At 39.1% G+C, this 72,089-nt stretch overlaps 1 protein-coding gene across 1 annotated transcript; it reads right to left on the minus strand.

The window, feature by feature from the left end:
• Nucleotides 1–4,510: 4,510 nt before the first annotated feature.
• Nucleotides 4,511–57,512, minus strand: MARCO (macrophage receptor with collagenous structure). The gene is made up of 16 exons (XM_020972928.2): nucleotides 57,320–57,512; nucleotides 49,510–49,611; nucleotides 47,511–47,771; nucleotides 44,900–44,935; nucleotides 40,269–40,358; nucleotides 40,134–40,178; nucleotides 38,986–39,030; nucleotides 38,349–38,456; nucleotides 26,551–26,649; nucleotides 26,424–26,459; nucleotides 25,561–25,659; nucleotides 25,289–25,351; nucleotides 9,811–9,855; nucleotides 8,207–8,287; nucleotides 6,046–6,219; nucleotides 4,511–4,859 (listed from the first exon to the last, which is right to left on the minus strand). Exons 1-16 carry the CDS (start codon nucleotides 57,426–57,428, stop codon nucleotides 4,729–4,731), a joined length of 1,524 nt encoding a protein of 507 aa, XP_020828587.2. The 5' UTR covers nucleotides 57,429–57,512; the 3' UTR covers nucleotides 4,511–4,728.
• Between the last annotated feature and the right edge of the window lie 14,577 nt (nucleotides 57,513–72,089).

Below are 72,089 nucleotides of genomic sequence, written 5' to 3' on the forward strand. Positions count from 1 at the left end.
TGTTACTTCATTGTCTATGGTACCTTTTTAGCAAGATATAATTTCCTTCCTTATCTCTTTTAATTATATTCATTTTTGTTTTGCTTTTGCTTTGTCTGAGATTATGATTGCTACCCCTGTTCTTTTTTTATTTTACTTCAGCTGAAGCATAATAGATTCTGCTCCAGCCCCTTACCTTTACTTCATGTGTGTCTCTCCCCCCGAAATGTGTTTTTTGTAAACAGCATATTGTAGGATTCTGTTTTTTAATTCATTCTGTCATCCATTTTCATTTTATGGGTGAGTTCATCACATTCACATTAATGGTTATGATGACTGTGTATTTTCCTCCATCATATTTTCCCCTGTTTATCCAACTCTCTCTCTCTTACCTTTCACTCTGTCCTTTCTCACAAAGTGTTTTACTTTTGGTCACTACCTCCCCCAAACTCCCCTCCCTTTTATCAGTCACTCCCCACCCCCCATCTCATCCTTCTCCCTTTTTACTTCCCTAAGGGCAAGATAGGTTTCTATATCCAACTAAGTGTGTATGTTATTCCCTTTTTGAGCTAATTCTGATGAGAATAAGATTCAAGCACCACCTCCCATCTCCAAGAGTTCTTTCACGCCTCTGTTATGTGAGATAATTTACCCCATTCTATCTCTCACTTCCTCTTTCAGTACAATCTTCTTTCCCACTGCTTAATTTTTTTTTTTTTGGATATCATCCTATCATAGTCATCTCACATCTATACCCTTTGTCTATGTATACTCCTTCTAAATGCTCTTATAGTGATAAAGTTCTTAAGTTACAAATATTATCTTGCCCTGTAGGAATATAAACAGTTTGACTTTATTGAATCTCTTATGTTTTTTCTTTCTTGTTTCTTTTTTACCTTTTTCTGTTTCTCTTGAGTCTTGTATTTGAAGGCAAGTTTTTAATTACATTTTGTTCTTTTAATTAGGAATGCTTAAAAGTCCTCTATTTTATTAAACATCCATTTTTCCTCCTGAAGGATTATACTAAATTTTGCTGGGTAGATGATTCTTGGTTGTAATCCTAATTCCTTTGCCTTCCAGACTATCATATTTCAAGTCCTCTGGTTCTTTAATGTAGAAGCTGTTAAATCCGGTGTAATCCTGACCGTGGCTCCACAATATTTGAATTGCTTCTTTCTGGCTATTTTCTTTTTGACCTGGGAGCTCTGAAATTTGGCTATGATATTCCTGGGAGTTTTCGTTATGGGATCTCTTTCAAGCGGTGATCAGTGGATTCTTTCAATTTCTATTTTACCATTTGGTGTAGGATATCAGGGCAGTTTTCTTTGATAATTTCTTGAAAATGATATCTAGGGTCTTTTTTTCTTTGGGTTTTTCAGGTAGTCCAATTGTTTCAATAAGTTTGTTTTTGAAAATGTACACAAAAATCTCTCCTGGATCTATTTTCAAGGTGAGTTATTTTTCCAATGATAAATTTCACATTTTCTTTTATTTTTTTCTATTCTTTTGATTTTGTTTTATTGTATCTTGATGTCTCATGGAGTCGTTAGCTTTCACTTGCACAATTCTAATTTTTAAGGAATTATTTTCTTCAGTGAGCATTTGTACTTTATTTTCCATTTGGTCAATTCTATTTTTTAAAGAGTTATTTCTTTCAGTGAATTTTCATATATATTTTTCCATTTTTTGTGTTTCTTTCACTAAGCTGTTGACTTCCCTCCAACTCCATGATTCTCTTGCATTGCTCTCATTTCTTTTCCCAATTTTTCTTCTACTTCCCTAATTTGCTTTTTAAAATCCTTTTAAAGGTCTTCCAGGAGTTCTTTTTGGGCCTGAAACTAATTTACATTTTTCTTTGTGGGGAGGGGCTTCACATGTTGCTGTTAACACTGTTGTCCTCTTCTAAGTTTGTGCCTTGATCCTCCCTGTCATCATAATAACTTGCTGTAGTCAAGTTCTTTCTTTGTTTTTTACTTATTTTTTTCTGCATATTTTGTGACTTTGTACTTTTATGCAAGAGTTGTGCTCATCTCCTTCACTGTCCCAAGCTTCTTATTGCAGGACTCAGAACCTTGTCATTTGCTTTCATTGGGTTTTGGGGCCCAGCTGTTGGCTTGCACTAGATGTGGGGTGCCCCCTGCTGGCTTGTATTGGGGGCAGGACCTCCCTTGTAGCCTGCCCCAGGGGTGGAACCTCACTGCTGGCTTGCTATGGAGGCAGGGCCTCACTGGTGGTCTGCACTGGGGGTAGTCTGCTAGTCTGGGACTGCTGGCTTGCCTCCAGGGCTGCTGGCTTACATGGGGGTGCCCCTCCCCCCTCCACTGGTGGATTGGTCCAGCAGTGCATCCTGCTGCTGCTGCTTGTTTATCAGGCTTATCTCTCACACAAGTGAGATGGATGTTTTCTGCTGAGTTGGTAATTTGCTTCCCCACTGCTAAATTGGTTCTGAGGTGGTTTTCATGGTTGTTTGGAGGGGAATTTGGATAGGCTCCAGAGAGTTTTTGTTTCACTCAGACATAGTGAAAAAAAAAAGGGAGTCATGACCTCTATCTTAGACCAGGCTAGCTCTCAGGACAGGTCCTATACCTACTTTTAGCAAGGTTATGGAGTCTTCCAACTGCCCATTTTAGAAACTGTCTTTCTCCATTCTATCTATCTATCTATCTATCTATCTATCTATCTATCTATCTATCCTGTATCCTATTTTTATCAGATAATTCTAGATCATATATTTATTATAGAGTTTAAAGGAACTTTGTAGAACTAGCTATATCCCTAAACTTTGCAGATGAGGAAACCAGTACACAGAGGAAACACTGAAGCAAAGTGATGATTGTAGCCAGCTTTAGTATAGATCAAACCCATTTCTTCTTGCTCAGTCATCAGTCGATAAAGAAGATGAACAAAAGCTGGAACCATTGCCATTTATAAATTCTATAATCCTGTGACTTCAGTTTCCTCATCTATAAATGAGGTTTATTCTAGCTATAGACCTACAATTGTATGTTCATTTTATAACCAAAAGTTCTATTGGAAACTGGATGGAAGTGAGCTTTTATTGGTTGGGAACTCCACTTAAAATACATATTTATTATTTCATTATGTCCCCTCCTTCCATTCCAGCTGGAGTAGATGGAGTGATAGATTTGAAGTCATGAAGGTCTGGGTTCAAATCCTACTTTTGATATGAAATAACTGTGAGACTCTGGAAAAATCACTTAATCTTTCTGAGCCTCAGTTTCCTCATCTGTAAAATGAGGATAAAATAGCATTTTCCTGGTTTTGTGGCTCAGATGGGATAATACATGAAACTTTCTACAGACTTTTGAAATTCTATGTAAATATGAATTATGATTATTAATTATATTCAATCCCATGAGTATTTACTGTACTTAACATTACTCTGGCACAGTTCTTGCCCTCAGTAAACAAAGTTTATTTTTTCAATAAAATGTGAGCTCCTTAAAGGCAGGGACTCTATTGTTTTCCCCTTGAACCCTTGTGGGCTGACACAGTGTCTTATAGCTGACACTTAACACTAGGCACTACATAAATGCTTGTTGCATTGAGTGGACTATAATTAAATTACCTAAGTGAGGCATTCAAACTCTTTGGTATTACCTAAACCTCCTTCTGTTTTCTCCTTTGCTAAAGATTTTTTTATCTTGGCCCCTATTTACAATATTATGGTCATTCTAGGAATCCATTATAATCTTCCCTCTTGAACCAGCCTTTGGAATCTTTCCAGAGCGGCAGTGCAGCAGCACTCTGGGAATGCGTCAGTCCCCTGACTAGGCAAGCACTCTAAGGATGGAGCAACTCTGGGGAATGAATTTGTTCCTATTTCTTTTTGGGGGTGGGGAGGAGAAGTCCTGACATGTTTTATTACCTTTTTTTTTCCTGCCTAGCTCTCCTCTAAAGCAAGAGTTCTTAACCTGGTGTCCACAGACCCATGTGGATAAATTTCAGGGAGTCCAAGAACTTGCATGGGGAAAAAAAATTACATCTTCATTTTCACTAACTTTTGATTTCATTTGAAAATATTATTGTAACTGGAGGTCCATTGGCTCCATGATACAAATATGGTAAAGAATCCCTGTCCTAAAGGAAAGTAAGGTCTCAAGGCTGATGTCTAAGTCTCCTGTTTCTTTGAGAAACCACAGATAGACCTTTCAGATTTTGCCCATATCTATCTCTGCTTTACCTCAAACTTTCCCATCAATTTCACATTGACTACCAGACCACTTTGATGGTGGATTTTCTGGACATACAGAAAGTTGGTGAGATGATTTTGAGATAGAGAGCTTCATATGCCCTTCATATCATGACACACAGCCTGCCGTCTAATCTGCCTATGCATGGACTTTGGCCTGCTTTGCATATAACCATGTAAAAGGAAAGGAAGCAATTGGTAGTTGGGACAGTTCAAGGGGCTTTCATCAGTTCATTTTCTGGGATCCACCTCTGGTCCAGGAGTGGAGAATTAGCTTCATTTTTCAGTATTGGCTTCAGTCAAAGAAAACACAACCAGTGAGTGTGTCAAGCAGAGCTTTTTTTTTTTCTTTCCTTAAGGATCTTTCCTTAAGCAGCATAGGAGTGATACAGAGTGAAGTCATCCACACATAGACAAGCATGTATATTTAATATAGGACACCTTGAGAGTGAAGCTAGTCACCTAAGGATTGGCAATCAGGTTACAGGTTAGGCTTCAAGGATTTTGGAGACAATATGGGAAGTTCTCTGTGGGAATCAGCTGCATATTACCCCAGCATCTTCATTGTGGTTACAGTTATGAGTGCCCCAGGGACTTTTCCTGCAATCCCAGAGGCTAACTTCATGGCCACTGCATTCAACGTCATCCAACCAAATTTGTCCAGAACCTTTCAAATGACAACAATGAAAAGGATCATTAAATCAAAGACTTCCAACTCAGGATAAAACAACCTGTTAACAACCTATAACCCTATCCACAATGGTGGGACTATCCAATGAGGTCCTCTTAAAAGGTTTGGTGGAGGTCTTGGAGTTGGCATCATATTCATTCAACTGCTAAATCATATGGACTCTAATTTCAGATTGTCTCCCATTTCCCTTTCTCTCCCTTACCATTGCCACAGCCTTTGCCCAGGGCCTTGATCTTACATGCTGACTACTATAGTAGGCTTTCATCTGGTCTTCTTGCCTCTAGTTTTTCCCACTGCCATCACCTCTGGATTATTCCAGGTCCCCTTAAATTTCATACCCTTTGCTAAGGCTGTGTTGCTATACTCTGCTCCCTCCTTCCTCCCCAATACCTCCTTGCTACTTGTGGAAATGGCACCTTGTACTCTGAGGCTCAGCTTAGGTTATTCATTGTTCAGTCATTTTTCAGTTGTGTCTGACTTTGTGACTCCATTTGGGGCTTTCTTGGCAGAGATACATTGCCATTTCCTTCTCCAGTTTATTTTGCAGGTGGGAAAACTGAGGCAATTAGGATTAAATGACCTGCCCAGGATCATAGCTAGTATATGAGGCCGGGTTTGAACTCAGGAAGATAAGTCTTCCTGACTCCAGGCCCAGCACTCCAGCACAATCTAGGTACTATTGAGGTTCTACCTATTCCATAAAATCTTCCCAGAAGCACTCCTTTCAGCAGCCCTTCTCTGCTGCTCTCCAGGTGTCCAGAACCCTTATGCTATATTCTGGCTGTCCAAAGATATCTCCTACATCAGCTCATCTAACTCTGCTCTCCTTTCAAAACTCCCGCCACACACAAATATTACAATTCCAGTTCACCATGGGTGGCTAGGAATTCAGAAGAATGTCATCTAGCTAGATGATTAAAATAATCCAAACTGGCGTATGAATAGCTGTTGGACTTATCTCTGGGGATATTGGATTTGAGAAGAGCTTATAATCCAAATGAAAATTTTAAGTAATGGGATATTGGGGGAGATCCTTTTGAGTCAAAGATTTCTAAGTCTTTGGCTTCTAATTTATGAAAATTTTATTGGAATTGGTGATGAATCCCTCAAATAGGTATCCAAGGAATACTGGATTATTTGTTTGCTCCAGTTTTCGACTTACCTCCTCCTACACTGGTGACTGCAGTCCCTGACCTGTACCCCATCATGCGACAGAAGACAGTGGCATCGGAAGCATCCCAGGAGTCATCACATATAGTGCCCCAAACACCCTTGTAGAAAATTTCAGCACGGCCTTTGGACCCTCCACCAACAATTCTAACCAAATGTCTTTGGTCTGTGGGGAAGGTAGAAAAGATTTGCAAGGAAGATGTGAGGAAACCAATGTTCTGTCCCACAGCAACACCAATAGGGCCCAGGGACAGAAATCCAGCTGATTTGTACAACGATATCACTACAATTTCATTGACATCCATTGTTCTGAGACATTGTATATTGATTCCTCAGATTTGCAATTCTTGCTAGTAAAATCCTCTTGACCACTTTCCTAGCCTTTGGGATTCGGTGTCCCTGGGTCTTCTGGCTTGACCCAGAGTGCCTTCTGCTTTACTTTGTCTGATCATGACTAGAACCATAAACCTCTTTCCCTTGAAGAGTCCTCATCCTTTGGTTCTATTTATTGCTCTTAATTACCAACATATTTTTGCTCTGTCCACTTGAATTTAACAAGCACCTTAAAAACCTGCTAAATTATAGTACTACCTTAAAATAAAGGGTTTTTTTTAAAGTAAATAACTATTTTAATAGAAATTAGCTGGATCATATATTCTTCATGCTTCTCTCATGCCAGGAATCAGTTAGCCTTCCTCCTTCCTTTCTTCTCTTTTTCCCTCCCTTTCTCCTCCCTCCCTCTCTCCCTCCCTTCCTTCCCCTCTTCTTCATTTAGTTATTTATCTGTCCAAATCTCTGATTTCATTGGTTTAAAGATATAGCTCCTTGTGAGGAAGCTTCCTTTGTCAGTGCAGATCAGAAACCTACCCTACAACTTATAGACTTGTTTGATTGAGGAACCAAGAGGTTAATTGACTTGCCCAGGGCCACTTAGCTAGTATGTTTCAGAGGTTGGACTTAAACCTCAGTCTTCCTGACTCTGAAGTTAGCTCTCTCTCCACTACCTGGCACTCCCTCTGCAAATATACCTGAAGTACTACCATTCACTAGATGATAGTTCTTAGAATATCAGGGAGCAAGCATTCCAAAGGGCAGCTACTCAGACTGAATATTTGTTGGTCTTGCAAATCCAGTCTGATTAGTTTTGACAAATGTCATAGGAGAAAAAGAAATGAAAAGAAAAAGAAATTTGAGAATTGGAGCTAGAGACCATAGACCAGTTCTCTAGTATGCCCTGAGTGTTTGCCTGGTATGCACCTGATTCCTCAAAGCAAAGAATAATACTGTCTAGTGGGGGGGAAAATCAGAATCATCTTCTGGTAGCTAGTTCCCCATCATTCCTGCCTTTTCTGGTGCAGTGTTGACACTGAAAGATGTAATGTTTCAATATTTCAAAGAGTCGGTGGTTTTATCAGTATGAGACTTCCTCCACCAATATAAATCTCAAGGCCTCTGTGCCATAATTGTTTCTTTAATCCAACCCACAAGTTGGTGACCAAGCTTCTTCAGGTGAACCTCTGAGGCATCCTGAGCTAGAATCAGATGATGGTTCATGGCTGGGTCTACCAGTTGACATGGCTTTTGGGACCCCACGCACATCTCCAGGCCATGTTAAAACATCAGAAGATTTTAGTGTTCTCCTCTTCTAAAGGATAAATTAAGATAAAAGTGGGCAATATCTGGTTGTCCTTCTATGTGATGAAAGAAAATGAGTCATTATGAAGGCAGGCCAGTTAGAATTTCCTTACTTTCCTTTTGGGGGAATTAATCCCACCTGAGGGGAACCTGAGGGATGGAGAAGAGAACAAGTACTCCCTTGTCCAGTTCTATCAGTAGAATTGAATTAAATTAAAATGAGTCACAGCAATGTATTCGATTTGCTTTGGAGAGGCTTTCCAGCTTCTACTATTGTCCACTTCTACTCAGGAGCAAAAATACATGGGCTTAATCTGCAGGTAGTGGGAAGGGGGTCATAGGAAGGGACTTCACTAGAGGGCATTGATTGATATTAAGATGGGATCCATCTGTTAAGGACAGATTTACTGACATCCTTCCTAGAGGGAGGGGGAGGGATGCAATGACCCTGAAAACTTAAAATCAGACTCCACAAAACCAAACCAAACCAAACCAAACCAACCCCAACCCAGTCTTACTTTGGTCTCCTTTTTCTCCTTTGGTGCCAGGTTCACCTTTATTCCCCACATTTCCTTGGGCTCCTTTCTGACCTGGAGGACCTATGGCAGAGAAAAGAGGTGGTATGTGGTTCCTATCCCAGTCTTTTATTATAAGAGGAACCTAATGGAGAATGAGAGGGACAAGGAGGAGCAGGAGGGAGTGAGAACGTTCAATTGCAAGAGATTTTCAGCTCTTTTTGTGATGATGTTAGCTGTCCTCAGACTCCACTGAGGTCAAAAGATGGTAGGAAAAATACAGATTTGGAATCAGAAGACCTAGTTTGAATCTCAGCTATGCCACTTACTAATTGTATGACCATGGACAAGTTCTTTAGTTCCTCTGGCCTTAATTTTCTCATACGCAAAATAAGGAGGTTAAACTAGAGGATATTTGTCAGAGGTGGTCCCCACCTAGTAATTTATGTATAATTCAGCCACTGAAATTGGTACTGCCTCCCTGCCCCAATCTGTGTTTAACAGAAATCAGGAAGCAGACCTATGAAAAATCAGACAGCCAGTCCAAAAGAAATTATATACTCTCTTCTTCTTCCTTTCATAATCCTTTTAGTTCAATATTCACAGAACCCCAAAGGCTATAACAATCTTTCAATTAAATTAGTTTAGCTGAAGAGTGTCAGTTAAACTGGTTATTTGACCTGATGTAGCTCAAGCTGGTCTGCTTGACTGGTGGTCAACTGATTGAAGTGCCCTATCATCCAGTTGTTTATTTTCTAATTGGTGAGGCTATACAAGCCTGAACACCAGGACAAATTCTGGAAATGATCTGGATACTCTGGCTCCTTGCCTATGTACAGCTGTTTTGGCATCCTAGATATTTGACTTTGGGTAAAAGCCTTAGTCTGAGTATATTGACTGAAGGCAGATGGTTGACAGAGTGCTGGACCTGAAGTCAAGAAGACTTGGGCTCAAATCTTGTTTTAGACCTGAGCTGTGTGCTACAGACAAAATCCTCTCTGTACCTCAGTTTCCTCATCTGTAAAATGAGGCAGTTAGACTGGAGGGCCCTTATGGCTCTAAATGTATGATTTTATGATCCTGGCCTGATGAGAGCCAGATACGGTGCAAATTGTTTGCAGGGTAAAGAGGTATATGGGCATCAACAGTGAAGATTGTGTGATTTGAACCAAACCTTTCAGATCTGTGATTTTACAAAATTTGTTGCACAACTGGCAAACATAGTTACCTTATTTTATCCAAATGTAATGTATTTGCACATATGCTAAACATTCTGACTGTTCCCCACAGCACCCTCCATCCCTACTCCCACCCTAATTTGGGATGTGTGTTTACATTATTCTCTTCAGTTTTTTACAAGGGGCAACTGGGACCCCAAGAGACCTGTTGACTTCCCTCAGGTCACACCACACCCAAGCTAGTATAAGAACCAGAAGCCCTGGATTTCCTTATAGTCCCTTCAAGTCCATTACAACCTGGGGACTGGTGGGGGAGGGGAGGAGAGAAGGAAGGGGCTGGTGCGCATTTCAAAGTCACAGAGACCTGCCATTTGAATGCACAGACTCTAGTCATCTCTTTGAGAAATTAAAATCAAGCAAGTACTCTACCTGAAGCTCCCATTTCTCCTTTTGTCCCTTTTTGTCCTTGATGCCCTAAGAGAAAAACAAAAAAAGAAAAAAGAAAAAAAGAGGGAAGAAGATAATAAAACTTAGATATTAGACACTTTTAATCTTAAGATACTTTCTACTTATTGTCTGATTAATGCAGGAGGGAAGACACATTGGTTCTCTAGGATTTTTAAAAGGCCCCTTTACTTAGCATAAATGGAGACAGAATTGCAGATGAGTACTAGCCTGTGTCTTCATGTCCAACAGAACCAAATGGGGCTATAAACCTTGGCTCTCCAGGCCTTATGCTCCCTGCCTGAGCCTGTTATGCAGTAATTCAACAAAACTGTTCAGTGCTTCCTGCTTACAGAACGTTCCCATTGCTAACACATGGGGAGGTGCAAAGCTGAGAAATATAGTCTTGGTTCCTGTCCTCAGAGAATTAGCAGTCTAGTAAGTGCACATAGCTATAGGAATAAAAGCTCTTTGATGATAGGAACTGTTTCATTTTTGGCTTTGTATTCTCAACACCCAGCACAGCGTCTTCCACATGGTGGAAGCTGAACCACTACTTACACATGATAGCTATAACACTGTAATACATGAATGTATTGGAGAAGTCCAAAGGAAAAGTCTGAAGGGGAAGCTTATTATGGAGGGGGATAGTGGGGATCAGGAAAGGCTTCAAGGAGGAGGTGGTGGCATTTGAATTGGGCTTTAAAGGGTAGGTAGGCATTCAATAGAGAAAAATGAGGAGGGGGGGATTGGCTGACATAGAGAAGGGCTGAACAAAGTCTTGGAGGGAGGAAAACAGGGTATGTTCTGGGGACATAAAGTAGAAATTGATGGGTAAACTGAATTGAGATACTAGATAATTTGTCATCTCATTCATAGAGAATAAAAGCATTGAGTCCCAAGATACACTTTTGATGGGAGTTGATACAGGGGACTCAATCATGACACAGTAGCCATTAGATTTGGGTGCATTGCACACAGTAGGAGCCCAAGAAGTTTGATTGCTCTGGGGGAATCTGTGTCAGATCAGTACTAAAGTCAGGAAGAGGGAAGAATACTTTTAATAGAGTACAGCAACTGTTTGTAGTTCTATGAAGAATAATAACTTCATATTTGGAATTAGAATTGTGTCAATATGGAAAAATATTGACAAAGGCTTGGTCTCTATTGTGAGATGAAATTCACACACTGATTGTCATTTACTAGCACTCAAACTGGTAATAAAGTTTGGGGGCGTTAGTTCAAATGAATGATTAGGACCCAGCATAGAAATGCAAAATATCTAGTTATAGAATGAGACCTTTGCCATTCAGGTTAGTGACATTTTTCTTTCATTAAATGTCTGTTTTAAGGGATCATAGTACAGATAATTAGACTTTATGTGAATTTAGACCTTCCAGGTAGAGCTTGTCACTCCTCCTTCTCAATTACAACCATTTTATGTTAACACATTTAGATGAACTTTTTAGGTTTACTGAAGATCCTGAGAATATTTTGGCAGACACAATATTTTTGAGCGTTATTTTATTTGGTACCTAGTATTGAGATAGCATAGTGTATTGGAAAGAGCGTTGAATTTGAAGTCAGAGCACGTAAGTTCAAATGCCAACTTAGTATCATAAAATCATAGGTCAAGAATTGGAAGGGGCCCAAGAGGCCATCTAGTTCATCAGCTTCATTGTTCAAATGAGGAAACTTTATCGTAGGGAAATTAAGTGATTTGCTAAGGTCCCACAGGTAGTATCAGAGGTATGTTTTGAAACCAGTGCTCTTGATACTCTGTCATTTGCTACCCAAGTGACCTTGGGTGAGTCACTTATTCTACATGGGCCTCAGTTTTCTCATCTCTAAGATGAGGGGGTTGGACTAGATGACTTTTAAGATTCCTTTTAGCTCTGGATCTTTCACCCTATGACCCTGATATGATCCCTGAGGCAGAATTTTATATGTGTATATACACACACTTACACACACACACACATGTATGATAGCGAGAGGGACTATTACTAGGACAATTAAGTGAACTGGGGTGCCTTTGTTTTCTTCTGGAACACCTATAAATTATGTTCTACTGAGAGATTAATGCCTTTTTTACATAATGAGTTCCCATCTGGAAACTTGGCCTGAGTTAATCAAAATTGGACAAACACCATAGTCCCTTTGATTTGGGGAATACCAACATCCTGACACTGAAAAATATATCTATAAATATCACTGAAAAAAAGATCCCTAGATCGTGACATCTGGCCTCCAGTACTAACTTAACAAGGTGCTGCCTGGCTACTGGACAACGGGAAGACCCCTCAGAAATGTATCTCCGAGTCACCATAGGAGGTTACAGTTTAAAGACATTTGAATTGTTTTGGGCATATTGCAGGAGTATTATACAGAGATTTATTCACATTTTAATTGCTGTGTACCTGAAATTGGAAAATGTAATATTATGTTTACTCTGGTTGCCAGAATTAAGGACGATATCAGATAAATCAATTGAATCAATTGATTTGAATCAATCTTTTGTGGTGGCCTGGTTAAATGCAAATGGGACTCATGATGTATGAACCAAAGCTATGGAAGTAACGTCTAAAATGTCTACCGGTGACAAAATGTTCTCTTCCCCTAAAAGTGGAGAAGATGGTCTTCTGGTTGGGCTTTAAAAGATGAAGAAAAATTCAATAGGTGAAAAGGAGAAAGGAGAATATTCCAAGAAAAGTGTAAACAAAAACACTGAAGTATGACACTATGTGTGCATATATATATATATACATATATATGTACGTGTGTGTGTGTATATCTGTGTGTGTGTGTGTGTGTGTGTGTGTATGTGTGTGTATCTGTTTGAGAGGGTGGGGGTGGGAGATAAGTGGATAAAGATTTATTCAATTCAGCTAAGAGCACAAAGTAACAGGGGAAGAAATATGGGATAAAGCTGAAAAGGTAGAAAGGTGCCAGGCTGTGGAAGGCTTTGAATGGCAGGCAGAGAAGTTTGAATTTTACTTGATAGATGCTAGGTAGCCACACTGAAGAAATTTGAATAGAGGAGAGACCATTTCCAGATTTTTGTGGTAGAAAGATGATCTAGCAGAAGAATTAGAGGAGGAAAGAAATGAGGCAAGAAAACCTTCAAGGACTATCTTGTGATAGTCCTGGTGGGTGGTAATGAGAAATGTATGAGGGTGTTGGCAACTGGAATAGAGAAGAGATGTAAGAAATACTACAAAGGTGAAATCAAGACAATTTATTAAATAAGAAGTAAGGTAGAAGGAGAGGAGCTAAGTGGCTCAGCAGTTAGAATGCCGGGCCTGGAGACAGGAAGGTTTATCTTCCTAAGTTCCAAGTCAGCCTCTAACCCTTGGTCAAGTCACTTCATCTTGTTTGCCTCAGTTTTCTTATGTGGAAAATGAGCTAGAGAAGGAAATGGTAAACCACTCCGGTATCTTGGCAGATCAAGAAAACCCCAAAGGGGCCACTAAAAGTTGGACATGCCTAAAACGACTGAACTGAAGGTAGATGGAGGAATCAAAGTTAGCCTCAAGGTTAATAACATGAGAAACTGGATGAATGGAGGCTCCACAGATAGAAATAATGAAGTCAAAAGGTTGAACATGCTTATGGGGAAAAAATTAATGAGCTCAGTCTGAGGCATGTGAAGTCGTGGGGATGTGGAACACCCAAGTATAGATGTCCTTCAGGCAGTTGAAGATGAAAGTCTAGAACTCATTAGGTCTGGTTGGAGATGGAGATTTGGATGTCATTTCCAAAGAGCTGAATCTGTGGAAATTAATGAGATTTCCAAGGAAACAGTGAAAGGCCAACAGAGACTTTGAAGGACCACTCACATAGGGGTCAGGAATGAGATGGATACAGCAAAGGAAATAGGGGAAGGGAAACAGGACAGTTTTGTGTCTCTGAAACACAGGGAAGAGAATATTCAAAGGAAATGTGGTCATAGGATCATAGATTATAGCTGCAAGGCACATTAGCAATCATCTTATGCATTCCTTTCATTTTTACATGTGAAGAAACTGAGACCCAGATAAATTAAATAACTTGCCGAAAGTCTCATTTTCAGCAGTGTCAAAAATTACCAAAAGGAGGCTGAAGGTTGAAAAAAAAACTAAAGGATTTGAGTTAAGGAAGTTATTGGTAATATTTGAGAGAGTAATTTCAGTAGTGTGTTTGGGGCCAAAGTCAGATTACAAGAAGTAGAACAGTAAGTACTAAGGAAGAAGAGGCAGCAGGTATAGAAATTTTTTTAAGAAGTGGGGAGAGAAATGGAACAGTAGCTGGATATGGCGGAAGGGTTAAAGGAAGGCTTGTTATTCAAGAGACTATCATTTTTGTAGTCAAGTGGGAAGGATACAGTGGAAAGGGAGAGACTAAAGATGCATAAAAGGAAGTAGATGACAACTGGAGGAAAGTCCTAGAGGAGCAGGAGGAAATGGGATCAAGTGTGAGGAGTATATAAAATTCTTCTTTGACCAGTGGAAGGCAGAGAATGGATGGTGATGCTAAGAAGTTATGAAAACACAAGAACTGAGGAAGACCCTTTTCAGAAGGCTGACATCTCTATAGGGAAGGAGAAGACTGAATCGGTGCTCAATTGTCAAAACCAAAGGCTTTTCTCAGTCCTCTTCACACAGCTAGAAAGAGACTGGTTCTCCACTTGGATGAATGACATTGACATCCCTAATTTGCCTTACTACCCATAATAGGAGCTTAATCTATGTTAAATGAGTCAATTGTGACTAACTATCCAAATGTGGATTATGACTCCCTGAGTGGAGGATATCATCAAGGGAATAAATTGAACTAAACTCAAGCGCTCTGATGATGCCAGGGGAGCTCAACTGAAAAGCTAGAGATGTTGCTTGCATGTCTTTTTTTTTTTTTTAAAGAAAATTCTTTTTAAATAGGAGAAGGGACAGAGAGATGAAGATAGAGAGAATCCAGGTTATGATGACCTGGTGTGCTAATGATACAGCCTTCCAGAAGTGCTTGTGACTTGGCCAGCGTGCTGATTTGCTTGCTTAACTGTACCTTTTTGTTACAATGGAAGTATCTATTAAGTGTGTGTTTGTGTGTGTGTGTCTGGGGGGGAAGGGACTGATTCATTCAGAAATGAAAATGATATAAAAAAAGGTATTAGTAAAGCTTTTTAATATATGATATAATACATATGACACTTCAAATATGTGAGGTTTCACATATATTATACATACATACATACATACATACATATATATATACATATATATATATATATATATATATATATATATATATGTATATATATATATATATATATATATATATATATATATGAGGTAGTATAGTGGAAAGGGAATTGGCTTTGAAGACAAGAAGACTGGGGTTCAAGTCCTGCCTTAGACACATATTGGTTCTGGCCCTGGGCCATGACCCTAGGTAAGTCATACCATGTGTTGGTCTGTATATCTACATGTGCATGTGTATGCATGTATGCATGCTGTTGTTATTGTTGTTTGTCCTTCATTTGCAAAAAGGACCATGACATCAAGAAGGTGAAGCAATGACATACAAGTGATTTGGATTTAAATGAGGGAGAGCTGTGCAAAGGAACCAGCCTCACTTTTTTCTCTGGAACCATCTGGGTCCAGTGGCAAGATATAGATCAGGACAACTGGAGATGGCCCAGGATGCAGTAGGGGACCTTGGCCTTTTCAAGCTAAGGTCTTTAACAGGTCTCAGTTTGTCTGAGGCAACACCCATTCAGAGTTTAAGTCTTAATAAGAAATGAGGCAGAGAATAGCCTCTTTACCTAGTCACATGTATACTATATAGTATATACTTACATGCTATAGGATATATACACATATATTTATGGTGTGACCACATACATATACATGTACACAGAACCACATCTTATATTTATATATGCACACTTATAGAATTCATTCACTTGAACACACATTTATGTACATACATGTATATATGCACGTATGTGTATATGCATACACGTATAACCTTAGATAAATTGCTAACCTTTCCATATAGATTTGTGTATGTATATATACACAGTTTGTAGATATGTCTATGTGTATATTAGATATAGAGCTGGAAAGGATGTCACAGACCCTCTAATTCCACACCTTCATTGTCCATATGAGGAAAGCGAGACCCAGGGAAGTAAGGTGACTTGTCCAAGGTCATATCAGAGATGGTCCTCTGACTCTACTATACCACACTACAACTCCTCCCCTCTACCCATTTGTTCTCATATTATCATCTCCTGGGCCCCGAGGTAAAAATATTTATTCAATTATTCAGAGCAGGTAACAGAAGACATGGAATGGGCCTCAGTTATAACACATCCCATCTCTGATACTATGTCACTTTAGACAAGCTGCTTAACTTCCCTGAGCCTCCCTTTCTTTATCTTTAAAATGAGGACATTGGGCTAGATGGCATCTAAGGTCCTTTCCAGCTCTGTGTCTGTGATCCTATTGTAAGGCACCTACGTGGGAGAATGAATCCAGTGTGGGACTTGGAGTCAGGAAGACGTGAATTGAAAACCATCATCAGACACTTACTAGTTGTGTGACCCTGGGCAAGTTACCTTAAATCTTTGTCTGCCTCAGTTTCTTCATCTGTAAAATGGGGATAATAATAGCACCTACCTCCCAGGGTTGTTGTGAGGATGAAATGAGATAATATTTGGAAACTATTAATCTTAAGGCACAATGTAAATGCTTTAATGCTATCATTATCATCATCATCATCATCATTGTTATTGTAGTCAGGTAATATTCTCTTAAAATCCTACCTTTTCACATGGAGCAGGTTAGTTTCAAAAAGGGCAGTAGAAGTACTTTTGTGTAAAGAAAAAGAATTATACCAACTGGTTAAGAATATAAGATATTGCTTCTGTTGTTGATATTCTGATGCCTGGGAATAGCAGGAAAAGAATTTTGGTTTAATAAAAATTGCTAAAATATGTGTATGAACAAACAGTTTTCATATGTAATTTAAGCAGTTTTACGCAGAAGGTGATCTGTGGCATAAATATAAAGACTTAAATCATCCTGCAAGAAGATACAATAATGAGTTCTGTCTTGTTTGTAAGTGAACAGCTTGACGGTTTGTAGGGGCAGAGGAAAAGCTTTTTTATTAAAAATAAGAATAATATGAGTATGAAGAAAGAGTTTCAAGGATACCAAATGAAATGGAAGACCATGTCGAGAAATTTGTGCTGTTACAGTCCTGAAAGATCCAGGAAATAGGAAGCAGAAGCTGGGCTGTTAACAGCGAAGAGATTGAAGACCCAGGTAATAGTATCAGCAGGTAGTGAAAAATATATATTTGTTGGAGTTGTTTGAAGAAACCAGTAACAGGAGCAGTCATCTGAAGGAAAGATTTAACTATGGGATTTCTGATTGACAGCCTCACTGGAGCAGAGCTTCCATTCCAGGTGTTACTCTTCAGTGCCATCTAGAGTTTAAGTGAGGTAAAGCCTCAGAAATGCTTATTTTATCTTGCAGCCTTTCCTCTTTCCCTCTGAATTGAAAGGGAAAATAGAAAAGCAGAAAAAAAGGTTTGCAGTTGATGCATAGGATGAGATTCTGAGATTTAATATGATAACAAAGAGGCCTAGTAAATGAAGAGTTGGCTAAGCTTATTTGCCTTGAGGCAACTGAGGTAACTAGGGCTCTTATGTTGTGATCTCTGTTGCAATTTGATTGGATGATACAGAATTATGATAAATGAATACTAGCTGTGTTTGGTCTGTATTGTGCAGAGATAGCCAGCCCAATGACCTTTGCAATTCATTAGGCTCAAAGGAAATTACTATAGAAATTACCCGGTAATGTTTCCTCAATACCCTTTAAAAGGTGTGCAAGTTGAAAGGGCTTATAAATATTGTATCACTTTGAGCATAGAAGAGAAGTAGATTTGCCCAACTGAAAAGTGTGAAGTACTAGCAGGCAAGCCGTTAGTAGAGAAGTGGCCTAGTGTGTTGCATGTGTTCACAAATGGAGCAACAACATTAAAGCCTTCAGTTTAGAAGAGTGAATTAACTTGAATATATGGGTTTTCTTCCCTCATGTACTTCCCTGCTAGGTTCCTGTGTGTGACCACTCTCCCTCATATATACCAAAAACATTGGTGGTAGACTGTGACAAAGGTTTATGTGTAAATTTTAATGTGTTTTTGTCATTCATACACTTGGTTTAATATGTGAGTACCAGTGATGTATTTTTTTTTGTCTTCTTATGAAGTAGTTGGTTATATTTAGGATCTACAAGTATCATCATGTGAATTTCTGGTTTGTGTAAGTAGAAATATATTGACGGGGGCTCGAGTGGTGAGTAGAGGATGTATATGCCCCCTCAACAGGGTAACTCCTAGGATCCTGAGAAAATTTGAGTGTAATCAAATGGTGGTGGTCCTTGTCAAGGACCCAATGTGAAAACTGGTTGGATGGAATGAGTCAGCCCAAAGAATGAGTAGGTGCCTATACAAGAAGTATAAAGCACTATAGAAAAATGGTTGTATATAGCCCATATTCTACTGGGCATTACGCTATGAAATTCTTCCATATCTATCTATCTCCAACATATATTATATGTAACACTCCATATACACACACGGAGCATATATGTAGATAATTATATATAGCAGGTATACATATGTGTCATTACACATAACAATATGATAGGTAGAAAGGTAGATAGATAGATATGAAAGAGCTTGTAAGTGAGAGCCAGGAGACCAGAAGACACATTTAAAAGACAGCTGGGTCTGAGGGCTTGGGTGCAAGAGCCAAAGAGAAAGTGAATAGAAACAACAGGATTCCTAGTGATAAATGGCTATCCTCCACAACTGTGAAGAAGGTTGCTGATGAGACAGAAAATCTGACCAGTAAACAAAAGGGAATGTAGTCAGCATCCAGGTAGGAAAGGACTTGGTTCCATCATAATCCCAAGATTTGGGCCTTATATGCAAGAGGTATCATGGCCCAAAAGAAATGACTTGCCAAAGATTGTATAGTAAGTGGTAAAGCCAGAATCAAACCTAAGACCTTTGACTCTAAGCCTAGCATGCTTTCCACAGAATCATTCTGTATTGGACCTCACTGAGCACCAAGGAAATAGGGAGTATCAGTTGTCTCCTAGCCCAGAGAGCAAGAATAATGTGTGTGTGTGTGTATGTATATATGTATATATATAATATACTGTGTAAAATATATATGTGTGTGTGTACATACATACATACATACATGCATACATACACATATACACACACACACACACACACACACACACACACACATATATATATATATATACTGTGTAAAATGTTTTGGCTTTCTCTTCATACCATAGAAGAAATCTGAGTTATTATGGTATTAAAAGAAAAAATATGTTGCTATTATACAATATTATACATGTATCCTATGCATTTCTGACTTTCTAGACTTTTTTGGTGTCATCTGCTGGCCTTTTATGTTGTTTGTGTCTTTTGCAAACCAACCCCCCCAAATTCCCATTTAATTTCTTATGTTGGCCCATGATATATCAAAACTGCAGTGGGGAAAGTCACAATGTGGAAGGGATAATTGTATACATATACATATGCTACATATATATGTGTATCTATGTATCTATGTATATATATATATATGTAATATATTCTATATATTTATATATCTTTGAATTATGAAATTTGAATTTTATGGCCAACTTTTTGAAATCCAAATTTGATAAGATACTTATTTTTTCCTTGGCATCATGAGAAAGAAAAACTTTTTATTATAAGAAGATGAATAGTCATTACCATAGAAACAGTGGCTACAGACCTTGCTCTCGTTGGTAGAGTAGGAGAAGGCAGAAAATGATCTATTCATATTCACTGTACATTTGAGAAAATTTTCTGATTGTGACCCTTGGATTCTTGTTAAGCAGTCCCCTGAGGCAGTAGATCTCAAGTCATGAATTAATAATTAGGGAGTAGAGAGGTAGGTGTCATTAGAAGTTGGGTCAGGCACAGGAGTTCATTGGCTCCAGGGTGAGTCTGTCACCCCAAGTCTGCCAATGAGGAGGGATCAAAGTGAGGCCCAACAAGGAGTAGGAGGAGAGAGCAAAAACAAAAGTTCAGTCTGGAAGGAGACCCTGTACTGGATGCTTGGCTTGGGCAAGGATAATCCAAGCTTAAATTTGGAGCTGGAAGGAACCTTAGCAATCTTCCAGTCCAAACATTCTATTTTATAAATAAATATACAGACACAGAGACATACAGAGACAGAGACAGACAGTCAGACACAGAGAGAGACAAACACAGAGAAAGACAGAAAGACAGAGAGAGAAATTGCTTAGAGGATGACTAGCTCTAAGAGACGATGAGATGGGTGACAACCATCTTCAGAATCGAAGCTCAAAGGCAAGGGAGAAATCTTTAGAGGTTAGGTAAAGAAAGCTCTTTCTTTCAAAGGAACCAGTAGACTGCCAGTGGGTCATAGGATCATAGATTTAGATCATAGAAGAGACTTAGTCCAAGCCCCACATTTTACAAACGAGTAAACAGAGAGACCCAGAGAGGTTGATTAAATGACTTTCCCAAGACATAAAGATGGTAAGTGGCAGATCTGGCATTTGAAGCCAGATACTCTGATTGCAGATTGGTTCATTGGGTCATGGTGCCTCTTTGGCCAGTGTGAAGGGTGGGGAAGAGGACTATAATACAATCCTGAAAACCAGGAGAATGACTTGTCCAGAGCAGGGAGGAAGGGTGGGTAAGAAAGGAGAATGCTTATGGGGAGCTTGGGGATCCCAAAACCAGAACTCAAAGTTGAGGGAGTAGGTTTTGGAAGGACTGAGACATTTGGCAGCCTTGGCAAACTAAATCTATCAGCTAGAAATGTTTGATCTAGCAGGCAGATGAGACAGGATTAGGCCTGCTGACAGGGCAAGAGCTGGGGAAAAGGGACCATCTCTGTCAGTCAGCAGAGCATCAAGGAAGATGGAGATTTTGTTCCTATGACATTTGTATATGGGCTCAGTATTCAATGAGAAGATCTTTGTAGACTTATAAATATTTCCCCTTCATTTAACAGTAAAAATAATTAAAACCACCGACAAGAAGAATCCTTCATTGTTTACAGGGAACAGAACAAGACAGAAGGAAAAAACAAACAAACAAACTCTGTGTTTTCTTTGGATGGAAAAGCTGGGGAGGGAACTGGAAACCTCAAGTGGAGAGGTATTAGGAGTGAGAACCCAGAAAGATGTGTCATCAAGCAAAGCCCTGGTGCTGGCACAAGAGAAGGATGGGTTTTCAGGGAGTAGGAAATAGAAATGAAGGTGAAGAGGGGGTAGAAAAAGAAAGCAAGGAAATGCAGTCAGGGAAGAAAGGACTTCCTTCCCAAAGGGAATTCAGCTCCTTCCTCTAACCTCCGGTTATTTTCTTATGAGTTGCCAACAGACTTGCAGCCCACACCAAAGACCATGTCCTAAAACCTATAAACACTTTAAGCTGTGCCCCTCTGTCCTGATGTATGACTTTCTCTTCTGGCCCATTCTTTCAGAATGGTGCTAGTTATGCCTCACTTCATGTCCTACTCTTCCTATACTCTAGTTAACTTCATTAACCCCTTACAGCTGCATAAGATCCCCTTTCTACTTCTTTCCCCACCTTCTTGTCCTGGAACCATGATCAAATCATCATTGTTCCCCAAGGGAAACTATGTTCCCACTCACCATCCTGGTAACTTTCAGGACCAAAATGCCCCTCCCTGGCAATCACTACCATATATACAGTCAGTCCTCAACTTTTGCAAGAGTAATGTTCCTAGAAAAAGGTGCTAAAGTAAAAAAAAGCGAGTGTTGATACATTGAACCTATGGGAAGTAGGGGATTTGGTTCCTATAATCACCAAAAACTGTAATCATTCACTAGAGATTGCCGAAAATACACTTTTTTTGCATACAATTCTTTATAACAAAACATTGATAATATGCTCTTTTCCTAGCACAGTAACCATGAAATAACCCATAAAATGCAGTACACAAAATAAAATTGGTAAGATGCAAAACATTTTTTTCTCACTAGTAATTCCCTAGAATGCTGTGATACTTTGTGCTACCATTTCCAAAACAAAAACAAAAACAAAAAAACCCACCTGATTTCAGACAATACTATACTATACTATACCCCTTTACCTTGGGACTTTAGTTTCTGCTGCTGGCAAGGAAAGCTCTTTATCTATAAGATATGGGGAGCACGACCAGTGAAGCACCCAGCTACTCCACAAACTTTCATGCATCATGTCTGTCATTTTTTTTTCTCTACTCCACATAGCCCCAAATGTGCAAAGCTGCCAATGCAAAAGTGAAAATTAGGTTACTAATAAGACCACTGAATGCTTGAAGTAGTGAAAGTTGAATGTGTGAATGTTGAGGACTGTATGTTGTCTCTTCTTATTACAATGTAAATTCCTTTAGAGGAGGAGTCTATTGTAGTTTTTGCCTACCCTCTCCTCAATACTTCTCCTCTCTGGGTTTTCATGACATTTCTCCTATACTCTCTCTCAATAACTTCATCAGCTCCCATGGGTTTAACTATAATTTCTATGCAGATGTCTCCTAGATCTATATATCCATCCTCAGACTCTCCCAAGAGCTTCTGTCTTATATCACCAATTGCATTTTGGATATTTCAAACTGGGCCTCCCAGAAATATCTTAAACTCAACATATCTAAAATTAAACTTATTATTTCCCCCCAACCCTTTCCTCTTCTAAATTTCCCCATTTCTGTCAGATACCACTACCACCATCCTTTCAGTGTCCCAGGTTCCTAATTTTAGTATTATTTTTGACTCCTCACTGTCCCTTACCTTACATATCCAATCAGTTGCCAGATCTTGCTGTCTGTGCCTTCACAACATCTCTTGCATCTGACCCTTTGTCTCCAATCTCATAGCCACCACCTTAGCTCAGGCCCTTAGTTCAGGGAAAGCTACTAGGTCCTCTAACCTAGAACATTGCAAATGCTTCCTAATTGGTCTCTTTGCCTCAGGTCTCCCACCACTCCAGTCCATGCTATACATTGCTGTCAAAGAAATTTTCCTTAAATTCAATTCTGACCATATGGCTCCCCTAACCCAACTAACATCAGTGCCTTCTCATTGCCTCTAAGATAAAATATAAACTCTTCTATTTAGTTTTTAAAGCCCTTCACAATCTGGCCCCAACAATTTTTATGCTCTCTTCAGATATTACACTACCTCCTTCCTTTAGAGATCCAGCCAAACTGCTCTTCTCTGTCTTTATTCACAACACTCTATCTCCTGTCTCCATCTATGCCTTTGCATTGGCCATCTCCCATGGCTGGAATGCACTCTCTCTTTACCCCCAACTCATTGGGACCATCTCTTTCCTAAAATACAGCTCAGACACCATGTTCTGCATGAAGCCTTTCCTAATCCACTAACTGCTAGTGTTCTCCTTCTCATAGTATCTTTTACTTAACTGCTACGTATCTGTATTGACTTTTTATTTTTGCCATACATACTTTTGCATGTATTTATTGTGTCCCCCATTAGAATTTAGGCTTATCTTGAGCAGGGATCATTTCAGTTTTTGTACTTGTATTCCAAGCAGGTAGCACAGTGTTTGGAATGTAGTAAGCTCTTAATAAATGCTTTTCATAAATTCATTCATTTGTAATCTTGAATAAGAAAAGATTACCAGAAGATAAGGAAGATTCGATATGGCTGGTCCTTAAAGGGTCACATAGTCTGGAAGCTAAAGGGCTTTTCCATGCAAGAGTGGTATTACGTGGCTACGAGAGATGCCCCTCCCCCAAACCCCACTTCCCCAAGAAGTTTGCCAGTATCATCAAGGTGCCTCCCTAAGTAGGTTCAGGAAGCAGGCCCCTTAAAACACACTCACAGAAAATTGCACAGTTAATTTGGAGACTGCAACATTACAAAAATCAGTTGAGAAGAGGGAGAAAACAGGTAAGGCGGCTGGGAGTTTTTAAAGAAGGGAGGTAGGAAATATTCAAATGTGTGGAGAGAGAAAGTTCTGAGCATTACTGTCCACTTGGTGGAACCCTTCATGCTGGGGAGGAGGGGCTTCACCAACCTACCCTCAGTATCCCTTTGAAGACTCAGTACATCTAATCAGAGCTAGCTTGGTGGTACAATGGATAGAGTGTTGAACCTAGAATCAGGAAGATCTGAGTTTAAATCCAGGCTTAGACACTTTTTAGCTGTGTAACCCTGGGCAAGTCACTTAACTTCTGTTTTCCTCAGTTTCCTCAACTGTAAAATAGGGATAATAATGGACCTAAATCTAGGGGTTGTTGTGAGGATCAAATGAGATATCGGTAAAGTGCTTAGCATAATGCCTGGCACACAGTAGGTGCTATATAGATGCTTATCTCTACCCCCCTCGCCCCTTTGCCTGTGACAATCTTCTGGAAGAGAGGTGATGGTACAACTCAGGATGCAGAATGAGACATATTCTTTTGGACATGGCCAATGTGGGAATTTGTTTTGCTTGACTATGCAATTTGTTACAAAGGTTTTGTTTTTCTTTTTTTTTTTTTCTTCTATTGGAGACGTGAGGAGGGGTTGAAAGGGTGAAAAAAAGATTTTGGTTAACTGAAAAAGGTAAATTAAACTTTTAGAAGTTTTAAAAAACAAACAAAAAGGCTCTCTGCCTCTCTGCTTTTCCTGTACTCACCAAGTCACCTTCTGAAGTAAATCTGGTTTCTCAAATAGTTTTCCTTATTGAAACAGATAGGCAAGCTGACTGGGCCAAAGGCTCTAGTTTTCGTCTTTCTGCCAGTTACAGTTTTCAGAGTTAGCTAGGAACTTGACAGTATTATGACACTTTCTGGGAGTTTGGTTTGGCATGAATCAATACCACCCCTCCTGCCCCTTTATTGCAGGTGGACTGACTGAGTTTCCGAAACTGCAAAGCTGAGGGCCTGCCCAAGGATCAGTAGTCACCAAGGCCTGACCTGAATCATTACTGCTATTGGGGAGCTAATTATGATGGCATGTACAGGGAGGGGTCAATTACCACTGTACTTAGTGATGAGCTGATGGCCACAGATGCAGTGGAAGTGTGGAAGGCAAATTATTATTCCTTCCATGACCCAGGCACACATTTTTGTTGTGGAACTAGAGACAGACAATAGAGTAAAGTGTTTTACATTCATAAAAGTGTCAAATTGTTATCTACTATTGTTAGGTCAGACAAGGAAGACCCTCTGGAGTTGGGGAATATACCTTAGCCTCGTGTGTCCAAAAGCCTGGGTGAGGGGTGAGGAAAGGGGCGGAAGGGATAGGCAGGAAAGGAATAGAGACAGAGATAGTTTTGCCTGGCTCTGGCAAGTGGAGAGAAATTGTTGCAGTGGCCTAAGTCCCTGAATGTTCCGCCCAGGGATCTGACCTCCTATGTTCTTGTTCATTACCTGAATCTCCTTTGTCTCCTTTTGCACCTGGTGCTCCCTTAATGCCAGACAAACCTGGAGGTCCTAGAGATCAAATGAAACACAGAGATGGTTAGGAGTGCGTACAGACAGTCTTCGGGAGTCCCCATAAAAATCAAGAGATGGAGCAGCACTAGGTATGCTTGTTGAAGACAGGGACTGTCTGGTTTTTGACTTTGTATCCTCAGCGCCAGGCTCAGCTCCTGGCACAATGAAAGTCCTCACCAGGTGCTCATGGAGTTGAACTGAATTACCTGGTGGTCCAGTGGGGCCATAGTTGCCAGGTTCTCCCTTGGCACCAGAAACTCCTGGCAAACCTGGTACTCCAGGGACACCCTTAGCTCCAGGCTGACCTGAAAGTAAATAAAATCTTCAAGTTAGTGGTCATTTTAGTGACGTTGTTGTGTAAATTTAAGAGACAGCCTCTGTGCTCTCGTCCTCAAAGATCAAGGATTTGCCCTCCCTCACCCCTAAACATTCCAGAACACACCTTTAAACATCTCACTTCAGAAAGCTTCAGCTGTGACTCAACTGCCCACTAATAAAGACATCCATGGGGATTTGTTTATTCATTTTTTTTTAATCTACTGGCAGATCAAGGCTGTTGAGACTTTTGTGGTTATTAGAGACCATGCTTTGGATTTTGATAGCACTGTCTTTCCATTGCAGAAGAAAGGGGAAAGTGTAATAGAGAATTTTAATCAGTCCTGCCCCTTGTTTGCTTCTCTGCTGCTTTAGAGGAACTGGACTTTTTAGAAACCCAGATTCCTGTAGATTCTCTGGGTTAATTGTATATGGAAAACACACGTACACACACACACAATCACACATACACACACACACACATGCACAATCACACACACACATACACACAATCACACACACAAGCAGACATGATCACACACACACACAATCACACACACACACACACACACACATACATATACACATACACACAAACAGAGGAGTGCCGAAATACAGAGGGTTTCTCAGACTGACCCTGAGCTGGGGTTCTGTTCAGCAATCAAGATGCTTTGAGGACTTGATAAATACCAGATGTTAGTAATGTGGAAAGACTAAAGCTAATGCAGCTATCGTTCTTCCTCTCAACTCTTACCTGGCTCTCCTTTTGGCCCAGGGGACCCATTCATTCCTGAAATTAAAAAAAAAAAAGTTTTTCAGGCAACCTTTCCCACAGAGTCACCTTAATGGAAAACGGGGCATCTGATCATATGACATCTTACCAGCTTTGCCTGGCTCCCCAGTGGCACCCTGTAGACCAGGTGACCCTGGATGTCCCATCACACCTCTATCTCCTTTCTGGCCCATTTCCCCTTTGCTTCCTAGGAAAACAAGAAAACATAAGTTAGACTTAAATAGAGGACAATGATGACATCTGTCCTTTTTTTTTCCTATTTCTGATCCATTTATTTATTTATTCAACCAGCATTTGTGAGGTACTATGCTAGATTCTGGAAATATAAAGACAAAAATAAAATAACCTCTGTCCTCAAGGTGTTCACATGCTATTGGGGGGAGGGAAGAAACAGAAAATACACAGAGAAGTAAATATAAAATATATACAATTTAAGTTCCTTGAGATCCGGGACTGTTTCACTTTCATCTTTGTATCCTGAGTGCTTAGCATGGTGCTGGGCATATAGGAAGCACTTAATACATGCTTGTTGATTGATTAAAAATAATGTGTGTATGCTCGGGTGGTGGGGAGATCATGGCAACTTGGGAAATCAGAAAAAGTCTTGTGTAGGAAGAGACAGTTGAACTGAACTATAAGGAAGCCGGGGTTCTCAGAGGCAGCAGCCTCAATAGAGAGAAAAGTGAGGAAGATGGGAGGGTTCAGGGAGAAAGATTTGTTTGTTCTGTTTTGGATATGCAGAATTTAGTATGACTTTGGTACATCCAGAGAAGTTGGTGATCATTAAATCAATTAACTGACAAATGTCTATTAAACACTTATAATAAGTTAGGTACTGTGCAAGGCATAAGAATTATAAATTGAAAAATGAGATAGTTTTTGCTCTTAAGGCTATTGGAGGGATACAACATGTTCACAGATAAGTAAATATAGGGTATGTACAAACCCCACCTCAAAAAAACCAAACAAACCAGAAAGTGATCTCAGGATTTGGTGGCAACTAGACTGAGAAAATCAGGACAGACTGCAGGCTCAGAAGAAATAGTTGGACTAGATATAGAAACCTGAGTGTCAGCTGCATAGAGATAATAATTGCCCCGTGGGAGCAGAGAAGATCACAAGATAGAGTAATAATAAGAATAATAATAGCTTGCATTTATATAATGATTTAAGGTTTTTAAAGTGCTTTACAAATATTTCTCATTCTTCTCACCACAAGGTAATATTATTAACACCCATTTTATAGATGAGGAAACTGAAGCAGACAGAAGCTGAATATGTGCCCAGGGTCACATAGCTAGTAAGAGCCTGAGGCAGGATTTGAATTCAGGTCTCCCTGACTGCAGGTCCAGTGCTTTATCTACTGTGAGAGAATAGGGAGAGAAAATAAGAGGGTTCAGGACAGAACCTGGGAGTAAACCCATAATGAGGAGATGAGATGTGGATAAGAATCCAGCAAAGGAGAACAAGGAGTCAGGCAAACTGGAAAGGAACCAAGAGAGAGAAATGTCAGGAGAAAAACAAAACCAGGAAGGACAGTATCCAGAAAAAGAGGGCCAAGATGAAGACAGAGAAAAAGACATGAGATTTGGAATTTAAGAGATCATTGGTACACTTGGAGAGAACACTTTCAGTTGAATGGCATGGTGGGATGCCTGACTGATTGCAAGGGGCAAGAGGAAAAGGATGTAGATAATTTTTCTCTAGGTGTTTGGCTGTGAAAGGAAGGAGAGACATGGGATGACAACTTGAGGGGATTGTAAGGTCAGTGGAAGTCTGCGTTTTGCTTAGTTTTTAAGGGTGGAGGAGACTTGGACATTTTTTGTAGGCAGGAGGAAAGTAGCTAATTTATAGGGAGAGAATGAAAAATCACAAAAGAAATGTTTGTAGGGGTAAGCTGTTGGAGGAGAGGAGGGAGGAGCATTAGGTCAAGAGCTCAAGTAGGACTATTTTTTTTTATTAGAGAGTGGTGAGAAGGATGAAAAAATGTGTGTTCAATGCTACAGCTTTTGAGATACAGAACAGGGCAGAAGAGAAGATTCACACTCAGTAATGACCTTTCGGTAAAGTATAAGACTATATGATTCATTGAGAGAGTTGAGGAGGGATGCTGTGGTAGACTGGTGGAGAGAACAGAAGGTATCACACAGAGAGTGTGATAGTCAATTAAGGAAGAGAAATTGAGGATGGAATTAAGGATGCTGGGAAGCCAAGGTATTTGAGAACATTAGCATATGAACTGAAGTCTCCAAACAGCTATTTATTGTCTAAGCATTGTTTACTACCTAAGTCCATCCCCCTCACTTTACTTAACCCTGCCTCCTCCAAGTTTGCAACTGTGGGCCAGAGAGATGATGTGACTTTCCTAATGTCACACAGCTAGTCATCAAGCTGGGACTAGATCACAAATCTCTACTCCTGTACTCTGAATAAAGAACAATAACCTACATTTAAAATAGCTCTTTAAAATATGCACAACATTTCATATATTTTGTTCATTTGAATCTCACAACACGTAAGGTAAATTCTGAACACCTTATCCTCATTTTTGTTGTTGTTCAATCTTGTCTAACTCTTCTTGACCCCATTTGTGGTTTTCGTGGCAGAGATACAGGAGGGGTTTGCCATTTCCTTCTCCAAGTCATTTTACAGATGAGAAAACTGAGGCCAAGAGGGTGAAGTGACTTGCTCAAGGTCACACAGCTATTAAGTGTCTGAAGCCAGATCTCAGCTTATGAAGATGAGTCTTCTTGGCTGCAGGTCTGGCACTCTATCCACTGTGTCACCTAGCCGCCCCCTCAATTTTACTGGTGTGAAACTTAAGACTCAGAGATGATATATACTCCTTCAGCTAATTAGTGATGTCAGAGATGGAGTTAGAATTCAGGTCTTCTTAACTCCAAGTTTAGTGCTCTATCTACAATGCCATGGTATATAAGAAAATCCCTATCTTTAATGGACTTTCAATCTACTTGGGAACATACTACTAAATGCATGTAAAGAAGGCCACTAGCAGAGACCAGTCAACTTGATGTGATTAAAGGATGAAGCCATTATTTATAACTTCAATTGTATCTTCATAGATTTGAAGAGTTTTGATCATGTCTCCTGAATATGTGGGAACTTCCAAATATCTAGGAATTCCTAGTATAGTGGAGAGAGTGCTGGACTTGGGAGTCAGGAAAGCCTGGGTTAAAATCCTGCCTCTGTGATTTATAAGCTGTATGATCTTGGAACAATTTACTTAAAACTCTTTCTGAACATTTCCTATAGTCCCCTTTCCTTCATATGGTTTATGGCCCAGACAAACTAGACTCAGTTTCCTTACCTGTGAAATAAGGGTGTGTGTGGATTTGATGGTCTCTAAGGTGTCTTCTAGTTCTAATCTATAATCCTATGATCTATAAAATGGTGATACTGATACTTATGGTACCTACCTTACAAGGTAGTTATTAGGTTCAAATAGATAAAGTATATAAAGAACTTTGTAAAGTGTTTTGTAAATCTATATAATTATCCTTTGGTTTGGGTCTGTGATTTCAAAGGTATGAGGAACTTCTGATATGAAAACTCCACCTGTTAATGAAGATCAGAAACTCATTTGCAAATTACAGACTTAGACATATTCCCAGAGTACTGAAGGGTTAACTGACTTGCCAGTGGTCACAGAGCTAGCATCAGAGATAGGACATGAACTCTGGTCTTCCTGACTTTGTGGCTGGCCTTCCATCCACATTTCATGTTGCCTCTCACAGGTCTGGACTATTCTAATTATTGTCATTATTATTATCTCCATTATTTAAATGGTGCTTGGAATGAGTGAAGTGACTCGGGGTCACTTGCAGGCCTATAATAAGGGTACAGAGATTGCTGCTAGGGTGAGATTTCAATAGCCTTCCTCCACCAAATAATCCTCAAGTGCAAGGTTAAACAATGGCATAAGAGTTGATAATAAAGGCAACAGTGAGAGGGATGAGATAAGGCAGCATATGATTCATTGTCCACATTGAGTAGCACAGACAGGAAGTGCTATGAGTTCTAAGTAATCAACCGCTCACCTTATGAGAAACCAGACCCTCAGGTATAATCAGTACTTCCAAACTCATCTTCGCCTCTGAGTTTCTAAAATTAATTTTAAAAAATGAAATCTAAGGTCTTCATGTACGTAGATTTGAAAGGATAGGAGTAAATGCAAGATTCAAAACATTCAGAGAATTTTTAAAAAGTATATGATTATGTTTCCTTTTGTGCTTCGTAACTATTTTCCTGGAGCATCTTGATTTCAAACTTTCCACCCATCATCATCCAAAGCTCATTTGCATTAGGCCTGTCTGTTTCTCATCCTTTGCTCTCACTCTTTATTTGCCAGCTATCCATAGCATATATCAATAGGGATGGGGAGGGGGTTGGTAAGCTCCCCAGCCTAGAAGATTTTTAGGCTTCATTTCAGCAACTCACCCCAAATAAGTACCCTACAGAGAGAGTGGCTGCTCTCAGATGGGTTTCCTTATTTCTTTTGAACCACAGGTTTTGTCTGACACAATTTAATTTTATCAATTTACAGCCTATAAAACCCTTTATAAACAAACATCTGTGGAGTATTTGCTACAGATAAAGTCCCATAATTATGAACTTTCTGGGACCTCTACTCTGGTTTGTCATAAAAGAATTGGGTTAAAATATTTTTCATTTATAGAAATCACATTCTCATTTTTGTAGGACCTAGAGATCAAAATGTTGATACCCAGCCTACGTGTAGTAAAAAAAGAAGAAGATATTTCTGAACTCTAACATGTGAAAGAGCCTCTCTCAAGTTCCGGAATCTTTTTGTGTCATGCTTCGACAAGCTGCTTCATTTGGGATTTTAGGTGTGTTTTGTTCAGGGAATCTAAATGTGATTGGAGGGGAAGTTGAAGGTCATTGACTCTATGATGCTGGAGCAGGAGAACCTGAAATAGTTTAATTCTGGTTAAGCTTTCCTTTCTCTGAAATGCAACAGACAATCCCCATTATTGAGAAGGACTCCTTACATGGACAGGGATTTATGAAGGTAATTACTGTAAAGAATTAGTTGAAACCAGGTCAACAAATCATTGTTACTATGTATGGCCCATTAACCAAGGAGATGGAAATTTCAAAAACAAAGTAAAACAACAACTCTTCTCTATGGTCACTTCTTTACATTAGTATGGAATTTTGCCTGTATTGATATGAATTCCATCTCCTTCAAAAGGGAAGTCAGAACATTAGATATGAAGAGGGGCCAGAGACAGAGAATCATAGCATGGTAGAGTTGGAAGGGAATTGACTTAAGAGGTTACCTAGACTATCCCACTTATTTTGGAGATGAAGAAAAGAAGGCCCATTAAGTAAGTTGCTCTCTTATACGTTCACATTTTGGCAGAAGTGAGACAGGAGCCCAATTATTCAACTGGGTTCACTCAATTCAATTAATCAATCAATAAACATTTATTAAGCACCTACTATGTGCCAGGCACTGTCCTAAGTGCTGGGATTTGATTCAACAATAATGTTTTGCAACAAGGAACTGTGCCTTTATATTGTAGGAAGACACTATAAAATAGGGTCCCCCCCCCAAAACTTGCAATGGACTAAGAGCCAGGGAAGGTCAGAGAAGACTTCACAGAGGCCTGAGCTTCACCTTAAAGGGGGATAGAAATTCTGAAAGGAGGCAATGAGGAGAAAGTGTATTGCAGGCTTGGAGGATAGATTGTGTGATTGCACTGAGGCATGAGACAGAGTCCAGTTTGGAGCACAGAGTATATAAAGAGGAGTAATGTGAAATGTCTGGAAAAGTTGGTTGGAATCAGATTATGAAGGGTACAGAATTTGTGTAATAGGGAGCCACTTGAAGATGGCTGCGGGAATGGGGGGGTATCATTAGACCTCTGCCTTAGGAAGATCAGACTGGTAGCAGTATGAAGGATGGATTATAGAGATGAGAGGTTGAAGGATGGGAACCCAATTAGAAGACTTATAATATTCCAGGGAAGAGATGATGCAGGCCTAAATTGCAGGGTTGGCTGTGTGAGTGGAGAGAAGAGGATGAATGTGAAAGATATTATGCTATTAGCATGGAAAAGTAGCTGATTAAATAGAGGAATGGGGCAGAGGAAAGAGTCAAAGAAAATACCAAGTTATAAATCTGAATTACTGGGAGGATGATGGTACCCTCAATAGAAATAGGAAGTTTGGAAAAGGGGCAACTTTAGAGAGGAAGAGGATATGGCAAATTTGAACTGTCCAAGAGACATCCAAGTTGAAATGTCCACCCTGAATTTGGTAATATGAGACTGGAATTCAGGAGAGAGACTAGGGCTAGATATTAGACTTAATTACCAGAGTAGAGATAATAAAGTCAGTGCTCTATCAAGCCAGGGTCAAGCTGGGAGCTCAGCTTGAGGGGATTGGAAGGGTGAGGGAAGGGAATAAACATTTTCCCCTACTATGTGCCAAGTACCCTGCTAAGGCTTTACATATATTACCTCATTTGATCCTCACAACAACTCTGAGAAGTAGATGCTGTTACCATTCCCACTTTATAGATGAGGAAACTGAGGCAAATGGGGTTAAGTGACTTGTCCAGGATCAGACAGCTAGCAAGAGTCTGAGGTCATATTTGAACTCAGATCTTCCTGATTCCAGCCCCAGCACTCTATCTACAGCTCTACCTAACTAGATAAAATAATCTCTAAGGTCTTTTCAAGTTCTCAAATCTAAGGATCCCATGATTGGGAAGTAAAAGCTAGCTTAGAGATCACCTAGGCCATGCCATGCAGTTCCTATCAACTCTGAGATTTTATCCTTTTTTCACAAGCCTCAGGGAAACCACAGGGTTGAAGTTTTTTACCCTCAGGGGTGGGGAATCTGTGGCCTCGAGGCCACATGTGGCACTTTAGGTCCTCAAGTGTGGCCCTTTGACTGAATACAAACTTCAGAGAACAAATCCCCTTAATAAAAGGATTTGTTCTATAAAACTTGGACTCAGTCAAAAGACCCCACCCAAGGACCTAGAAGGTCACATGTGGCCTCTAGGCTGCAGGTTCTCCACCCCTGTGTTAGATACTCCATCTTAGGCCAGGTTCAATACTATTTGGACTTTCATTTTTCTAGAAACCACAATTACTGGGGTGAATTGGGTAAGAGAAATCTTGTGATGCTCCCTTCTGGAAGGCCTCAAGGGGAGTCTTCAGGACGGGGTTCCTGATTCCTAAGGAAATGAAACCATTGAACTTTTCATCACAAAAACAGCAAATTTTATTTTCCAATTTGAGCAAAAGATAAAGCAGCAAGACTTCTGACAGTAGATCTGGGGAGATGGGGCAATAGTACTTTTTGGTACTCAGGAAAATGCTTTTAGGATTGGCTAGGAGCCAAAAGTCAAAGGGCTTAAAGGGAGGAGACCTGGCATTTAGGTTCTACCATGACTGGAAGCTCACTAACAAGCAGATTACAACCAGCAAATCATCTGACTTCTGTATTTCTTCCTGTTTCCTCAGCTGTTTAGTCTGGCCAATCTGTTCTTGATGAAGCCAGCTCTTTGTGGTCACTACTTCCTTTTCTGTATGTTTACTAAGCATCTCTTTAATAATCCATTTGAGAATTCCCCCGCCCTGCCCTCCTTGCTCCCCCAGGAATTAAATTACTTTTCCCTTGCACTCTAAATATCTATATTCTCATGACCTCCCAGACCACCTTTTTTCTCTGAAGTTAAGGTCCTTAATGCTTATGCTTAACAGTAAATTTTTAACAACCAGCTCTCTGTGAGAAGTACCTTAGGAAGATATTTCAGTAGTTTTGTGGAGGATGGATCAGAGGGAGGGTACACATGTGAGGATGCATGCGTGGATACACACACACACACACACACACACACACACACACACACACACACCACTTTTAACCTTAATCAGCATTAACATTTTCTCCATCATGTTCTTAAGTCTACAAATAAGGAAAACAATAAACCAAGCTCTGATTTATAGAGTTTGCCAATTTTCCAAAGTGTAAATGCTCTTATTTATACTTCCCAGGGGTGGGAAACCTGTGGCCCTCTAGGTCCTCAAGTGTGGCTCTTTGACTCAGTCCAAACTTCACAGAACAAATCCCCTTAATAAAAGGATTTGTTCTATAAAACTTGGTCTTGGTCAAAAGGCTGCACCCAAGGACCTAGAAGGCCACATGTGGTCTCGAGGCCACAGGTTCCCCACCCCTGATCTAGACAGTAAAAGCTGGCTCTAGAACATCTCTGCCTGTACTGCTCCTTAAGTAACTAATCCTGTATTGCTTTGTGATAATTCATACATAGTTTTATTGAACAGAGATTGTCTAACTTTTAAAGACTTTTGTTCTTATTATTAAGTCATTTTTTCAGTTGTGTCTGACTCTCCATGACCTCGTTTATTTCTTGGCAGAGATACTAGAGTGGTTTTCCGTTTTCTTCTCCAGCTCATTTTACAGATGAGAAACTGAGGCAAACAGGGTAAAGTGACTTCCTCAGGGTCACACAGCTAGTAAGTGTCTAAGGTTGGAGTCTCACAAAGAGGAGTCTCTCTGACTGCAGGCCCAGCACTCTTATCTACTCCTTCACATAGCTGAGACTTTGTAGCTCTCGAATGAGCTTATCAGCTTTCTAAGCCTTATACTTTTTTTGGTGGCCTCTATGGTAATGAGGATTAGGACTTTTACATGATAGATACTCAATAAAGATTTAGAAACAAAGAATCTCAATTAAATATAAAGTACCAACATAGGTTAAAAAAAAACCCTATATAAGATAAAGGAAAGAGAAACCTGGTTTGATAGAAGCTTATAAACTCTAGATTAAAAAAAAAATCAAGGGTTAATATAGAGGACTTCAAGCTCAGTCTGAACCAATCATGTGACATGACTAGACAAAAAAATCAACGCATTAGTAGAAGGGACCTCAGGAGCTATCTATATAATAAATAGAAATTTACGTAATTCTCTAAAATATGCAAAGCATTATATGTGTAGGAATACGTACATACAATTTCATTGGAATCCTATAAAGGCCCCATGAGAGAGATAATACAGGTCTCATTATACTCATTGTATGAATAAGAAAAATCAAGGCTCAGAGAGGATCATGGTTAAGTGGCTTGTACACACCAAAGGCAGTAAGCAAAACCTATGATTTCTTGACCCTAAGTCCAGCACTCTATTCCCTGCCAAGTACATAAATCTCTTCTATAGTATACTTGAAACTCCTAGAACCTCAGCTTTTTTAAATCTATAAAATAGGTATAATAGCATCTGCCATATTTCCCTTATAAGGTTATCTCAAATGAGACAATGTATATGGGTTGATTTTGCAAATTTTTAAGCACTATATAAATGCCAGCTATAATAATTTTATTATTATTCCTCATAATGTACCAAACTTTGTTTCTTAGTTCTGCTCTCCTGAGTCACACAGAGTAAGTTGCATCCCCTTTCTGTTGGGCAGCTATGGAGATAATACAGATTGCAATCATGTCTCCTAAATCTCCTGTTCTTTAAGTTAAGTTTTTCTAGTTCTTTATGGGACATATTTTTAAGTCCGCTTCACCATTCTGCTCATTCTCCCATGGATACACTCTGGCTTCTTGTTGTTGTTGTATTTTGGAAACTGTGGTGTCCAGAACTGGACACAATACTCTCAGTATAGTTCTACCAGTATGGAGACTGTAAGGTTGCCTTTTCTGGACCCTCTGTTTCTATTAAAGAAGCTCAGGATTGCATAAACTTTTCTGTCTGCCATACACCTTTGAGTCCTTCTTGTATGAATTGCTATTAAACCAGGTTGTCTCATGCCTCATATTTGTAATGTTAATTTCTTGAACCCGTGAATGGGTACTTAGTAGCTGATTGACTGTTACATTCAGGAGATTAGTCTTAGAACCTTATTTCTTCCCTCTCCTTCCCTCTTCATATCCCATCAGTTGCCAAGTCTTGGTGTTTCTACCCCAGATAAGGTAAATTCAAAGGAATATCATTCAGCCTCCCCTTAATGATGAATATGGAGGAATGAACTTGGATTTACTAGACCTGATTGCAATTTTGATTCCTCTACTTCCTTTGGTAAGTCGCTTAAGCCCTCTGGTTTTCATTTCTTCATTTGTAAAATGAGAAGATTGGGCCAGATAAACTCAAAGATCTACTCCAGCTCTCAATCTACTCTCATATGGTTCTGTGATTACTATCACCACCACCCTAGTTCAGATGCTCATCACTGCTTACCTCACCTCCATTTAGTATCTCCCTAACCAGTTTCCTTGCTATGCTTTGCATACCTGTCTGTATCTATATCCATATATAACCATCTGCCATCTATATCTATCATTTATATTTATCTATTATCATCTACCCATCATCTATCAATTTATCATCTATGAATCTATGTATCACTCTCCCTCCTGACATCTATCTATCTATCTATCTATCTATCTATCTATCTATCTATTGATTTATCTAGGGAATGATCCTAGAGGAAATGGAACCACTAAAGATTTTTGAACAGGGGAGTGGACATGGTCTGAGAAGTGCCTTAGGAAGATATTTCAGTAGTTTTGTGGAGGATGGATCAGAGGGAGGGGAAAACTGAAATCATATGAGATAATACAGAACATTTAAAATAAATGGTGAAAAGCAAGAGGCAAGGGACTTTATTAAGGGATGGAAGAGTAAGGGGAAGGACCAGAAGAGAGGAAAATGAATGAATGAATGGGAAGAGGACATTATGATAATTTAGGTGCTTTGGAAGGAGATGATGAAGGAGTACTCATTAGTAAAAAATAGAATTGACTGTTCCCATGAATGTACAAAAAAGAAAATATTAACTCTGAAATGATGAATTCATACAAAAATGAAAAAAAGGATTGTCACTTCATTTTTAAGTGATGCTACTGTGAAGAAATTCATGAAAAAAAAAAGGAAAATCCATTCAGAAGATATATTCAAAGTATGTCAACACCTCCTTACCCCCATGTATCTTTATCATAGGAATATACAACAAATAGCATACATTTTGTATATTCATTGGCTTTTCAATATTGCCTTAATCTTTTTGGTCCTAACATCTAAATAATAAAATAGTATCACAAACTAAAAAACAAAACCGCCTCTCTTTCTCTCTCTCTCTCATTATAACCTGGAGCAGCACTTTTCGGCCATTCCTCTAATAAAATTCCTTGCCCTTTTGCTTTTCACAGTCTATTTTAAATGTTTAAAGGTTTATTACAAGATTTCAATCTTATCTTCCCTCTGATCCATCCTCCACAGAATTACTAAGGCATTTGTTGGACCATGTCCACTCACCCGTTCAAAAATCTTTAATGGTCCCCTATAACCTGTAGGATAATTCCACAATATGACATTTAAGGCCTTCTACAATCTACCTTTCTAGACTTTTTCATATTATTCCCTTTCATACTATATTCCAGTCATCTGGTCTACCGTTGCCAGAATTTGATATCCTATCTCCCACCTCCATGCCTTTTCCATCAGCCATCTCCACTTGCTACCATGTACTCCATCCTCAATTTCATATCATTGAAATCTTCCTTCTAGGACTCTGGTCATGCATAGCATCTGCCTAGATGTTAGCATTCTTTCCCTCCTCAAATTACTTTGTTTTCTTTTTTATGTGTATGATTTATGCATCCCTTGCTCCCCCTTCCCTTGCCTCCAGAAAACATAAACTCCTTGAGGTTTGAGACCGTTTCATTTCTGTTTTTCTAACCTCAATATTGGACTGGTGTGATGCATGTATTTACTCAATAAATGTTTGTTGAATTGAATTGCTACTCACAGCCCTCATATGTCTTTCAGGTAACCAAAAAAATCCTTTAGGAATGGACTTACCTGTGAGTCCCTGGTCTCCTTTAACTCCTTTGGCCCCAGCTTCACCTTTAAGACCTATCAGGCCACCATCCCCTTTGATGCCTTTCTCACCCTGGGGTCCTGCAATACCTGGGCACAGAACATCACATGAGTAACCTTACCATTGCTTTTGGGGACAGAAGCGAAGTGGCAATGAGTGTCCATGGAACTGACAGAATGAACAGATTCCAAAGTGATGCCTTAGCTCAAGTGATTGGTTTGGTTTGTTAATATCATTTGCACTGGATACTTCTCAGCAGAGTGAAGTAATCCTATGAGGGTCAAAAGTCTTCCCATTCTGTTACATGCCCTTCCCACATGTCTGAAGGAGAGGAGGTTATCTTTGGCCATGGTGATTCTCATCCATCCCCAACTCTACCCCATCCCCCACACAACAAAGATTCATCCCTATGTTCCAGGTCCTAAATATACCAACAATAAGCTGACCGAATTTAGGAAAAGACCAGGGGAGAAGAAACTTAGCAAGACAGAGTCAGCCTTAGTTCAATCTAATTCTTTATCTTTTCCTAGAGCTATGGAGATGAGTTAGTAGGAATCAATAGCTTTGTTTAACTAAGAGTTATAAGGTTATATCAATAGCCAAAAGGAAATTAGTTACCAGCAGGTCCTTGTTCCCCTGGAATACCCTTTGGTCCTTGGATGCCTAGTGTGTATAAAGATAGAAAAAATTCAGTTGCTATTCTCTAATTCAGGTCATCAACAAACATTTATGAGCATTATGTTAAATGCTGTGGGGATAAAACATTGAAAAAGTATATGGAAATATAATTACCAATAAATTACAACATACATGAAATCTGAACAATCAAGTTTGTCCTTGATGCACCTTCCCTTCCTCCTCTCTTTGTAAAGTTGGAGGACTATGGGTGTAGAATGTTGCATATATTTGTTGTTGTTTGGTTGATTCAGTCATGTCTTCATGACCCCATTTGGGTTTTTTTTTTTCCTAAAGATGCGAGAGTCGTTTGCCATTTCCTTTTCCAGCTCATTTTTACAGATGAGCAAACTGAGGCAAACAGGGTTAAGTGACTTGTCAAGGGTCACACAGCTAGTAAGTATCTGAGACTGGATTTGAACTCAGGTCTTCCTGACTTCCTGGCACTGTATCCACTGTGGCACCTAGCATCCCCTGTTACTATCAAACTATCAAACACAATTAATTCTTTAATTTTGCTGAACAGCTTTTTATCTTCTTCATTTTGTTATAAGAGATGGCTCACTGGACAGCAGAGGGGGAAGAGATATGTTTGTAATGTAAAAACAACAATATTAACACACATAAGATAAAAGATTAACAATAAAAGGTGGCAAATAGTCAATGGCAAATGAGTTACAGAAAATAAGTTTTATTAAGATAGTATAGGGACAGAATGTTGTAGGCTGAAAATGATGAGGGACGGGATCATGCAATAGGTGAGATTTGGACCTATATTTGACTTTGAACAATGTGCAGGATTTGGCTAGGTTGGTAGGAGTGGAAAGCATCCTAGGTGAGTGAACAGTGTGAGCGAAATCATAGAGGTGGGAAAGCACAAGGCCTGGTGAGGAGATGATGAGTATATCAGATTGGCTGGAATAACAGCCAGAGCTGGTGCTTACATAGGGCTTTACATTTCTGGTGCTAGCTAGAAGCTCAGAAAAAAAAATCTTTTTTTCATTGTGGAAAATCATTCGAGAAAAAATAAAGCTGGGTCTTCCCTAAGAATTTGTGTATGTCTCTGTGCAGCAGTCCCATCTCCCATTTACCTGCTGCTCCTGGGCTCCCTGGTGGTCCCCTGGGTCCAGGTTGTCCTGAAAGGGAAAGTAAATTGATCATGAAGTGCCTGAAGAGACAATGGCTTCTCCCAGCATCAGAAAGCCACAAAGCATATGACTGCATACCTGGAATTCCATCCCTTCCAGAGATTCCCTTTTCTCCCTTCACACCTGGCAAGCCAGGTAACCCAGCAGCACCTTTTTCCCCCTGGGGTCCTGGAGAAAAAGGAAAGACAACAATAACCAGAAGGAAAAGTAATGGATACAGATACCTGTCTTGAGATAATCACTTATATCAATTAAAAACGCCAGCTCTTCTTTGAGGCCAAAGTCAAATTGGTGATTTCTCCTTCCTCTGAACTCCAGTACCATTTGTCACCAACATCACTTATTTGTCCTTGAATTGTGAGCTATCTCTTCATCTCTCTTTATAGTTAGAAGCTAGTTGAGAATTAGATTGTTTCCTTCTTTGTCTGCGTATCCTCAGCACCCAGAATGATTCCTGGCACATAGTAGACCCTTAATCAAGGCTTCTTGATGGGTGTGTGCATCTGGTCTTGTTACAGCTGTAAATTTTAGACAAGCTACCATATAAGGACAAAGGAGAGAAAATGGGAATCTTTGAATGTGAGAAGAGAATTGTTGTAGTGGATGAAGCACTGGAGTGGATTCAGCTCCCAGCCCTGCCACTAAGTGACCTTTGTCATCTCACCCCATCTGAGTCTCAGTTTCCCTATCGCTAAAATGATAGAATTAGATTAGATGATGCATGATGAAGGGTAGGTCCCTTATGACTTTGACAGTATATTATTCTATGCTATGATAAAAGTGGCTAGGTGACATAGTGGATAGAATGCTGCACTTGGAGCCAGGAAGGGATGCATTCAAATCTGGCTTCAGACACTCACTAGCTGTGTTACCCAGGGCAAGTCACTTAACTTCTATTTGCCTCAGTTTCCTCAACTGTAAAATGTGTGTAATAATAGCACCTATACCACATGGATGTTGTGAGAATTAAGTGAGATAATATTTGTGAAGTGCTCAGCACAGTGCCTGACACATAGTAGGTGCTTGATAAATGCTTGCATGCTTCCTTCCTTCCTTCCTTCCTTCCTTCCTTCCTTCCTTCCTTCCTTTCTTTCTTTCTTTCTTTCTTTCTTTCTTTCTCTCTCTCATTCTCTCTCTCTTTCCTTCCTTCCTTCCTTCCTTCCTTCCTTCCTTCCTTCCTTCCTTCCTTCCTTCCTTCCTTCCTTCCTTCCTTCCTTCCTTCCTTCCTTCCTTCATTCCTGCAGGGCTATTATATGGGATAAAATTTGGAGATCAGACTTGATTCATTTAGTTCATTCAGAACCAGGAGCAATGTTTAAAAACTATAGTCAGAAAGATTTCAGGTTAATCTAAGGAAGAACTTCCAAACAATTATAGCTGTCAGTTTCCCATCCCTGAAGGTTATAGCATCAAAGGATCATAGATTTAGAGCTAATAGAGACTTCAGAAGACATCAAGTCCAACTCCTTCATCTTATAGATGAGGAATCCAAGGCCTAGGGAGCTTAAATGGTAGTAGTAAAGCAAAACAACAAACATTTATTAAGTGCTTATTGTGTGCCAGGCACTGTGCTAAGCATTGAGCATAAACAAACAAAAAGAAAGATAGTCCTTGATCTGAAGAAACTAACATTCAATGGGGGAAGACAATGCAGAAAAGGGAGTGAAGGAGGGAAGTTACCGATGAAGAGACATGGTATCCAAGTCTGGAAAGTCAGAAACAGAGCCAGAAGAGGATGGAAGTTTAGCCTGGACTCTCCCTAGAATGGAGACTAAGGAGGAACTCACCAATGGGAGAAGGAGGTTGGCGTAGGAAGGAATGTTCTAGGGTGAGAAGACTCAAGGAAAAATGGATAGTAAACATTAGAGAGCAACAAGCGAAGGCGACCTAGTACCTTTTTAGAGTTTCTTGTTTAGGTAAGAGTTAGACCAGATGTGACTTTTGAGGAAAAATAGAGGTGTGATATCCCATGATTCCTTGAGGGCAGAGGTCCATATCATGGTTCTTTGCATCTTTTCCATGCCAGTGTCAGCATGTGGCAAAACCTAACTAAATTCTTGATTTATTAAAACAGCAATGAACTAGGAATCAGGTGGTTTGGTTCTAGTCCTGGTTTTCAGCTGTGCAAAGTTGGACAATTAATTTAAACATCCCTGGAATGTGTCCCCACTTGTAAAATAAGGGAAGTAGACTAAATCATCTCTTAGGTTCACTTAGCTCTAAAATTCTATGAAACATACTGTTGTATACTACTATTACATTCATATTGTATTATATATATATATATATGTATTCAAAGAGTATTTTTATTCCAAAGTGCTTTTGCAGCTATTGTCTTATTTTTCCCTCACATTAATCCATAAGGGCTTTATAAAAGGTATTAGTAGTTCCATTTCATAGATGATGAGATTGAGCTTCCTCATCCTTAATTACTTCAATAATGAAGTTACATGGATATTGGCACATATGGATACAGGGGGGCTTTTATTTTCTTAACAATCAAGGGGAAAACACTGTGCTCAGTGCCTCCAGGACAACAGTTCTCAAACTTTTTGGTCTTAGACTCCTTTATGCTCCTAAAGTTATTAAGAATCCTCCAAAGGGTTTTTGTTTATGTGGATTATATCCATTGATATATATATGCTTTTAGAAATGAAAAGACATCTTATTATTATTATGAAAATAGTTTTGACCTCACGGATCATCTGAAAGGGTGTCAGGGACCCCCTTTATGGTCTCCAGACCATACTTTGAGAAAAGTTGATCTAGAATTTGTCTCCCTTAAGCATCCTTTCCAGAAGCAAAATTCAGTGGCTTATTCCTTCTGCCTAGATTATTGTGGAAGTTCTGGACTAGCTGACTGGTATCTACTTACTTGTGTACCACTGTGGTTCTAAGGAAAGTAAAAAGTTCTGAATAGTTTCAGCACTATCGGGGAAATTGCCCCGGGAGTCGTTCTGAGAGCTGCTTTCCGATACGTAATTCTGAAGCAATTGTCCCTGTCTTTCATGGGTGGCTGTGGTATGTGTGGGTATGGTGGCTTAGATATTCTGGACAGCTTTTGGGGTAGCAGCCTGAGAAATCATGATTCTGTGATTTTTGCACCAGACCTCACCTTCTTCCAATTAGAACATCCTTCGGACTGGCAGCTAGGTGGCATAATGCTGGACTTGGAGTCAGAGAGACCTCTACCTAGCTGTGTGACCCTGGGCAAATCACTTAATATCTCTTGTGCCTCAATGTCCTCATCTGTGAAATGGGGATAATAATAACACTTCTTTCACAGGGTACTTATGATGACTTAATGAAATAATCTGTAAAGTACTTTGCAAACCTTAAAGCATCATATAAATGCTAGTTATTAGTACTGTATGCTTATTTTATTATAGATAATATCAACTTATAAGAAATAGTGTTGAAGAATGAAAATGTTTGTTTTGTTTTGTTTTGTTTTGTGGTGCAGTTGTGGTTACATGACTTGCCCAGGGTGACACAGTTAGTGTCAAGTGTCTAAGGCCAGATTTGAACTCAGGTCCTCCCCACTCCAAAGCTGGTACTCTATCCACTGCCCCACTTAGCTGCCCCGAAGAAGGAAAATCTTCAAGAAGAAATTGACAAAAGGGAAGCCTAAAGAATTTAAGGAAAAGGAAAGGAGGAGGCCTAAGGCTTAGCAAGGTCATGGGAGAATTTAAGGGCTAATTGTATGTATTTTTTTTTGCTATGTTTGGCTATAATCATCATCATCATCATCATCATCATCATTATTCTTATTATCATTAGCACCAACCTGTAGGTCCATCTCCTCTCTAACCAACTGTCTTCCTTGAATCACTGGCTTCCAGCAACAGGTGACAGAAAGCAGGGGTTCAGAAGCTCTTCACTATTTCTTAGGGATGACACTGCATCCAGGGATGTTTGGGAAAAGCAATTCAGTTTGAATGAATCTGTGCCTTGGAATACTATACTTGGAAGTAGGTAGGATAACTTTTAAAGAATTGATAAGCTAAGCTGAGAACAGATGTTTGGATTGCTGATGGTTCTAGGAAAATCACTACATTGGAAGTGCTCAAAATTCCCTCCCTGCACAATGACTTGCTATTGTCTAGACAGTATACAGTACACACTGGAGTCACTTAATAAATAATGGATCTAAAGATTCTAGCCTTGAGAAAGTTTCATCTATTTATTCCTGGAATTGAATGTCAACCAAATCAAGAGTTATTTATTGTTGATTTTATTGAGCAGCTACTATATGCAAGGTCGTCTGGAGGACACAAAGATGAATAAGGAACAGTCCCTCCCCTCAAGGATGTTGCAATCTAATAAGGAAGATAAGACATCCTTGAAAATAGAAGGCAAGGTATGCTGAGTACTAAATGAGTGGCATAGACAGGACATGCAACAGGAGTTCAGAGGAAGAAAAGATGGGCTGTTGAGGGACAGAAGAAGTAAGACTTAGAACTTGGCCCTGGAAGATGGTCAGGAATTATTTAGGTGGAGGGGAGAGGTAGAGTGCCCCCTCCCATGAAGGGGCAAGGTATAGACAAAGGCAAAGAGGGAAGAAAACACAAGGCATGTTGCTGAAAGGTGGAGAAGTCTTGTTGGGAGATAAGACTAGGAAGTTAGGTTGGGGCATATTTTGTAAAACTTCATAAGAGAGGTTCTAACATAACCTAATGAAGGAGGAGGGGAAGCAAGAGTAGACTTACCTGGAGAGCCTGGATCACCTTTGTTCCCCCGAAACCCTGAAATGAGAAAGTGTTGTATGTCACAGTCTGTGCTGGATCATTTTGTACACTCCTCCCACTCAGCTTTCCCAAAGCTGAAAGAGGTCTCTGCCCTTTGGAAAGACACATAGGGACACCATATTCCCCAACAGTACATTCTTCTGGGGAGTTTGGATGTTGGACACTTACAATCTCCTGTCTTGTACTGAATATACCTTGTGGAGAATGTTCTTACTGTGGCTAAAACACTCCAAGTGGAGAGAGATCATTTTTGTTGCTCATTCAAATTTTTTTTCCCTACAAACTACTAATCAGAACCAGATGTTTGGTGTATAGGCTAAGGAATAACTAAAATTTTTACTTTCTTTTGCAACTCCTTTGCTTTAATTTATATAGACACAAAGTCTGTTCCAATATATTCTCATGGGAAGGAAGAGTAAGATACTTTTCTTTATATGCCAGAGACCTCTGGGATCTTCAAACTTGGAGTAAAGGTACTTTCAGTGACAGCTTCCTGGACTGGAAGGGAAAAGACTTTCTCTTTTCCCTCTCTATGAAACCTATGGGCATAAATTTCTTCATTTCCATTCAGACATTCTGGACTTGATCTCTGTATCATTATGGAAGGATAATGTCTCATTCATTGCCACTACACTCTAAATTATACAGTCCTAAGAAAGCCAAAGATGGAACATCTCATCAGTTGGGATGGCTTTGTTGATAACAGTATGAAAAGTGCTGATGGACCAAACCTCCAAGGAGTAGTATCTATGAGGCTTATGGTATTCGATGACTACAATCAGTTTCTTCAAGTAATAAGACTTGTCCCTTTAGCTCAGTCTTATGATGTTTATAGCCCAAGATTCTGGCTCTGATGAGGGAACTATGGAGAGGTTTGGGCTGTTCTCACAGACAACATTCTCTCTTTTTTGGAAAAAAATATTTATTTATTTTTAAATTATGAGTTCCAAATTCATTCCCTTTCTCCAGCCCCTCTTCCACTCACCAAGAAGTTATACATGTGAAATTGTGTAAAACATCTTTTGATATTGATCAAGCCACAGAAAAGCAAGAAAAATAAAGAAAGTGAGAAAATTATATTTCCATTAGCACTCAGACTTTATCATTTCTCTCTCTGGAGGTGGACAGCATTTTCATTATGAGTCCTTTGGAGCTGCACAGATATCATTCTCAAAGGTCAAGCATATGTCCCAAATATTCCTAGCCTCTCTTAATAACTTGTGTCACTCAGAAATTTTAGCTATTTTATATTTTTCACCAAGATCACTTCTCAGAGTGGTGATTTCCCTAAGATTAAGCCACGTAGACACAGGGATTCCTTTCATTGATTCTAAAACTGTTTCATTCAAGTATCAAGAATGACTCTCATTCTAGGATTATGGAATTTGGCAAATAAAGTCAATGTTCACCTTCCCCTTTGGAATTCATAGATTCATGTCCCTATTTTTTGTTACTGTAATTGAGGCTTACTTTGTGCAGAACCCTGGAGGTGGGGTGAAATGTAACATACCTGGCCTTTAAGCATAGGCAACCATGGTAGACAGTGTTATATAACATAACATTCAAATGTAAGCTCCCCAAGGGTAGATTCTGCAACTGTATCTGCTTCCTTTTTTTTAAAAAAAATTCTCAGTGCATTGTACATAGTAGGTACTTAATAAATGATTATTTAATGAATATATGGAGAATATTAAGTTATTTCCTCTTTTGTACTCTTTGCATTGTATGTATCCATAAGATGATCTTTTCAGAGACTAGGACCAGCATCTAACTCACTTCTAACGCCCCTAAATTGAGACTGGAAAACCAAGAGGTAGATGGAAAATGAGACAGCTCCTCTTATTTATCCAAGCTTTGTTTTTGACAGTCTGCTCCACTCTTCCAGGGAAGCAGGTTGGATAACTCTCATGAACCCATCATATTCACCCTTAGATAGGAGTGAGTGGAAAGCCCTTCTTCTTCCTCTTCTTTTCCACCTTCCTGTTTGTAGTTGTATCCCTAGTGCTTAGCACAATGTTTGGCACATAAGAAGTGCTCAATGCATTTTTATTCATCTATTCCTTCTTCCTGGGAAGTGTAATGTGTGAGAGATTGAATATCAAAATCCTATTTGCAAAGTAGGTGAGTGAGTGAGAGTGTGGATTAAAATGCCAAATCTGCACTGAGAATCATGATATGTATGTAGTACTTGGGCTTTGCTGTACCCATACTTCAACCATTTCATAATCACTCATCTTGTTTTAGCTTTACTTCAATTCTAGGGACAAGGAAAGAAAAGACAGAAACTATTCTCCTTGTTACAACAATATTGAAACTAAGGTCCATGATGGTTAAAATGCCTGCCCCAAGAATACATGACGAATTAAGGATGGAGTCAGGAATCCATTCCACTGAGTTCTCCTCACTCACAGGAAGATGATTTTCCAGGCAGGTCAGTCTGCCTTTCCATATTCAGTGTTCCTACCAATGTGAACATAGGACTTCCTCGTCTCCACTCTTCTCTGAGGTGGCCCCTTGTGACAAAGGCAGAAAGGACCAAAGAAACAGCAGAGAAAACAGATATACCACTTACCTGGGTTCTTGGTAATGTTGTCCATCCTTCCACATAATTCTTTCTGGCTGGCCTGCACCTCAGTGATTGCCTTTTCAATTTCCAGAAACTTCTCTCTCTCAATCTTAATGTTGAGAGGGGACTGGTTGGACAGCATATAGGAGAAAGATGGACCTGATTCTTCATCCAGGGAGGATTCCAGTGTTCCATTGGGAAAGAACAGTCTCTCGAGTGTAAGGAGCCGAGATCTCTGGGAAGCCATTTCCTTCTGCAGACTCAAAACTATATATGCATGCTTCTTATAGGACCTCAATATTCATGCATCACATTAATGTATAACTTTCATATTTGCACATTTCACTAGGAGGATGGAAGACCTAGAGCAAATCAATACTGGCTTTCTTAATTCCCAAGTCATAAGATCAATGAAGTTAGAACTGTAATGCACTTTTTAGCTCCAATTTCCCTTTTTTTGAAGATAGGTAATTGAGATTCACAGAGATTTCTGATTTGCTAAGAGGTAGACATGAAGAGGAAATAAATTACAAAAGGGTGGTTTATTGGGAGTCCATTGGGGAGGGTAAATTTTATGCCCCTTTGCCTTGGACATAGTCAGGCATTTACAGACTGATTGTGTGCATATGAGCCTCATCTTTCTTTCTTTTTCAAATATCAGTTGGCATTCATTTTGTACATCTGTCACATCTGAATCATTACCAAGCTTTCAAATTTAGGGAGCAGTTCCCTAAGCCAGGGATTACTTTGGTGTGCCAAGTCCTAGGGATAACTGTTTAAATGTCATTCTTACATGACTACAATTTGGTTTCCCTCACTATATGTAGTCCTTTGGACTTAACATGTAGAACCAGTCTTCTTAGAATGGAGGCCACAAGCTAAGTCCATCACGCATAATTGAGGACTGGTAGAGGCTTCCATTTGACCTTCCCAGCCCCTCTATCATCACTCCCTGGCACAGTAAGCAGCAAGCCCGAGGGGAGTGTTGGTGCATGGCTTTCTGATGTACAAGCCTCATCATTGTTCATGGGTGGTTCCTGTCTCTTGTATTGACTTCAGCTCGAACGCTGTCATCTTCTCACCATAATGGCTTCATTACCAGGACTTCTTCCCAATTTCCTATTTAATCTTGGTGTTTCAGAAGAACCCATTAATGCCTCAAACTTACCCCCTCAAAAAGACTAAACAAAAGTTGGCAATCTCTGGCTTTAGAAACAGGTAGATCTTGCAATATATTAGATCAATGCATACACTAACATTTTGCTAATTCAGTTTGGCTGGCCTGTGTAAATTATTAAAGAATCTGAATAGCAGAAGAGTTTTTAAAGAAACATAAAATTATAATTTTCAAGAGCATACAGTTACCCCAACTACACTAACAAAGGGTTACCTAATAGAAGCCTTAGAGAGACTGCTTAAATGAAAAAAATATTTGTAATTAGCATATAAATTTTGCCTATAAATTATTTGAAAATAGTCTGTTCTAAATTTCCTCCCCACTTCCATTCACACCATTCATTTGCTCAACCCAATTCTTTATAGGCAGAGAAAATTAGGATTCTATGATCTGTCCAATCTGTGTCTGAACTGGTCAAAAATTCCAAAGTAGGGGGCTCCAAATTAATGATTAATTAATTAATTTTTCTATCTAGTTGATTATCATCCACCAGAATTGAGAGGTGACTAGATAATCCCCTGAGATGATGAATTTAAAAAGCCTTCATACTTGGTTAAATAATTCAATTAGAGGAGTATAGTGTTTTGTATATAAATATGTATGTATGTATGTATGTATGTATGTATGTATGTGTGTGTGTTATGTGTGTATACATATACACACACATGTATCCTCTCCTAACCCTGAGGCCATCCTGGCTCCTTCTGTTTACCCAGAGGCTTGGACAACAAAGAAGAATTCCTCAAGGCTCCTAGATTAACAGAAGTTTGTGCCAATGTGGGCATCATTCTCTAGCATATAGAGCTTGTTCCCAAGAAAAACAGTTACCTTGTATCACCAGAAATGCCACACCTGCTGTAAACAGGACCAAGTAGATGATTATTGCAGACGTGATACAGTTTCCTCCATATTTTTTCTTGGACTTTGACTCTAAAATACAGAGAGTAGAATATTGATGGGGGCAGAACAAAGCAGTCTCTAAAAGTGTGTATACCAGCAGGATGTAAATCCTAAGTTCCAGTGGTTCCACTCCACAAAAGCACCTGATTTACATCTGACATTAAGAGAAGGAGGCAGGAAAGGTACCTGTGCCCCACACAGGGTCATTTCAGTGTTTCCTATTCCTCCTAGGAAAACAGGACTGGGAGAGCCACTCAGATTGGAATCTCTGGGTAAACCACTTGACCGTCACCTCCAGTGCTCAAAGTGCTCCACTACCTTCTCAGTAAGAGTTCTCAAGTCTAGATCCAGAGATCCTAAGTCCACATTCCATTCCCCTTACACATGCAAAGATGGGTCTTGTCTAGTTCCCATAGCTGTCAGCCTTCCTTTCACAATGCCTTAAGGTCTTCATTTTTTATTTTGGTCTACTTTAAGGTAATGCACATATTTCCAAAAATAATTCATAACCTATTTGGTTTGTTGACTCCCATCCTATTGATATTCTAGGATCTTTCCCAATTATGTCTGATAGGAAAGAATTCTTCACTAATAATAAAAATAGACATTGAATAAATAGTTTATCATAGGACCATTTCTGTCTGAACTCCATCAAACACAATTATTAACAGAATGAAATAACTCATATTTACATAACATTTTAAGGTTTGCAAAGCTCTTTGAACACATTACATCAAAAATGGCAACTGACCTCAGAAGATAAGCAACCAGCACACAGAAGCAGTGAACTCCAGTTTTCACTTGGAGATTGACAAAAAGCAAAAGCTGGGTGTCCTGTACAACAGCTATGATTGATGGCCATTCAGTGAGACAGAAGGAATGGAATAGTGGTGAGACAATGATTCCACCCCACTCCATGCCCATTTGTAACTTTGAGACTAGGAATGCTTAATACAATAGCTTTTGGGGGCTTCAGATGAAATACAGAAGTGTTTAGTTTCAAAGTCCCTTCATAGTGAGAACAACCAAACACAGAATAGAATGGAGAAATTAAGAAAGCTAGCAGGCAAAGTTGCAGCCACTGGGAGTTGAAAGTTTGAAGTCGCCTAGAAGTAGCTGGTTACTTCATTCCTTTCCCCCTTTCCCTAGGAGAGTGACTATATTATATTATTGTTGAATTTAATTGAATTGGAAGGGAAGTGAGATGGAAAGAAGGCCTAGCAACAGATAGGTTTTCCCAAAAAAAGCAAAAGAAAAGAGGGTCATTGAAACATTTTTTTAAAAAAATTCATAGAAGATAACAGAAGGAAGGCCAGAAGGAAACACAGACTAGTAGGACAGCTTTGAAAGTTACATGTTGAAATTATTTTATACTTAAAAAGAAGCAAGCTCTATATGTAAATTTGCAATTTTATGTATATTCTTTTTTGTTCTACTTTGCATATGGAAATTATGTGTCTGTTAAGTTCAGAATATTTTTTTAGTGTCTGTTAAGTTCAGAATATTTTTAAAAGTCCTGTTGAAGCAAAAAAGGACAGATAGTTCCATTGCTTGGAGCATTAGTTAGCAAATTATAGAGCAAGCAAAAAAGAACTACTTAATTCTAATTTGTTTCTATCTTCTTCATGGAGAATATTTTTTAAACTATAAAAGATATAAAAATAATGGCTAAGAGAGAATCAGAGCCCAAGTTAGATGAAAAGATTCAGAAAACATTCAGCTATGTTCAATAAATTCAAGTTTCCTGGCCCAAACAAACTGTATCTCAGGGTACTGAAGAATATAATCTCAGGACAACTGTCAGTAATCTTTAAAGAATTATAGAAGATGAAAGATGTGCCAGAAGACTAGAGTTAAGTAAATGTACCAATTTTCAGAGAGAGGATATAGGATAGATGTCAGGAACTAGGAGACTAGTAAGCTTAATGTCAATAAAATTCTAGAATGAATTTTTTAAAAATTCAATTCAATTAAACAAATATTAATTCAATACTGATTATGTGCCAGACACTGTGCTAAGGCATTAGGGATACCAGGACAATAAAAGAGTCCTTCAGCTCAAACTTACATTCTTTTTTAAAAATTAAAATAACTCCTTTTGTTATTCTGAACTTAAAACATTAGCATTTCCATAAATAAAGAATAACAGCATAAGAAAATTGCACATAGAACCCTGAATCCCTATTAAATACAACTTGAATTTTAAAAATATAAATATTTAAAAATATAAAAATAAAAATAAAAATTCAACATGCTAATTTCAAACCTATCTTGTTAGTCTGTGCTTCCTTCTGAACCCCCTTCTGTTTTTTTTCCTGCACATTAAAAAAATACTACACTGACCATCTTTTCTTTCTTCCTTTCTCTCTCTTCCTTCCTCTTTTTTCCTTCTTTCCTTCCTCCTTCTTCCTTCTTTCTTTCATTTCTTTCCCTCTCTCTTTCTTTCCTTCTTTCCCTGTTTCTTTTTCTCTTTTCCTTCCTTAATTCGTTCCTTCTTTCATTCGTTCCTTCCTTCCTTCCTTCCTTCCTTCCTTCCTTCCTTCCTTCCTTCCTTCATTCCTAACTTTCTTCCTTCCTTTCTCTCTTTCTTTCATTACTATGCTTCTCTTCATCTCTATCCTAAATTCCTCCCTCCGTTTAAAAATTCTTTTTTTTTTTTTTATAACAAATAGACATAGTTAAGCAAAACAAATCCATGCATTGGCTGTGGCAAAAATTATATCACAAATTACCCTAAGTCTCCCACCTCTCTGAAGGAATTTTGTTCTAAGGAGAACTTTTTTAGTACTTCAAAGTGAAGGTGGTGATCATTAGAATAAAATTATGACCAACTAATCACACTTCCTTCTTTTGAATGAGTTATTGAAATAGTACATTGCAACAATGCCATTTTAATTCCAGCAACACATTTGACAAAGTTCTTCATGAGTTTGAAAAGTGTGTAACATGATGACAGATTTGAATGGATTTATAGTCTCTGATTGACTATACCTGAAGAGTGTATATTAGTAATTTGATGTTATTAAGTTAGTATTAGCCAAGCTATAAAAAGTCAGTTTGAATCTCTACATAAGAAAAACTTCTAAATAAGAGATGCCCCAAAGTGTAATGGGCTAGATCAGGTATATTCCACAGATATATCTAGGGATAAATTCTTAAATATAGGGTAGAGGTGATTATAACACATAAATGGATAATTTAGGCTATATAAAATTGAAAAAAAAACTTTTTCATAAGCAAAATTAATGCAGAAAGGATAAGAAGGCAAGTGGTCAAAGCAGAAAAAAACTTTGTATTAAATAACTCTGAAAAGCATCTGATAGCCAAGATCTATATGGAACTACTAGAAATATTTAAGAACAAAAGCAATTGCAAAAAAGAAATGGGTCAAAGAACATAAATAAACAAAAGAGCATGAAATAGAAATCTTAAATAACTCAATCTCAGAAAATGACCAAATCATAAAGAAATTACCAAAGGAAAGAGAAATAAATCCTAGTCCAGATGAATTTATAGGCAAAGTCTTTAAAATGTTTAAAGAACAATAATTATCTATGCAACACAAATGATAATTTTTCTCATGAATTGTGATAGCACTCTACCAAACTCCTTTTATGAAACAATTATAGTCTTACTACTTAACCCAAGGAGATATAAAGCAGAGAAAGGAAATTATAGGTGAGTAGCAGTAACATTGATTTTAAATTTTTAAATGAAATTCTAGCAAGAAGATTATGATTTTGTATTTTAAAAATTATTTTATGACCAAGTTGGATTTTACCAGGAATGCAAAGGTATCTTGGAATTAGGGAAAAAATTAATATTATGAATCATATTAAAAATAAACCCTGGGGCAGCTAGGTGGTACAGTGGATAGAGCACCAGCCCTGAAGTCAGGAGGACCTGAGTTCAAATCCGGCCTCAGAGCAAACACTTGACACTTACTAGCTGTGTGGCCTGGGCAAGTCATTTAACCCTGATTGCAAACAAAACAAAACAAAACAAAACAAACAGACCCCCATGATTATGTCACTAGGTAGAGAAAAATCCTTTGACAAAATACAACACTAATTCATGCTAAAAACCCTACAAAGCATAGGCTTTAAGGAATCATTTGAAAAACAATGAGTGGTGGGGGCAGCTAGGTGGTACAGTGGATAGAGCACCAGCCCTGAAGTCAGGAGTACCTGAATTCAAATTCGGCCTTAGACATATAACACTCACTAGCTGTGTGACTCTGGGCAAGTCACTTAACCCCAACTGCCTCACTAAAAAGTAAAACAAAACAATGAGTGGTATATATGCATAAAACCAAAAGTTAAAATTATTTGTAATGTACAAACACCAGAAATTTTTCCAATAAATGCAAGAATAAAGCAAGCATGTCTCCTCTTTCCATTGTTATTTGATATTTCCTACAAATGCTAGCAATAGCAATAATGCAAGAGTAACATAGGGGAAGAGGAAACAAATTGTTTTCTAGAATGACTGGACTAACTCATAGCTTCACCAATATATTAAAAGACTTATCTTCCTACATTCTATCTAGCGTTGACTATTTCTACCTTTCATCATCTTCTCCATTTTTCTGGGTGTGAGATGAAACTTCAGAGTTGATTTCTGTTTAGGTATTAAGATGGACTAGATGACTTCTGAGGCCCCTGCCCAGAGGCAACTAGGTGGTGCAGTAGATAGACGGGTGGGCCTGGAGTTGGGAAGACCTGAGTTCAAATCTGGCCCTCAGACACTTATTAGTTGTAGGACCATCATTGAGTCACTTAACCTCTGGTTTCCTCGAGTATAAACTGGGGACAACAATATCTATCACCTATCTCCCAACATTGTTTTCAGGATCAAATGAGATAATGTATACAGTATTCCACATATAAACATACAGTAGGTGCTTAATAAATGCTTGTTTATTTTCAGTTCTTAGATTCTGTTGTTATTTCATAATGAGCACACAACCCAAGTAGATCCCACTGTTGTATTCTTTCCTCAGTGCCTTTTGTAACCAAAGGCACATATTGTCCAGGCAGTTGACTGGGGTTAGGGATGCTGGCTGGCTAACTAACTTTTCACCTTGGTTACAGAGCTTTCTACTCGAAAAACAGGATCATAGAATATAGTGCTTAAAAGGACCTTAGATTTTATCACCCTTATCTTACAAATGAGGTCACTGAGACCGAGACTTTAAATGACTTATTCAAGGTTACATAGTCAATAAGCAGCAGAGACAGGATTTAAACTCCCATTTTCTGACTCCAAGTCCAATGCCTTTTCTATTACAAGAAATTACCCTTTCTATGACCACAAGCCCCAGCAGGGAATGGTGAGCCGCAAGTCGTCTGGACCTAGGTAAGCTTTTCTGCCTCTATTTCCCTTTTAACTTGATGGCAACTTAAATGTGTGGGGAATAAAGTAGGTGGAAGGAGAGGAGGAAGAGAAATGTGTTTGGAGCGTCTCCCATCTCTAAATTACAGAATTTGAGAGTTGGAAGCAACCATGGCACCTATTTAGTCTAATTTATACACTGTAACAAGAAGTCCAGTTATCCAGCATCTGCTTGAAGATCTCAAAGGATGGAAAACCCACCCCTTCTCTAGGCATTTCATTCGGGGACCACTTTAATAGCTAAGATGTCTTTCCTGACACCAAACTGAAATTTGCCCCTTTGCAGCTTTGACCCATTTCTCTTGGTTTTGCCCTCTGGGCAAATAACAGAAACAATACTGGAAGAATGTGCTCTGAGTTGATGCTGAAGGACTCTGAGATAAACCAGTAATTTGTCTGTCCCTAGGTCCATGCTCTCTCAGTCTTCTTTCAGTTATCTCCCTTCTCCTGAGACAGATAAATGGTTTTTCTAAGTACTGAATCCCTCCAGATAATATCCACTGTAAGGTCCTTATCTCCCTTTATAGAATATCTCTCTTCTGTTATAGGAGAATGCATTAATATTGCCCCACTCCCACCATTGAAACCAAGTTTCTCCCCCTGCTTTCTTTTATTAATCTCTCCCTTTGCCTCCTCACTCATTCTCCAATTGGCTGTCTTCTTCCTGAGAGATTATAGGAATTATTTTCCCTTCATTGTTAGCCTTTGACTTGATTAGGATACATCACATATTTTTTTTCTTCCTTCCCTTCCCTGCTGTGTGTGGAGACTGTGTTTTATTCATTGTAATCCTCACAGTGTAATTATACCTGGTAAGCTACTGGTATGACCTAGAACAGATTACTTCATCTCTCCCATCTTAGTTTCTTCATCTGGAAAATGAAGCTGTTAGACTAGATGTTTTACTTATTTCTAAAATCTGTTATCCTGTGATTCCAGAAACTCAATAAATATTGGAGTGGAAGGGATTCTGCAAAATACAATGCTTACAGAAAAGTACAAGGGATGTGTAGGGGAGGCTGAGAGAAAAGTTTCCAATGCTAATGTTCAAGAATGAGAATTCAGCCCAAGAAAACAGAAAACTCACTGGAGGAAAGCTTTTCAAAACACATTTATGTGAAATAATGGTGATGTGAAGACAAAAAGCATCAATAAAATCTATTTTTCTTAAGACATCTTCTATGCAATATTATACAGAGTAAATGAATCAGGCAAAATTAAGTTTTTTTTAAAAAAATTCATTTGAACTGTATTTACATGTGTAATTGATATAATAGTCCTTGCCTTCTCAATGAATGAAGAAGGGACTCAAGGGAGGGGGAGAACTTGGAACTTAAAAATTTTAAAAATGAATGTTAAAAAAATAAAATATAGAAAAGAACTCATTTGAACCCTCCCCTCCCATTATAAAACAACCCTCAGTTCTAAAAAAGACATACACCTAAGCAAAGCAAATTAATATATTGATCATATCTGGAAACATATCACTCATTCTGCACCTATAGTTTACCCTTTCTCTGGGGAGAAGAGAGAGGTACATTTGACTTTTGGTCCTCTGGAGTCAATGTTCAATATGTGTCTTACCAGTCCAAGTTTCTTGATTTTTTAATGGAATTTTAAACTTGAGTATTCACAACTAATTCTCTTGAATCATTTCGACTTTAGAAACTTATTTTCATATTTAATCAGCATGCTGTAGTTTTAAAAGCATTCCTTGAAGTCAAGATAACCTGGGTTCAAGTATAGCCTCTTACCCCTACTGGCTAAGTCACTTAACTTTTCACTGTTCCAGGCAATACCTTATAAGGCAGTTAGTTATAGAGTAGCTACTCATTTGTATTGATAGAAGTAGTTTTCTCAATATAGAAATTCGTACACCCATTAAATCACAAGTGTAGACTCTTGTGTCCTACTCTCTTTTCTTCTGCCACTTCTTCCAAAAATGTAATCAATTGTCCTGTTTTAAGAATAAATCATTGAGGGGGAAAAAAAGTTCTAGAAGTTTCTGAAGTTAAAAAAAATCACGAAGTGAAATATTTAATAGGGAGAAAGGCAGTAGAAGCTGGAAAATTCACTTGTAAGGTAATACCTTTTAGAAATAGAAGCAGTTTTTGAATAAAAAAAAAAGAAATAGAAGATGCTAAATAGGTAATGCAGCTATTATTAGCTTTCCAGAAAATTCCAGAATGAAACATACTACCAATTCATCTGCAGAAAGTCTGAATTTCTTAACACTGAATGTGCAGTGCAAATTCAATCTTCCCAATAGAATATTCTATTCTTATATGGATAATGAAATGACTGCATTGCCTCTGGATTGCATTAACAGTTAAGAGTACTTTACCACTGATTTCAAAGGTCTCCACTGAAGAAAGCATCATTTGTTCTGCAGCTGCCAATCTGTTGGTGTTACAGATGACCTCTTCCTCCTTAAGACTCTCATGAGTTTCCATTGCTGTTGCTTTATAGTAGGCATAAAGTCCTGGAGTTAGCAGAAATGCTCTCCCCCTAGAGGAACCACAAAATGAATGACTATCTCTCCTGTTTAATATTGCAGCTATTTGAGACATTGGTGAGGGGTGGAGGTGGGGTGGGGCACTTCCACTTGGCTGTGATTTCTGAATTTATGAAATGTTTCCTAACACAAACCAAATTAACCATTTCTCAAAAACGATCTGTCCACATGTGTAGGTCCTGCCCAGCGCAGCTAGTTAAAAAAAGTGAGTGAGAATACTCTGGGTACATACAATACCCCTTCTCCCTAAGGCCAACATCAAGGAGGGAAACCATCTCCTCCAACCTGCCCCATCAGAAATTAAATGTTAGGCTGAATGGACCATGGAACTAACTTCTGTCCCTACTCCTCTGACCCCAATCTTACCTTCAAGGCCCAGTTCATTTCTCGCTTCTTCCTTAAAGCCTTCCCTGAGCATTTCACCTTATTTTCTCTTTGGATTGAATTCAATTCAACAAACATTTATTGGTGCCTAGTTCGGGCAAGGCTTTTTTTTCTTTTCTATCATGGATCCCTTTGGTAGTCTGGTAAAGCCTATGAACCCCTTCTCAGAATAACGTTTTTCAAATAATTGAAGGAAATGTTAAATTTCAGTTAGATACTAGTGGAACTCAAGATGTAATTCCTTCCCTCACCCACCCTCTATTATCTTTCTCCCCATTAAATATTTCACTTGGTAAATATTTTTCAATTTCTGGAACTTTTTTTCCTCTCAACATTTTATCCTTAAAAGAGGATTTTGTTGTTTGTGGTTTTTCAATCATGTTTGACTCTTTGTGACCTCATTTGGGGTTTTCTTGGCAAAGAAACTGGAGTGGTTTGCCATTTCTGCCTCTAGCTCACTTTATAGATGAAGAAACTGAGGCGAGCAGGGTTAAATGACTTGACCTGGGTCACACAGCTAGTTAAGTGCTGGAGGCCAAATTTGAACTCAGGAAGATGAGTCTTCCTGATTCCAGGTCTGGCACTTCTTCCATTGTGTCACCAGGAGGAAAGTGGGTAGGACAGCTGAATCTAAACCTGTGATTTCATGGGTATAGGAACTTCTCTACTGAGGAAATGACCTCTACCAACACAAATGAGTAGCTACTCTATAACTAAATGCCATATAAGATATTGCCTACAACAGTGAAAGGTTAAGTGAATTAGCCAGTATGGGTCAGAGGCAAGACTTGAACCTAGGTTGTCCTGACTTCAAGGCCAGCTCTTTTTTCATGATGCCATATTGTTTCTCAATTCCCATTCTATGGTGGGAAAATTCCTGGTTCTACTTCCCTATCCTCGTGCTTCAGAGTCAATATCTATAGAAATGAAAATTGTCTTCTTCTTTTGTCTCTCCCCTACTCTCATCCCTATCCAGCTCAGTCTACATAATGGAAACTTGGCTTTCTCCAGAAAATATTAAATATCTGACCATTCTTTCCGATTCTGATAGCTCCTCTTCTCATCCTGCCACTCCCACCCCTGACCCCAGAAGCTGGACCAGGAGGAGGAGTAGGCAACCTCTTAGCTTCTCAGTCTCACTTCCAAACTGTCTCTCTGCCATCATCACTCATCAACTTGTCTTCTTTTGAGGTTGACTCCATCCCCATCTTTATCATCTAGTCCAACTCTTGTCACTGTTGCTTTATAGCAAGCCCAGAGTCCTAGAGAGAGCAGAAATGTTCTCCAAATGGAGGAAGTGAAACAAGAACGATTATCACTTTTTAATTTTGCACTTATCTGAAGCACACAGGACACTTCCTTTTGGCTCTGATTTCTGAATTTGCTGACCTCCAGGTCTTTCTCTCTTGTTTCTCAACAATTTCAGTATCCAGCTTACAGTCTCCTTCTCCCCCCCAGCCCCAACAACCTTTTGCCCTCGATTTTAGCTACTTCAGAGTACATGCTGGTTTGGCCTCAAACATTTTGACTTATCAGTTTGTCAGTGCCCTGAATTTCCAAGACCTCCATCTTCCTTCCCCCTCAGGCACACCCAGGGATGATCACACCTCTGAACTCACTACCACCTCAAACCCTTTGATCTTCATCATCCATAACTTCCAAATGCCTCACTCAGACTTCACCTTCTTATATTTGTTTCTACTTTTTGTCTGTTTCTAGCTGTCCCCTAGGGGTATCAAGTTCCTACTCAAGCATTAACCTAACAAAGCATGGAATTTAGAAAAACGTTCATTACAATGCATGTACAATACAGTGAAGGAATTAATATCCAGACCCCTTGGTCACACAAGCACTAGGATGTTGTATACCTTCAGGCATTGGATCAGTTCACTGCTCGACCAGCTGCAGCTGCCTTCACTCTCTGCCACCGCTCAGGTTCATTATCACAGCCATGTCCTAGAAGTTGTCTTCCTTATGGTTGTTTCTCTTCCTCAGAGTCCCCTCTCTCCATCTTCTTTGTGTGTGCTCCTTGTAACTACAGCATTGTGGGAAAGGACTATTTGGCTCATTTATAGTGCCCTTACAGCCTAAAAGAGAGGGACTGGCCTGTCTCCTCACAATGTGAAGAAAAACCATCTCTTCTGTTCCCTACAAAATTATCATTATCTTAGGCTGCATTAACAGAAACAAGATATCCAGAATGAGGGACATTGTAGCCCTACTGTACTCTGTACCAGTGGTATCAAACTCGAATAGAAATGGGAGCCTCTAAACCAGGGTAGGGAATCTGTGGCCTAGAGGCCACATGTGGCCTTCTAGGCCCTCAACTGTGGCCTTTTGACTGAATCCAAACCTCCTTTAATAAAAGGATTTGTTCTGTAAAACTTAGACTCAGTCAAAAGGCCATACTTGAGGACCTAGAAGGCCACATGTGGCCTCGAGGCTTCAGGTTCTCCACCACTGTTCTAAACCATACATAAAGAAGGGGCAGCTAGGTGGCACAGTGGATAGAGCTCTGGCCTTGGAGTCAGGAGGACGTGAGTTCAAATCCAATCTCAGACATATGACACGTATTAGCTGTGTGACCCTGGGAAAGTCACTTAACCCTGATTGCCTCACCAAGAAGCAAAAAAAAAAAAAGCAAAAACCCATATATAAGGGCAGAGTACAGTGGAAGTGTCATCTCTTTATCCCTGGGAACTGTGCCTCTCTGAAGATCACATTAGCTTTTTTGATGGCCGCTTTGCAGTCCACTAAAAGCACCAGAGTTTTTTTTTTAAACAGCTGCTAACCTTGTCTCTGTCACCTTTAACCGTTGTCACCTGTGCTCTATTGAATTTCATCTTATTAGATTCAGCCTAATGGTGCAGCCTGTCGAGATATTTTTTGGATCCTGATTCTATCATCCAATATGTTAATTATCCCTCTCATTTTGAGGGGCATTTTCATGTAAATTTTCTGAATGTCCAACATCATGTCACCTAGGACCCACAAGGATTGTGTCCTAGGTATGTCCTAATTGTAAGGTCGGAGAAGGAGGTGGGGAAGGATCCACAAATCACAGAATCATGATCTCAAGGGCTCTTATCTTAAAGGCTTGACCTGTGTAAGCCACCATGCCCACACAAACTAGAGCCACTCATGAAGGGAGAAATTACTTCAGGTTTAGGAAAGCAATCTGTGTGGGAACTAGGAAACTCCTCCTGGAGCAATTTCCCCTACTGATATTTAAATAATTAGGAACTTTTCACTTCCCTAGGAAGAGAATTTCCCTAGAACCTCAGTGGTACTCAGGGTAAGAGACTGCTAACCAGCTAATCCAGATCTTCAACTGTAATCCAGATTCCCCACCCTGGTTTAGAGGCTCCCATTTCTATTCGAGTTTGATACCACTGGTACAGAGTACAGTAGGGCTACAATGTCCCTCATTCTGGATATCTTGTTTCTGTTAATGCAGCCTAAGATAATGATAATTTTGTAGGGAACAGAAGAGATGGTTTTTCTTCACATTGTGTAGGTCTGCTTTGGGTGAAGATATTTGAGGAAGACAGATTCTGAAGCAGCAGTTCTCAAAACAAGACCAGACATACCTGGGGGTCCTGTAGACCCTTTCAGGGGATCCAAGGGGCCAAAACCATTTTCATAATAATACTAAGGTATTTAAATTGCTAACATGGTAGACAAAAAAAAAGATGCCACAATTCATCATCAGTGAAGTTTAATTGGATATTGTCCTTTTAATTGCGTATACAGCAGTAGGAATGGGCTCTACTGAAGTCTCTACTGGTTTCCCTTGTGACCAAATACGTGACTTTATAAAAGAGTAGAACTACCTTTGTGGAGCTGCTGGATACTACCAAGAGCTTCATGGGTCTTGTTCACTCTACTGTTATAAAGAACTCCCATGCGCTCATTGCTTATATTCATTGTTTGCCTTTAAAACAAGTTTTGTGTTGTAACTATGCCCCCAAAGCATAATGGCAGTCCTTTGGGTTCTAAAATGTCAAGACTTCACCAGTCTTGGCATATTCAAATGAGGGCAACTAAAGTCCCAGCAACCTCTCCCTTGGTTTTCAGAGGAGAGCCAATGCAGAGGGTTTATAGCAGTATAGTATATAGTACAATGCCCTCACCCTGCCTTCTGACACAGTAGAAGGTAAGATTCAGGTTAAAAAATGTTTTAGCTTTAAGAATTTTATTTGCTGTACAGTATTTACAATACTATAGATTTCATGTATTATGAAAAGTGAATCAATTTTAAAAATGCAGATATTAGCGCACAAGGTCACAGAATTCTGGGGAATTACTAGTGAGAAATATGTTTTTCATGTTATAAATTTTATTTATCCATTTTATGGATTATTTCATGGTTGCTATGCTAGGGAAGTTTCAAATGATCAAAATTAATGTTTTGTCATAAAGAATTGTATGCAGAGAAGTGTATTTTCAGCAATCTCTAGCAAAAGTTTTGGTGGTCACGGGAATCTAACCCTCTGTCTCCCATAGGTTCAATGTATCAACATTCACGTTTTTTACTTTAGTGCCATTTTCTAGGTACATTACCCCCATGAAAGTTGAGGATTGACTGTGTATGGGAATACATACCAAACAATATGGATTGAATGAGGTCTCTGTTGGGGAGATAGCTCAACCAAGAGAGAGAGAGTCCCACATCTTACCCAAAGAGAAATACCCTGAAGTTTCTAGTGTAGTAAGCTGGGAAAAGGGACATGATCCAAGTTCTACATGTTAACTTCTTCCCAGAGTTTTTCTCTCCCTTCAGTGACCTAAAGAGAGGTATTGATGTGTTTATCTTCTCTCTTGAAACTGGAAGCCAGAAAAGCCTAGATCTCCTTTCCTACTCTCACAAACTTTGCCAGCCCCTGTCATTGATTTCCACCAATAAAGAAATAGTTTCATGCAAATAACCCTTTGACTCAAGGGTTACAGAATGATATGCAGGAGAAAATGGGATGGGGAAGAGCAGTGAAAGGAGAGGGAGAAAGAAAGATGTATATGGTGGTAAAGGATAGAGAGTCACCTCACGCCTCACCCCCTTCCTCCCCCAGCAATGTTCTCTGGGACCATAAATCCTACTTCTCTCCTTTTAGTTAGGTGTGTAGTGGTGCCAGGTAGACTCAGATTCCAAGTCAAGGCTAGGGTCCCTTGAAAGGTGTTTGGGGCTAGATTATTAGCACTTGTACTAGGAACAACATCCTGACCCATTCCCTCATGCAAACTAAGCTAGCTGTTTCCTTAAGAGACATGGAGATCATCTTCTATACTTGTTTAGATCAAGGGAGATAATAATTGTAGGTTCTTAGCACAGTGGGTGGCACATAATAGTGCTATATAAATATTGGTTATTATTAGTACTATCTCAGAGATATTTCTGGAACTGGGAATATGGGCAAATGTGGCAATTACACCCTCATTTAACTAACTTAGGACAGACAGGGGCTCACTGCATCAGTTTTAAAAAATTTCCATTCTCACCCTTGAATTCTTTGCAATGAACTAATTCTCTTGGTTGCCCCCAGTGAGGAGCCCCTGAAGAACACAGAACTCAGGGGGGCAGCTAGGTGGCTCAATTGATAGTGTACTGGCCCTGAAGTCAAGAGGATCTGAATTCAAATCTGGCCTCAGACCAAGCACTTGACACTTACTAGCTTTGTGACCTTGGGTGAGTCACTTAACCCCAATTGCCAAAAAAAAAAAAAATTGGGGCAGCTAGGTGGTACAGTGGATAGAGCTCTGGCCCTGAAGTCAGGAGGACCTGAGTTCAAATCTGGCCTTAGACCAAACCCTTGACACTTACTAGCTGTGTGACCCTGTGCAAGTCACTTAACCCCAATTTCCTAAAAATTAAAAAAAAAAAAAGAACACAGAACTCAGGGCCCAGGAGCATTTCCTCAAGTCCAGCAGAAGTTGCTACTGCTTTCACATGAGAAATAAAGACCACATACTAGTTTAGAGGCTTTGCTGTTTTTGGGGTTGTTTTATATCTTTTCCCCCAGAATGGGAGGGCATAGTGAGGCAGTAGTGGCAACTTATCGGTGCCCAGCCAAAGCAATGCTTTGTCCTGGAACAGAGTTTATGATGAACTCTGTCTTCTACCTCACCCTCTACTCCTGGGAGATTAGACAGTAAACTTCTGTGTCCATTCAACCATAAGATACAATATGAGTTTATTCTGTGTTCTCTTAACAGCTCTAGCTTGAAGATAATTTTACTAAATTATGTTTTGGACCCTCTATCTTTGCTGGGACTTCCAGACTTAAAATTTGAACCTCCAAGTTATGCCAATGGATTTCATCAGAGCTCAGTTTACCTTCAAAGCATCCTAGAGGGATCGAATTTTTGAGAATTAAAATTGTTGGCCTAGTAGTGATAATCATCCTGCCTTGGCTCATGAGGTAACAGTTGACCCTGGCTGAGGGGACAGTGGCAGCCTGGTGATGAATTGACACTGGCAAAAGCAAACTTACAGTAGGCACCTTGATTCCTGCAATTAATGTAAGACTGATCAGCCCCTTCCACATTGCTGCCAGCATGCTTCCTAGTGGTCACTGTGTGACTCCTTCTCAGGGAAGGCTTATAGGACCAATACCTGTCATTGTTGAAGGGGGTTTGCTTTCTGGCATCAAGGGGGAAGTGAAAATGGCTAGCCAGCCCCACAGAAGTGGGGAAGTCCCTCAGAGTCTCCTAGGAGCAATGATTTTATATTACCTCCTGGAAAGGAGAGGCCCTGGCTGGTTGACCAGGGAATCTCAAGTGGGTGAGGGTACATGAAAGAACCCTGGTCTGGGGTGAGGATCAGTGACTATTCAGGAAATGTGCCATCTTTGCCGTAGTCCCAGTGTTCCTGGGTGAATGGCAAAGATTGAAAAACAGCCACTCCATGAGTCTCATCTTTTAACCTGGGACTTGGTTCTTCCTGTGGCCCTTTCCAAATTCAGTCACTCCTTCTGTGAACTAGCACACTGTTTGTTTCGCTTATGCAGTTTCTGTTTTAGTTTTTTTCTTTCTCTTTTAGTCCTGCCTGCATCATGCTTCTTGAATACCAGAGGACAAGGTTGGGCAGTAACAGTACTAAAGTCATTTAAGTGGCAAAAGAACCCTAGCTGACCTTAAGTACCTTGCCACAAAGGGACAGTAGGAGAAAATTAGGATTTCTTTGAAAGATATCATGACCTTAAAGACTTGATTGACTTAGAGGACTAATTGTTTTTCAGTCATTTTTCTGTCATGTCTGAGTGTGCCCCTATTTGGGGTTTTCTTGGCAGAGATATTGGAGTGGTTTTCCATTTCCTTCTTCAGCTCATTTTACACCAATGAGGACACTAGGCAAACAGGGTTAAGTGAATTGCCCAGGGTCACATAGCTAGCCACATTTGAACTCAGGAAATCTTCTTGACTCCAGTCCTGGTACTCTATCCACTCTATCCACTGTGCCACCTAGCTGCCCCAGACAACTAAAGGTTCAGACTATTGATGTCATTTCCTCATCACCTAAGTACAAAGCATTCACAAGGAGCTCTAAGGCTCTCTACTGCTTGGCTGGTGGAGGAGGTTGGTTAATTCAAGCAGTCAGCTAAATAAACTCAAGGCAGTGGCTCAGTTAATCTCTTTTAGTTAACAGTCAAATGACTTAGCAGTATTTCATTTTGTTACAGTATCAACCTAAGGTTAGCAGAGGATTGATCTGAGTTCAGCCCAACCCAGAGCAGCACCATGACTAGGGAAGAAATTGCAGGGGAACTGAATTGTATCTCCATTACCAGCATGTGGGGGCTCCATTATAACCAGAATATTTGAGGAAGAAGAGTAGTGACTGATGCCAGTTAAGTATTAGGGTGACTACAATTTTGTTGCTTTCAGATGGCTTTTGAGTTTGAGAATTGAAATTCAGAACCAGGTAAGCAAGCCTCTGGGGTTTGGGAAGAGTATGATTATATTATCTTCCAAGAAATTTTCCTAATTACTCTCTCTCTGGATATTTCTACCATTATACGGAACACTCTTCCTCCTCCCCATCTCAATCCCCCAGCCCCCACACACATAACACACACAAAGGAAATCTACCAGAGAAGCAACGCATTTTGTGTAGGTTTTCCTGTACTTTCCCTCTTGCATACCGTGACTGTGCTTCCTCAGAGGTGACAGGTGGAATCAATTTTCTCATATAGGTTAAGTCCATAATGATAAGGCTATTCAGATGCAATCTTTGTTGTTTTTCTGTTTGGAAGTTTGTTCTGAGGCTCTTTACTATCACCCTAGGAGCGTGGTTTGAGAGCTCCATATATATCAGGTAATACCAGACATCTGCATTAGTTGGGGAAATGTCTAGATGGTAAGATCTATGTCTTCTAGATACAATTGAATCTGTCAAGAATTCTAAGAACGTTTGTGTGTGTGTGTGTGTGTGTGTGTGTGTGTGTGTGTGTGTGTGTGTGTGTTCACTTGGGTAATTTAGGGGTGAGAAGGAGAAATGAAAATATATTTTATTTCCTTCCTGGCTTTGAAAAATTGAAGTACAAAGGAACCACTTCATCAAACTGGAGCTAGATGGGAACCTGTGGTTTGTTGTTTATGAATACATGATAGTTTACTTAAAAATACTCTTAAGCATTCAGTATCTGAGACTATTCTCTATTCTCAGGGCCTTGTTCTTAGCTGTCAGGTTGAAAAGAATGTGACATAGAATCTCTATGAAGTGTTAATGTCTGATAATGACATAGTGGTAACGGGATCCTTATCCTTCCACCTCAATCCCATCAGGCATCACCATCATGCCTGTTAATCACGAGGGAACATTGGGGGCCAGTTTCTAACTATGTATGATTCCTCCACTGATAGCTTCCTGACTGGCTGTTGAGCCATAAAAAATTGATAATACCGTGTGACCATACCTGGTAGAAGAGGAAGCATGTTTTGATTTGTGGCATTCTAGAATTCAGTCATCTGAGTGATAGGATGTGATTTCAGCAAGGGTTGGAGGAACGCTCTTTTCTATCCTGACATACTGGTAGCAGGGGCCACAGCTTCCCAGGTGAAATGTGGGCTCAGATCACTAGGCTTATTCCATGGCCCCAGCTTCCTTTGTCACTTTTGGGGGCCTTTTCTTACCATTAGAAAGTGGCCTTGTGAGTTTATTTGCTGATGGCATGGCATTATCTATCAGAGCAGTTGATAGCAGTAGCAGGAATGAGCTGGTACCAGAGGAGGTGTTTGCTTCAGAGAGAGACACTATTAGAAAAATCGAGTATAGTTGTCTGATCAGTGCCCAGTACAGAAGTGAAATATGAAATGACTAAGCAACCTTCTAAAACAAAATGTTTTATGTGGCAATAAGGCTTGAATATCAGCCTTCCGGTTGTCCAGTTTCTGAACTGAAAAGACTTTTATACTCTTCTAGATATATATGTATTGTTCCTTCTTAAACTTATTCCCAGTTAAAGTAGGGTTCCAGAACTACCAGCCCTCCTCCCCCATCTAATTCTGCTGTGTCAGTTCTTTCTCTTGCACCTTATTTGTATAAAATATAATACTAACATCATATTATGTATTACATATCAATATAACATAATATATAATACTAGTACTAGTAGTGATGAGTTAAAATGCTGAATCTTGTTTAGATCATTCTGTTAATACATTCCTTCATTCTCATGTTTATTGTTGCTTTCTCTGAGGAAATAAATGAGCTTTTCTATAATTTATTCATCTGTATCTTGGGAACCTGTTTTACTTCTGATTTCTGAGGAAGCCCTAGAATAGAGCCAAAAATCCCTGGAGTAACTCAACAAATGTGAGAATGGGGAACCTACCTCCCTATTGAGAAGTCAGGCTGCCCTCAGAGCTGAAGTCCAAGCAAACCACAGTGGCTGGGTTATAGGCTAAGGAATGGTATAGATTGCCAACCCCTACAGCCTCAGCCAAGTAGTTACTCTAGCCTTTATGCTAGAAGATCTTAACTTTTCCAGATATATTTTCATTTTTAATAAGGGACTTTTAAAAATAAATTCATAAAACCCCAAATAATAAATGTCTGATGATGGAATTGTATGCACCGGGACAAACTATGGGGAAGGAGGTCTCTTAAGTTGGGAGATACACCTTCATGAGATCCCTTAAATCCTATCACAGAGCTGCCAACTCATAAAGTTAGCCCTGGACAAAAAGCTAGTCTTTTTTAAAAAATTTATTTTAAACACTAAAACTTAAATACAAAATAAGCAAAGGCAAAAAAAGCATTTCCATGTGCACAGTAGAATGTAAGAAAGGATTCAAAATATACAGCAATACATTTCCATTTCAAGAAAGCCCATATAATAAATACATATTGTGTTCTAAGTGGTCCTTCTTTTCTTTGCTTCCTTGTAAGTTTTCTTTTGTTCTCTGCTGTGCACTTTTTACTTTGTTCTTCTCCCCCCCCCCCGCCCCTACCAATACAATTAAGAGGGGATACATTTTCATACATATATACATACACATACACATATACATACATATATGCACATATACACACAAAGATATATATATACATGCATATGCACATACATACACAATACATATACTTAGATATTTATAGTCATACACATAGACGCATATATTCATATGCATCTATGTAAGACTACACCATACTTACTTGTCCTCTGTTTCTTTGAGGGTGAATAGCCTCTTCCTTCTTAAGTCTGAGTCTTTCCGTATTTTTCTCTTTTTTCCCCCATATTTTTCTAAGTCCACGAACTTAGTATTTTCTATACAATAGCAATAGTTTAATCTTATAGTGCCTAGTTATTTTAAATAGTCTAAAACAATATTGTTTGATATAGTTGACATATAGTATAGTTTCCCAATTTTTCTCTTATGATTAAATCTATTTTAGCTTTAACTTTGTCCGAGATCATGATTGCTACCTGTGCCTTTTATCCTTAATAAATTCTAGCCCTGATCTTTATTTTTTGTTTGTGTGTATTTCTTATTTCCTAACCCTCCTGACTCCTCTACTTTACTTTTACCTGCTACCTTGTCCTCCTATTACTTAACCTACTCCACCTCCAAGGATCCCTCCCTTATTCTCCCATTCTCGTTAATCTAAACACCCTTCTATTACCCCCTATCACATTCCCTCACCCTCTCCTCTAAAAATCCCCCCTTATCCTTTCTCTCCTCCCTATCCTGTTAGCCTTTTATTTCTTTCTGAATTGAAGACTTTTATACATATATGTATCTATATATATGTATTGTTCCCTCTTAAACTCATTCCCAATTAAAGTAGGGTTCCAGAACTACCAGCCCTCCTCCCCCATCTAATTCTGCTGTGTCAGTTCTTTCTCTTACACCTTATTTGTATAAAATATGATACTAACATTATATTATGTATTATTTATAAATATAATATATTATATTATATGCAATTTCTTTAAAATTACTCTTTTTACTTGTTCCTAAATGGTTTTACTTTTAAAAATCATATTATACTCAGTACCACTTCAATCTTTTTCTACAAACTACCCAATTACTAACAACAGTCTTAGACACGTGTTTTACAATTCCTCATATAAAAGGTAAACAGTCTGTTCTTATTGAGTCCTTTATAATTAGTCTTTGATATGTACCTTATATTTCTGTTGGATCTCAAGCGTCAAATCTCCTATTAAGTTCAGTTTTATTTTGTTTTTCACAAAATCCTGAAAGTTTAACAATTCGCTAAATGTCCATTTTACTGCAATAATATTTTCGGCTGCAACCCCAGTTCTTTTGCTTTTTAATATATGGTGTTCCAAGACCTGTGGTCTTTTAGTGTCACCACTGCTAGGTTTTGTGTGAATCTTTTTTTTTTTAATATAAATTTATTTATTTTTAGTTTTCAACATTCACTTCCACAAGTTTTTGAGTTCCAAATTTTCACCCCATATCCCCCCTCTCCCCCCACCCCAAGATGGCATGCATTCTGAATATCTTTTCCCCTAGTCTGTCCTCTCTTCTATCTCCCCTTCTCTTATCCCCTTCACCTTCTATTTTCCTGTAGGGCAGGATAGACTTCTGAACCCCATTTCCTATATTTCTTATTTCCCAGTAGCATGTGAAAACATTTTTTTAAACATATGTGTTGCCCGCAACCAGATTGTACACCGAACAGAGAGGTGTGAAATAACTTATGACATGGGCCAGGCAGAGTAGAATTACTGACTCAGTTTATTCATCTGAGGGCACAGAATATATAGGGAAGATCTAGCCTAACTTCAAAGAGTCCTCCCCGTGAGATACTCCCCAGAACATCTGCTGAGGATGTAACAATCATGAATTTCCTCCTTATCAGGGTTCCTAGATTGGGCTGTAGATTCCAAGGTTTTCCCAGGCGCCTTGGTGCCACCTGCATAGAGGAGTAAATATGTAAATCTAAGGTTCAAAGAGAGAGAAGGGATGTCTCAGAGATCTCTTTATCAGGAAGGAATTGGGGAGCTGTACCACTTAATCCATGAGCCCTTTGGGGTGAAAGCCTGAGCAGAGGTCAAACTCTGCCTTGGATCTTAAACCCTTATCAGACTCTTAAGATCGGCCCTCAACACATATGTTTTTAAAACTTTAGGTTTCAAATTTTCTGTCTTCCTCCCTCCCCACCCACCCTCATTGAAAAGGCAATCAACTCAATATAGGTTGTACATGTGCAGTTATGCAAAACATGTCCATGGTAGACATGTTGTGAAAAACTAACTCTATTTCCCTTAATCCTATCCTGCCCTCCCATTTATTCTATTCTTTCTTTTGATCCTGTCCCTCTTCAGAAGTATTTACTTCTGATTACCCCCTTTCCCAATCTGCCCTCCTCTCTATCGTCCCCCTGCTCTCTTGTCCCCTTCTCCCCCTATTTTCCTGTAGGGTAAGATAGATTTCCATACCCAATTGAATATGTATGTTATTCCCTCCTTAAGCCAAATCCTATGAGAATAAGATTCTCATTTCCTCTAATCTTCTCCTGTTTCCCCTTCCACTGTAAGAGACTTTTCTTTCTGTTTTTTTGTGAGATAATTTACCCCATTCTACCTCTCCCTTTCTTTTTCCTAGTAATCCTCTCTCATCCCTTAATTTTATTCTCCAGATATGACCCCTTAATCTTCACTCACCCTGTGCCCTCTATCTATCTATCTACATATACATACATATAATTTTTTCCTCCAACTACCCTAATACTGACAAAGGTCTCATGAGTAATAAATATCATCTTTCCATGCAGGAATGTAAACAGTTCAATCTTAATAAGTCTCTTATGATTTCTCTTTCCTGTTTACCTCTTCATGTTCCACTTCAGTCCTATATTTGAAAGCCAAATTTTTTATTCAGCTCTGGTCTTTTCATCAAGAATGCTTGAAAGTCCTCTATTTCACTGAATGACCATTTTTTCCCCTGAAGGATTATACTCAGTTTTGCTGGGTAGGTGATTCTTGGTTGTAATCCTATCTCCTTTGCCCTCGGAATATTATATTCCATGCCCTGTGGTCCTTTAATGTAGAAGCTGCTAAATCTTGTGTTATCCTGATTGTGTTTCCACAGTACTTGAATTGTTTCCTTCTGGCAGCTTGTAATATTTTCTCCTTGACCTGGGAACTCTGGAATTTGGCTACAATATTCCTAGGAGTTTTCCTTTGGGGATCTCTTTCAGGAGGAGATCTGTGGATTCTTTCAATTTCTATTTTGCCCTCTGGTTCTATATATCAGGGCAGTTTTCCTTGATAATTTCTTGAAAGATGATGTCTAGGCTCTTTTTTTGATCATGGCTTTCAGATAGTCCAATAATTTTTAAATTCTCTCTCCTGGATCTATTTTCCAGGTCAGTTGTTTTTCCAATGAGATATTTCACATTGTTTTCTAATTTTTCATTCTTTTGGATTTGTTTTTGTGTCTTGATTTCTCATAAAGTCACTATCTTCCAATTGCTCTATTCTAATTTTTAAGGAAGTATTTTCTTCAGTAATCTTTTGGACTTCCTTTTCCATTTGGCCAATTTTTCTTTTTAGGGCATTTTTCTCCTCATTGGCTTTTTGGACCTCTTTTTCCATTTGGGTTAGGCTATTTTTTAAGGTGTTATTTTCTTCAGTATTTTTTTGGGTCTCCTTTAGCAAGCTGTTGACTTGTTTTTCATGATTTTCTTGCATCACTCTCAGTTTTTCCTCTACTTCCCTTACTTGCTTCTCAAGATCCCTTTTGA

This window comes from Phascolarctos cinereus, unplaced genomic scaffold, assembly GCF_003287225.1.
Source record: "Phascolarctos cinereus isolate Bilbo 61053 unplaced genomic scaffold, phaCin_HiC Scaffold_726;HRSCAF=1367, whole genome shotgun sequence".
In the NCBI taxonomy this organism is placed as follows: domain Eukaryota; kingdom Metazoa; phylum Chordata; class Mammalia; order Diprotodontia; family Phascolarctidae; genus Phascolarctos; species Phascolarctos cinereus.

What these genes read in the sequence shown, in the direction of transcription:
- MARCO (XM_020972928.2), bottom strand. Translation starts at nt 57,428, where the DNA reads ATGGAAACTCATGAGAGTCTTAAGGAGGAAGAGGTCATCTGTAACACC. An exon ending in AGGTGATCCAGGCTCTCCAG is followed by an intron (nt 40,359 to 44,899) that starts GTAAGTCTACTC and finishes CTTTTTCTCCAG; the next exon opens with GACCCCAGGGGGAAAAAGGT. An exon ending in AGGAGAAAAAGGAGACCAAA is followed by an intron (nt 6,220 to 8,206) that starts GTAAGACTGGGT and finishes CCTTCCCCACAG; the next exon opens with ACCAAAGACATTTGGTTAGA.